The sequence below is a fragment of the Anas acuta genome, chromosome 2 (assembly GCF_963932015.1).
Source record: "Anas acuta chromosome 2, bAnaAcu1.1, whole genome shotgun sequence".
NCBI lineage: Eukaryota > Metazoa > Chordata > Aves > Anseriformes > Anatidae > Anas > Anas acuta.
Window position 1 is genome coordinate 114289479 of NC_088980.1, and position 71747 is coordinate 114361225.

At 37.7% G+C, this 71747-nt stretch overlaps 3 protein-coding genes across 3 annotated transcripts; 1 reads left to right on the plus strand and 2 right to left on the minus strand.

Moving 5' to 3' along the window:
• Positions 1-10225: 10225 nt before the first annotated feature.
• B4GALT6 (beta-1,4-galactosyltransferase 6) lies at positions 10226-34635 on the plus strand. Its single transcript, XM_068671806.1, has 9 exons — positions 10226-10829; positions 21453-21569; positions 21934-22047; positions 25938-26062; positions 26532-26648; positions 27906-28093; positions 28714-28836; positions 29756-29857; positions 31014-34635. Exons 1-9 carry the CDS (start codon positions 10715-10717, stop codon positions 31159-31161), a joined length of 1149 nt encoding a protein of 382 aa, XP_068527907.1. The 5' UTR covers positions 10226-10714; the 3' UTR covers positions 31162-34635.
• Positions 34636-35606: 971 nt separating this feature from the next.
• On the minus strand, positions 35607-42241 carry LOC137851051 (transthyretin-like). The gene is made up of 4 exons (XM_068671809.1): positions 42089-42241; positions 40152-40282; positions 37498-37633; positions 35607-35947 (listed from the first exon to the last, which is right to left on the minus strand). Exons 1-4 carry the CDS (start codon positions 42155-42157, stop codon positions 35840-35842), a joined length of 444 nt encoding a protein of 147 aa, XP_068527910.1. The 5' UTR covers positions 42158-42241; the 3' UTR covers positions 35607-35839.
• A 2000-nt stretch (positions 42242-44241) lies between these two features.
• Positions 44242-51654, minus strand: LOC137851050 (transthyretin). The gene is made up of 4 exons (XM_068671808.1): positions 51497-51654; positions 50822-50961; positions 46428-46563; positions 44242-44533 (listed from the first exon to the last, which is right to left on the minus strand). Exons 1-4 carry the CDS (start codon positions 51563-51565, stop codon positions 44426-44428), a joined length of 453 nt encoding a protein of 150 aa, XP_068527909.1. The 5' UTR covers positions 51566-51654; the 3' UTR covers positions 44242-44425.
• Between the last annotated feature and the right edge of the window lie 20093 nt (positions 51655-71747).

Below are 71747 nucleotides of genomic sequence, written 5' to 3' on the forward strand. Positions count from 1 at the left end.
TTAACTTAATTCTTTTATTAAAGAATTATCTTAAATTATTTTTGGAGGCACAATGAACTGCAACCATGAATTTACCCATTAAAAATTAGAAGTTTTTTATACTACACATAAAAATATTTATTTCCTACTTAATTCCTGATCTGTCAATGAAACCTGTGCAAATGCACCAAAAAGTTCACTGTAGGACTGCAAGAGCATATTTTCTGGATGTTTTCATCTCCACCTTTCTGCAAATCCCCTGTGCATCTAGGATAATGAAAACAGCCCTGGAAATTTGAAAGGGTGTCCCCTCTTAGAGCATTTGGGTCATCTAAACTCTTTCTAAACTTAGCTGAACATAAGGAGCTCTAAAATCATCAGCTAAGGATTTTGAACTAAGCCATTCTGAATACAGAAATAACTAAGATGAAAGCATGATTTTCAGGAAATTAAAGCTAGAAGCTATTTTCTGCTTAACCACAAATATTACAAATTAATAATTTTCTATTTTGTTACGGGATTATTTTCAAGTGCCTCTTTTGTTCCCATAAATATTTATTTGCTAACTTTTACATTTATTGAAGACAACACAGGAAAAAGAAACAGAAAATGAAGAAAGCAGAGAACTTGGAAAGAAGTAAGGCAATGAAAAGACAATTACTGAAAGCACAAATATCATATCAAGCCCACTGAAAAATATCTAAATAACTAAAAGGAAAAGAAATAACTAGAAATTTTAATTAACAGACCACATAGATGTTATGTAATCATTTCAGTATTGGTTGGTTGCTTTGTGGATGGTTTCTCCAAAGCAAAGTTGTTCCTATGACTCTTTGTGTGCTTTCACCAGAAGTTGCATTTTTTTGTTTCATTTTGGAATACTTAATTGGATACTTCTTTGGGGCAATCAACTGGAAACAATGGGGAGGGCATTCAGTAGTATAAAAAGGGTAGCTGCAGAAAACCTCAAGACAAATGGAGAAAGTGCTAACTTCAAAGTAAATCAAATGCCTAAGTTATCCTAAGTTATCCATGGGGGAGGTATCTCCCCCATGCCAGAAAGAAAGAAAAAAAAAATACCTACCAGCACTAAACCTCAAAATTATCTTCAAAAAAGTGTGTTAGCCATGTAAACTAGATGATAAATAAACTAGAAAACACATCCACATTCCCATTGTGAATGAAAATATCTTCTCTCAGTATAACAAAACATTCCAGATTATATTTGGATGTGTGCTCAGACTTGCCAATCTTGGTGCTACGTCACTAGTTTTCAAATTCAAACAACTTCATCCTCATGCTTTAGTCTGTCTGATTATCTCTAATTCTGTTCTGAAATGCAGAACCTTTTTTCCCTTGTATCCTTTTATTTTCTCTTCTTTTCAGTTTATATTTAAATTCTTGCAATGTCATTCTGCCATAAGATCTTAGGGAAAAGAGTGGCTCAAAAGATGCTCAGATTCAAAAATGTCTCTAAGATGCTGTTTAGTTCTTGCTTTATTTTTATTTTTCTTAATTTTTATTCTTTAATAAAAATAATTTTAAATATTTAAAACCTTATTGTTGGTGGTTATATCTGAGAACATAAAAAATAACTTAAGTTCATAAAAATTCAGTATTTCTTACTGCTCTTACTACAGGAAGTTGGGAAAGTTCAGCTCACTAAGTTTCACTTGTGAAAAAACTCTCTGAACATCTTTAGACAACTACAAATTCTAATTGGCTTTTGGCAGACATAGTGGTCTTAAGCATATGGAGCTCCCTGAGCTTCCATTTTATCATTGCATTTCAGATCAAGTTAAATTACTGTCTCTGAGAAGTATTTGAAAGACCTATTTTTACAAGTTGTAAATGTGAGTGTGTATAATGGAAGAACCAGATGCTGAACATAGGACAGGTGTAAATTCCTGATGTTGGGCTTATTTTAATTTTTTGTTTATACAGACCACAGAACAATCCTAGGGTTCTCTTCTGTGACTGGGACTTTCAGGCACCATTGCAAGACCAATAAATAATGGGAATAGACAGCTATCCTAAGACTGCCTTAGAGTTGTGAAGGATGCGTGCTCTTCTTCGTCTTTGGAATAGGAAACATACCACTTGTCAAAGAATATTGTGGTAAATTAGTAAGTGGACAACATTGCTGCAGGCAATGCCAAAGGCTATTTTAGACTTCTTTAGCCTTATTTATTTTACTGATGCAATGGCCTACAGCCTGGAAAGTTCTCATAGCAGCAGATCTCCACTAATCTATAAGCAGTAAGACACGCTTAAAAACCAATTGCAAGGAAAGTTATCTGCAGAGGTAAGGAGTTTTAGATAACTCTAGCAAAGGTATGACAGAATTGTGGTTCAAAATCTATTCTAAATGTAGACTTAAGTATGATAAAAAAAAAAAAAGGCTCTTCCCGTTTGGCTTTCTTCTGAAGGTGTCTGAAACATTCATTGGAATTTGCAGCTACTTATAAAAGTTCAATGACTGTGTTTTTGTTGTATCAGGTATAATATAATAACTATCCTTTCTTCCTAGAATGTCTCATTTCACCAAGAAGTAACTGTAATACTGTAAGAATTGTTGATATTTTTATGAAGAATATGTTTATGATCAGTTCTTGAAACTCTCAGAGGTTTGCACACTCTAAGGGTGCATAATCTTTCTAATTTAATTTTTCTAAGAAATTGACTGCACTTTTTTCAAATGCTTACTATTTGGCAACATTTGGGAAGATGTTCATGAACAAAACGAAGGAAAAAAGACATTATAAAATATCACTATTTCTCTTTCAGAATATAGATCATATAAATTATGATCAAATGGTGTCTTTGTTTTTCTCTTGGGGGGTTAGAGAGTTGAAGAGCTGGGGGAGGGGATTGTCTTTTGCTTCCTTTTTTTTTTTTTTTTTTTCTTTTTTACATAAATAATTTTTACCTAGGTTTGGGAAAAGTTTAGCCTGGGAAAGACAGGCTAAGCTTTTATTAGTTTTATTTTTAATATTATTTTTATATTATATATTTTACATATTATATTATACTATTAATTATTATTATTATCATTATTATCATTATCATTATCATTATTATTATTAAATTTATTTTTTAATTTTAACAGATTAATGGTTACTTAAATTATAAGCAAATAGATGGAGATTTTGTAGTGGGAAGAATGGTCAACATCATCATCTCTACACAACTGTTAATAAGTAACCTTCTATGTAAATGAGACTGCACTAGTAAGAATGTATTTATTCATTTTTAGCACTTCCTTTTAACATAGTAGAAGTAGAAAAATAGCAAGATGACCTTTAAGGAAAACTTTAGACTCTATTATTTAGGTTTGGAGAATACCAAAAAGTTTTTCTGTGGACAAAAGCGTTATTTTAGGTCTTAGGAGGGTGCTAACTGTTTAAACTGTATCTCACAGACTAGATAAAGCTGGTATTAAGAGCTGAAAAAAAGCAGTAAAATTGCACCAGTGGTAAACTTTGCTAAACTTATCTGTGACTTGTGCAATTTCTAAATGAGACTGCAATAGAAAGCTTAATCACAAAACATCTGTCTTCTAAGATGTAAGACTCTGCTGTCCCTGAAGTCTGTTTAACAAATTCTGATTGCTTTTTTCCTAATTGCAATGGAAAGAGTGGGACCAGATTGTTTCTATTTATATGTGCAAAGGAATTGCATCTCTGAGGATAAGATTTTAGTCATGAAAAACAAAGCAGAGTCCTCAAGCCTTCCACAAAATCTTCTATTATTTCACCACTGCAGTGATTAACAGCCAAACTGCATGATGCAGTTTTGCACTCTGACTTTTAAGACGTAAATGACATCTTTAAAAGTGAGGTTAGGGAAGCAGTCCGAGAGCGTAAACTTAGCCTGCAATCTTCTCTAGGGATTCCTTAGTCACACTCCTTTTTCAAAATGTTTCAAGGAACATTACTCCAAATGTACACAATTAAGTTTCAGACTAATTCAGATTTCAGTAATTCAGGCCATTTATAAATTCTGATCTCTGTAAAAGTAGTATTTGATGTTGTTGAGTGGTGATTATGACTCTTTTCTTTTTTTTTTTTTTTTTTTTTTTGTCCTCAGTAAATTACAGTGAAATAATTCACATGACACCTGAATAGCAAGCCTACTCGTTTATCCATCTCTCTTCATACTGTACTTTTACAGCAATGAAAATATTTTTAATTACACATTATCTATGACAATTATTATTTGTGATTCTGGATATTTTATATACTGTCATAACACAGCCTAGATAACTGATGTTCCTTAAACCTATAGCAGGTAGATTATGCACTTCTTTCTCTCTGTGGTTAGGTGAGAAAGTCTAAGATTATTTGGTGGAAGTATACCCTTTATATAATTGCACAAGTCTCTAATATCAATAAAGGACTGCACGAGATTAAATGTTCTGTGGTTCCTCTGTTTTTTGCTATGGGTACAAATGCTAAGCATGTACAGTCACAGAGTTAGCTGATGTGTAAAGATACGATTACTTATTTGATCATATGCTACCCTGAAATGTCTACCTGTTCCTAATGATTTGGTTAAAAGACTTATCTGTAAATCCAAAGGCAACAATTAATTCTTTTCTTTACCTTGTCTTCTTTTATTTGCCCCTTTCAATACCACAAAAGTTTGTTAGTGATAAAAACTACCAGCTCTGAAATGACTCTGAGAAACTGAACACAACTGCTCTATCATTGGAAAGATAAGACAGGGAAGACTTCCTTATCATTATCAAAGTATAAACATTACAAAAGTTAGGGGACACCAAACTTCAGCCCTGCAAAAACAAGAGTCTGCAAAACACTCATTCTGTAGTGGAATGGATGCACATCCATGCAAACAGATGTCTTTTTCTGAAATTCTACTACTGTCAAATTGTTGCCAGATGTTTACTGTTGGATACTCGCCTGCAAAATTAGTGAAATAAGAATTGAAATCCTCTGAAATGACAGCCTCAACTTCAGACACTTTTTCCAGTAAAAGTTTTACCAAAGCTCGTATATTCCAATGCTTTTCTGTTGATCAACTGATCTTCTGTTGATAGAAAATTCTTTATGAATTCTTAAATAGGAATATTTTAATTTCATTCTTAGCTATTCTTAACTATCACTGAAATTATTTTAGTTTGGGTTACCAGCAATGTTAAAACAGCATGTGATCCCAGTGAATCTCTTAATGAAAATTAACAATTGTCATGCCACATCTGTATGTGCTTGTATAAAGAGTCAAATGGGTTAGCTCTTGAATGGACAATGTTTGTGACCTATAGACTCAAGATTAATAACACGAGAAAAAGTTGTCTTTCGTACTCTCTCCTGAATTGAGGCTTTTCATAGGAAATGGCATGTGGATCTACTTCAAACCAAAAAAGCAATATCAACTAAAAAGCTAAATATGAGTGAAATATGAACTTAGTTGTTATCTATTACTATAATTGAAGGTAAAAGAGGAAGGAATGTTGACATAAAGAATACAAGGTTATACCTGATATTTCATTTTTTTCATTGCATCTGTGAGAGAAAATAGGTTTGTTCGTAAGACCCTCTTGCTGGGTAATACTTTCTTATGGTATCAGTTACAACATACTTACAAATTGATTTTTGAATAGAGAACTCAGAAATGGTGATTATTAAGAAATAAGTTTCGTGTACAAAGTTATACTAACAGAAAAAATCCAACACATTCTTATAATATTTCCAATCTGACATTTGATTTAATAATGGGATTATAACTGATGTAAGAAATTTAGGTCACATGATCCCAAACATGAGTACATTACTCTAGTTCTCAGTATGTATTGGTGTGAGATTAATGTGTTTGTGTGCCACAAAGGGGCCAACTAACTTTCCTTGCTAGGTCACCCTGAAACAATTTGATTTAATCTTTAAAAATCTTAATTACCATAACCTCACACAGCCTGTGAATTTTCTTGGAACTGTCAGAAAGTTTCTTGTGCTTCTTATTTTGAGCTTTTAACCCAAAACATTTTAACTGTCTGTGGACCTTGCAATAAGGATTACACCTCAATTATTGCACAAGATCTTGAAATACTGCTGGCCTACACAACAAAAAAAAATATTTTTAAAAATCAGGCTGCTAAGTGTAAGTAAATACAACACACACACACACACACACAAGTACTTATGAACAATACTAACAAAGTAACTATTAGTATTAATAATGAAATCATGTTATGCTCCATTTATCATTTTTTATTGCTACCATTTAGGAAAGCAGAAAAGGCAAGGAAGAAAACTAAAGCCTCAATGGCAAAAGGTTTAAGAAACCAAGCCATGCGGAAGACTCCATGGAATCCCCTGTGGTGAGGTGATAGCTAACTGTGTGTTTTTCATGCAGATCGGAGGGTTGTTCGAAGCTTGTGGCTTGGCTGCAGTACACCTGGCTTGTTTGGGGGGTCACTGCTGAGTGGAAAAAGAATCTTAGAAATGTGTGAGAAAGCACCATTCTTCTTGATGGGCTATTAACTACAACCTAAATAAGTCAGTTGGAATGGCTCAGCTGAAAATGAAGAGAAAGTGTCAGTCACCAGAGAGCAAATAAACGTGATTATTAAAATGTAAAGGTAGGGTGTAAGGAAGAGACAATGGTGTTGGTGTTAATGACTAAATTTGCAGAAACAGAGATGACAATGCAAAAGCTGCAAGATTTATGTGGTACATTAATATTCTATTGTTAATAATAATAATAATAATAAAAGTTCTTTAAATGGATAAATGATAAGAAAAAAATATGGCAGTCACATGATCTTTCTGTCTCAACAATATACAACATGGAAGTGGCCAGGTAAAAGAAATTGGCAATGCATATAGGAGTGGGAAGACAGACTAAAGACAGGATCACTACACTGCAAAATAAAAATAGCTAGTTAATAGTTCATAACATGACTACAGCTGATTCAAAGACTGGATATGACACAAACATACAGCAGTAAATGACCTGGAGGAAAAAAAAAAAAAAAAAAAAAAGACTTTAAATTAGTACTGCAGAATGCAAAACTGGATGTTATATGGACAGCATATTCATACATCTATTGTTTGAACCCCCAGCTCTAACAAATTATTTAAGCAGAATACTACCTTCTTCCTCCTCATCCAGTGGAACCTCTGCCACAACTCCCTTGATGCTTGTGTCAGGCTCAATGCTTCAGAATGTGTCAGGTTACAATGCTTCAGAACCCTTTGAGTGAAGAAATGTTTCCTAATATCCAACTTAAACCTCCCCTTGAAGCTATTTCCTCTTGTCCCATCGCTTTTTGCTTAGGAGAAGAGACCGTCCCCCACCCCACTGCAACCTCTCCTGAGGTAGTTGTAGGGAGCAATAAGGTCTCCCTTAAGCTTCCTCTTCTCCAGACTAAACAACCCCAGCTCCCTCAGTTGCTCCTCATAAGGCCTGTTCTCTAGATCCTTTACCAGCTTTGTTGCCCTCCTTTGGACATGCTCCAGCACCTCAATGTCTTTCTTGTAGTGAGGGGTCCAAAACTGAACATGTATGACAAGTACAGAGGAGCAATGTCAAACCTACACAATACAATTTCTTGAGTTTGACCTGATTTTACTAACCAAAGAGAAAAAGAATAATAAAAGGGTTAATAGCTAAAAACAAAACAAACAAACAAATAAACAAACAAACAAAGAAAAAGGTGTGAGCCTTAACATGTAAGGTAAGTTTTGAGTTGTTATTGTTTGCCATGATTTTGCACTTGGAATTTGAAGGTACTTTGTATCCTTCTCCACAGGAAAGGGGATGAAATATTTGACATAAAGGATGTTCTTTCCAAAAGAACTGGGCATTTATATATTTTTTGATAGTGCGAGTCCATTCTGCTGTACATTGTTTCACTCATACTTCCTGTGGGATCACTTGTTGGATTGGATAAATATGACCTTTTATATATAATATGACCTTTTGGATTGATTGAGGGATGTGTTGAGGAGAACCTTGATTATTGTGTCTTTGGTGTTGTTGATGCTATTGCAGTTGTTGCCATAGTGAGATCTTGTTTGATTTCATGTTTGCCGATCCATAGAAAATTCACTTTTAGATTGTTAGATTGAAAACAGGAATAAGCAAGTTTTTTTTTTTTTAATCTTCTTCCAGAGTAAGCTAAAATTCTTTAAGAACTTTTCTGTGAACATTCAATTGCAGGATGAGATACAGCAAAGACCAATATATATTCAATGGAATTTCTCCTTCTTAATGTTGTTTCTCCTTCTTAAATTCCAGTGTTGTGGCTTATTCAAAGAAGTGGTCAAATTATTGGGGAGTGCTTTCTTCAGTGAAGAAATTAATATTCAAAGAAGATGGAGAGTGTTGTAAGTATTCTTTTCAGAGCTGGTACCTGGGCCTAGCCACCTCCTATTACTGGGTATGAGTCATGCTGCTGCTCCTGCAGTGTTCTGCTGCTGGAGATTCAATTAAACATGATACATTCATCTCCTGAACTTCCATTTTGACATTCTTCCACATATATCTCTACACATTTAAGTTATTATTCCGCAGGTTTTCTCAAGCTCATTACAGTTGCATTTAAAGTCTTGTAAATTGTTCCTAGTGGTCTAAAGAGTTAAAACACCAGTAATACGGTTGAGCTGAAGACATGCCACTTGTTTTTAGTGATGCAAAGCCAATGATTCGCACAGCACCACTTGATGTTCCCCCACACAAAAGTTAGGGTTAATCTTAATATTTTAAGTAGAATAAAACTCACTCTTGTCTCTGACAAGATTTGGGATTCTGCAAGTTGTCATTGTACTGATATTCTACTGCCCTTCTCTATGTTTACAGAATGGAAAAAGATCTTCTAAATCAATATATATATATAAAAAATAAAACACAGAAGTACAATAACAGAGAAGCATGACAAGTAATAATGCGTCTAAAATAGATTCTACTTTAATGTGAGACAGTAACAACACATAAAGATACAATATGTTTTTTCTTCATAAAACTGAGTTCATGCCCACAGGGACCCTCTATATTACAGCCAGCTGAAGCTTCAAATTTAAACCATGCATATATAGTACAGTGTTGTTTTATACCCTGCTCAGTAAAACAATGGCATAAATCAATTGCACAGCTGCTACTGGCATTTCAGAAACAATTTAGTGACAAAATGAATCACCCAATCCATCCATCTATCCAATACCCATCACAATAACATTCATCAGAATATTACTGACAAGTCTGTTTCAGGGCTGATGGAGCAGATTCCTCTCTCTCTTATGGAAACACTTACTGGGAAATTCTTGTGTCTCTGCTCTGCACCAGAGGGACAATCAGGAAATTCCTCTGTGGCTACAAATTGTTACTGTGCATACTGTATCCTACTGCACAGAGAAATGTCCCCTTTCGACATCTAGCAATGCTGGAGGATAGAGTAGCGTCTTTTGGCTGTATAACAAAGGTGTTTTAAGTCAATATTTGGTTTCTTATTACTGTCACCTATCTGCATCATTATTTCACTGATTAACCAATAACTTTGTATTTCTAGTGCTGATGTTCATGTCTAGACTTTGGGTTTTTATACATATGATACAAAAATACTCATATGGAAGCCTGCAAAGTGTTTGGAAGCAGTTTGCTTGTGACTGAAATGGAGGAAGCGATAAGGCTGTCCCTACAGTCCGAAGGATAAAATCCAGGTGCCCATGAGAGGCGGAGGGTGAACCAAATGACTGTCTTGATACGTCTGAAACAAAATGAAGTTATCAGCAAGGGCTGTTGCATAAAAACCATAGCGCGAGTACAGTGACTGAGGCAAAATTGTACTTGGAAGGGGGTTAATTCCCTATTTCTGTGCTTTTTGCCCGAAGAAACGGGTCATATTTTAACGACACAGAGACGGATTCCCGTGGAACCCGACGCTGCTGCTGCCGCCTCAGGGGCGCTCGGGCACGCCGGGCCGAGCCGGAGGGGCAGGGCGAAGGTGCCGCCCGCCTCGCCGGGCACCCCCTCCACCACCACCACCACCACCACCGCCGCCATCCCCTCACAGCCCCCTCAAGCCCCAACGGCTTTTCCCGCCGCGCCGCCACGTGACGCCCGGTGCGTGTATGTGTGGGGGTACCCAGGCGGCCCCCATCCAGCAGCCCCGCGCCCCCCCAGCTCCCGCGCCAGCCAATGGGGAGGGCGGGTTTAGCGTCTCCCTGCCTCCCCATTGGGCCGCAGCAGCAGCAGCAGCAGCAGCAGCAGCAGCAGCAGTGCCGGCGCCCTCCCGGCCCCCCTCCGCTCTGCAGTCTGCTGCTGCCGCTGCCGTTGCCGCGCCGGGGCTCGCGCACGCTCCAACCGCCGCAGTAGCCGCGGCTCCGCGGGGCGGGGCGGGGCGGGGCGGGGCGGGGCGGGGCGCGGTGCCCGTCCCGCAGCGGGGATGCTGCTGCCGCCGCTGCCCGTCAGGGGACAGCGGGCGGCCGCGGCGCCCGGCGGCGTGAGCGGCCCCCGAGCCCCTTGGCAGCGCTAGGGCCGGGGTAAAAGAGGGGAGGGGGGGAGGGAGGAGACGGCGGCGGCTCCGGCCGCCACCTGCTCGGCAGCGGAGGCGCAGCGCCAAGGCGGGGGCGGCCGGGCCGGCCGTGAAGGGCCGCTGCCCTTCCTCCTCTTCCTCCTCCTCCTCCTCCTCCTCCTCCTCCTCCTGGGCACCGTCCCCCGCTGGCGGGGAGAGGCGGAGGGGGGAGCCGGCTGTGCCCCAGGGAGGCAGGGAGGAAGGATGCCCGTGCTCCGCAAGGCGCTGCGGGTCTCCAATCGCTCCATGCTCGCCTTCATCTTCTTCTTCTCCTTCTCCTCCTCCTGCCTCTACTTCATCTATGTGGCCCCCGGCATCGGTGAGTCCTGGGGAGGGGGGCGGGGTGGTCCCCTCTGAGGGGATGAGGGGGGGGGGGGGATCCGCGACCCCTCAGCATCCCCTCAGCACCCCCTGGGCACCCCCAGGCACCCCCAGGCACCCCCAGCCCCTCCCCGGCTCCTGAGGGCTGCGAGCGGCCAGCGGGGCGCTGCCGGCCGGTGTTCGCCTGGCATCTTTGTTCCGCCGGCTGCCAGCGCTCTAGAAGGTTCAGCCAGCGGCCAGAGGTAGGTCGGTGCTGCGGTGATAAAGCAGGCGTGAATGGCAGCTGGGAGTGGGTTACGATACCCGTCATGTTCGTCTGTCACCGGGAAGGGTCTCTCCCCGCAGGCTGGGCGGTCGCTTGGCTGCCGCTGCTGAAAGCGCTGCTGCAGCGGGGAGGCGAGCTGCGTGAGAAATGCTGCAGAGGGCAACTGCCAGCCTGGGCCGGGCTTTAACAAACACACATCACAAAGCGCTAGTCAACGTGCTGTTTGCTTAGGTCGCTCTGATGTTGTTTCTGGGAGGGCATCGGGCTTCTTCTCGCTGAATGAGCCTTTCAGGACAAGTCAGCGTTAGCCCTGAGATAATCTGTGTGGTGCTCCGTATTTGTGTGTCTGTTGGCCAGGCTGTGCTTGCCCTTTTTCCCAAGGAATGTTGACACTTTCGCCTGACTCCCAAAGTATCTGTGTAGCCATCTCACTGTATTGCCTCAGTGCTTAAAACTCCTATCTGCAGTCATTGCAACGAAATGTCCACGCTGCTTAGGTGGCTGAATCCCTGCAGTAATTGTTTCCTGCTGGCTGCTGTTTAGCTTCCTCATGTTCATAATCTGTGTAGCTTTTAAACCACTTCAGGGTGCAGCTACTTCACCCATACTTACCTAATTCATTCCTGTGATGGAATGATGCTGCTAGGGTCCATTTAGACATCTTAGTTCTCCAAGACACTTGTGTAATATTATAACAGACTGTAAATACAACCACTTGGCTTATGGTTTAGAAAGCAAAGTGCCATTTCCAAGTTTTTATAATAGAACTATTAACACACATAATAGGTGTAGCTGGAGTTTTACTGCAGAATCATTTAAATGTTTCTTCTTCACTGGATATTGTCTTAGCAGCATTTGCACAGTACCTTGTTCAGAGTCAGAGCCTCTAATAACTAGACTCTCTTAACTGACTTCATCTTGCTATTGAGCTAGATGTTTGTTCAGTTTTCTTTGTACCAGCAGAGAAATGAAAACAACAGAATGCACCAACAGAATTCTTGGGGTCGGTTACTTGGGCCTGACAAACATTTAAAAACAAAACACACCATGCTCACCTAAACTGGTCTCTCTTGCTATCTGAGATGTATATACTGCAGTCAGCCCTTTCAAGCCGTAGTTTTACAATCCAAAAACCTTCAGTAGTTAGATAAGTTTGTGAGATTACAGCTCGTTCCAGCTCCTGTTCAATGGCGTGCTGCCCTGTGTATGCAGTTGTTGTGAACTAATCCAGCTTAAACAAATAAAAACCCTACAACATTTTGTCTCTGATACTTCTCAAATACAGTTCAGAATGCTGCTGTCCTGTGCCAGTCTTACTGGGGTAGTGAACATATAAAATGGTAAAGGAAAGGGCAATAGGAAATCTTATGCCGCTAATCTAAGTGTGTCAACTTGCAGACGTGATGGTTTCCCAGGAATTTGTTCCTGGAAATGTTACTGTGTACAATAGAGAGAAAGAAGATCAAATACTGTCCTAAAATAAAACCCAACAGCCACCCTGGCAATTTTCTTGGAGGGGAATTGTGTAGGTCAGCAGTGTGCTGGAAAGTGGGAGAAGGATTATAAGTGGGTTATGGAGCAGAATGGCTTCCTGAAATGCCAAAATGGAGTAAAAATTTGAATTCTTACTGGGCTGGTGGGGTGGAATTCCCTCCTAGCATGCAGTTCTTGGCTTATCAAAGAGAGATGTCTGCACAAGGAAGTCCTTAGCACTATGAGAGTTTTCAGAGAGGCTAGCACATTGTCTCTGTCTTTCATACCCGTTAGAAGACAGTATTGCTGCATTTTGTAACGAAACTGCAGGTTTTGTGAATTTGAAATACTGCTAATTTGTTTAGAGGGAAAAATCTCAACTGCTTATTTTAATGTTTTTAATTATTTCTAAATTGTAAATATTTGCACAGTAATTATATGTATGTCACTTCTCTTTTTTTTTGGTAGAAGGTTCACAGAACATTAGTTCTTTGGGAAATAGAAACGTCTGTTATCCTATGTATTTCAGAATATGGGGGAGGAAAAGCATTCAAAGTTCAGGGTATTGGTTTTGAGACTAAGGCATATAATATTCCACATAATATGTGGCTTACGTGGTTGAGAAGAATTCATGTGCTATGTTTTTCCTGCACCTCCTTTCTCCTCTTCCCCAAGAACAGAAGATAGGGTTGGGTAGAGATGGCTGCAACCTTACCTCAGCACTGCCCCTCTGGTTTTGGCAGTCAGAGGAGCTTGAACACTAATGCAGATTGATCTGTGAGTGCTGATTAGAGAAGAAAACTACTTTTTCTGAAAGGATGTTTAAAAACAAACAAACAACTAGAAGGATTAGGTAGCAAAATGAAATGGTAGAAAAAAATCTAAATGTTTAAAAATTTCATTTTAATGTGTAAATGAGGCTTCTGTGCGTTAGTCTCATGTATCTGATGGAAGGAAGCATCACTTCGACTGAAGGACCATTTTTCTGACAGTGTTCATCTGGTGCTCCTTCTCCAGTACTTGAAATAGAAGATACAAGCTGAAGACACTGATTTTGAATTAATTAATGAAGATGGCATGTGATTCTGAAACTTCCTTGGAAGTTCCAATTATCTCTACATATTGCAAGTAGAGTCTGAGGAACCTAGCTGAGAGCAGGAATCTTTGGCAGCAATCGATTCTTATTCAGTGTTGCAGATACCAATACAGATAAAAGCATCTTTAATAGTCACTGTGTGGTGGTGCTGACAGCTATTCAAAACACATTTAGCTTCACATTTACATCATGGAGTGTCCCCAAAGATGAGGAGAACTGGACAAAGTTCGAAGGCTGTGGTAAGAGCATTAAGAGAGAGCATTTACTGATCTTATTTCGCTGCCAAGGCCATCTGAGAATTCCCAGAGACTTTTTTTTCTTAGTAGGCTTTTCAATATTTCTATCAGCATCATAACTGAAATCATGCTGGACAATATAACTGGTTTCAGAAAACAATCTGGGTTATTTTTTCTATCTGGTTCCAGTAGAGGACTTTTACCAGCATCTTACAGCTCTCAATATGGTAGTGAACTGCCGTCTTGCTTGGCCAAACGCACATGGTAGTGCTTGTGAGGACTGGTTTGGGAGCAGTGCAGGGATCAGGGAAGATGCAGTCTGGTTTTGGCATCAGTAACCAGAAATCTTGCACAATGGAATGAGACTGAGGATAAAAAAACAGCTACTGTTTTCTCTTTCCTGGTCTTCTGCTTATCTTATTGAAACCTTATGCCTTCTCTGGCAATCCTAACCGAGGGGCAGCTGTGCTGGCTAGGTGAAACTTCAAAACATCTCCATCAGTTTCAGCTCACAAATTTGATATTGTGAAATTAATATCACATTTGATATCATTTTTTTTTCTCCTATTCTGTATTAGGAAATCATTTTTCTAGTAGGAAAGGATTATATCACTCCTTCTGAACTTAAGCAGAAATGGAGGAAAGAGCTGAAAATGCTTTCCGCAAGATAATTAGTAGCCGGTGCTTCCAGGTGCACAGCCCATAGATATGGGTACAGCCTCTGTGCTAATGTTCTTTTTCCTGACATCCTATTTTTTTTTTTTTTTATTTTTTTAAAATGTTTCCAAAGGCTTTCTGTTTCTTTCTGTTTGATCACAGAACAATTTAGATCAGCAGGGTCCTCTGGAAGTCATCTGATCCAACCTCCTGCTGAAAGCAGATCCTATTATATCAGGTTGCTCAGGACCATGTCCAGTTGAGTTTTGCATATCTCTAGGAATGGAGATTCTGCACTACCTCTGGGCAACTTGTTCCCATGTTTGAAAACTCAGAGAAAATTGTAACACATAACTGGAATTTCTCATCTTGTATCTTGTGTTCATTGTCTTGTCTCTCTTCTCTGCGTAGCTCCAAGAAGTGTTCAGTTTCATCTTCTGTATGCATTTCTGCTACAGAGCTTAAGACAGCAAAAAAATCACCCTTCCCATAGCCATTTCTACTTACAACTGAACAAACCTATTTCTTTCATTTTCTACTTGTAAATCACGTGCTTTCCCCTGGACTTGCTCGGGTATGTTAATATCTTTCTTTTACTGGAATCCCCAAAGTAGCTGGAATACCTAAATATGGTTTCACAAGTAGCTGGATAAAGGAGAATTGCTGCTCTTGAACTTGGGGCTATGCTGTTGTTTCTAATACAGGGCAGTGCTGTTGATTGTGTTTGCTACAATGATGCACAGATGAGTCTGACTTTTTTCATGTGTCTTCAAGGCAGTAAGTTTAATACAGCTCAAGGGCTGCACTGAAACAGGAATAATACAGCTAGTCTGTTTAAAACGGAATAAATCCTTTGTTTGTCTTCTCTATGCTGTGTGAATGTGTCATCTGATAAATGGATGGTGGGTGTTGCAGGATGTGGTAGATGTGCACATTTCCTTTTTTTTTTTTTTTTTTTTCTTTTACTTCTGGTTCCTTTTACTACTTTCTAGGAAATCCTTCTTGTGGGTCTCTTACAAGTTTCTTGAATGAAACTTTTCTATCCCTTTGTTTCGTTCTTTCTGCAGGAAAATGCCTGTGCTACAAACGTGGTTGGAAGCTATTTTTGGCTTTATTTAGGTCCATCTGTTATCAAAGGCTTCATCTGGAATAAATTATTTCAGAAGTAGCTATTGAATTATTTTTGACTTGCTGCATAATCGGTAATAGGATGAGATTGGAGAGTAGGTAGTACAACAGAACAGAGTATCCTGAGTTGGAAGGGAACCACGAGGATCATTGAGTTCAACTCTATAGAAAATATGTTAGAAGTTGTGTTGAAGATTATATCAGGTGTCACACTTAAAATATTGCTACAGAAAGCTTAATTATTGTTCTTCATCCATAAGTGGAGACTTGACCAATGAGATTTCCTTTTACTGGCTCTGATTAGTGGTTAAACTGACAGCTATTCAATCCCTCACAGCCAGGGGACTCACCAATTAGGCATATTCTTTGTGGCAGTCAGTATGCAGACATTGTCTGGAGTATTGAAAAAACACTGCCACTAAAAATAATTTGAAGCCTCTCTGTTATAGCCGATACAGATTTGTCCATCTGCACTGTCTGAATGATCCCTATTAACCTCCAGACACATCTGTAGTTATTCATATTTCCAACAGATTGAAGTGATCTGCACCTTTCTAATACGTGTTCCCTACAAGGAGGTATTCATACACAGACTCAAAAGCAGTCTCCCCATGCCCATGAAATAACTTTGGATTTATTGTTAAACTGCAAATTATGCAAAATTGGTTTTAAAGATTCAGCAATAAATCAAGTCAAAAAATGGTTTCAAAGCATACACATTTTTGCATTTTTCCGATTGTTTCATGTGCTTCAAAAACTTCTGATTAGCAACAAACATAACAATAAATAAAATCTTATGAATTATTTTTTGTCTAAGTTGAACACTTCTCTAGAATTTACCTATGCTCTCTGTAGATTTCAGTTTGCAGACAGGAACTAGTTTCCATCAGTCTTAGCTTGCTTTGGTTATCCTCCTTTACTGCAAAGTTATTTATTAAATCTGCTTAGTTATTTATTAAATCTGCTTTAAAGTCTCTATTTGTAAAAAATATTCCTAGCACCTCAATTCTTGACTGTGATGTTTTAGAAGCCATCTTAAATTGATTTCTCCTTACTATATATATAGATTACTGTTGAGAATTTAGTCTGAACCTTGAGATGAGAAGAGATCCACATGAGACTTGTTCTAGAAAGCTGTGAAATGATTTCCCATTTACCATTACTAGTTGAGATCTTTCTGTTAACCAGTTTGAATCCATCTCTCTTTTTTTTTTTTTTTTTTTTTTTCAGTGTATTGAATGTGCTTTTTGGAAGCCCTATGAAAACAGGTGTTGACTAGCAAATGTGTAACTTTGGAGGAAAAGGCCATTTGGCAAGACCTGTTTCCATAAACAGGTCTATAACATTTTGATTTTTGCAGTGTTCCTGGATTCCCTATAAAGTATCCCGATCTGAGCATTTCAATAATTTTTTTTTTTTCCTGAAGATGAGTGTATAATGTTGTTGGGGTTGCTCTGTTCATAACCTTCTTGTATTTTAAGTATTGAGTGTTAACTTTTTTTCTGATTACTGTGGAATTGTACTTGAAATAAGGCTTTTTTATTATTTTATGATAAAGTTTATGATTTCAAAATGAAATGTGTAATCTCCAAGTCTGTTCATCTTTTATTCTTTGGTATCTTAAAAGTCACAGTCTGTGGTCTCATTAATGTTTTTCTGACTGTCTTGCTGAAATACTCACAGCGCTATCTTCCTCCTTCTGTTCTTCAGAATGTCAGTCATTAGTCCAGGACTTCTGATGACTGACCTGTGGAGGTGCATCTCTGATGTAGATCTGGATCAATTGTCAGTGAAATCTTTATCTGAACTAGGTATGAGTTCTTGCTCACACTGCAGTTGGATTAGGTGAAGCATTTTGTACAGTATTTATTCCAAGGCATCCTATATGGGTACTGCACTTCTCATAACCATGCACATTATGTGACAGCCTGGGTTCTATACATTTCTTGAGTTAGGAGTGCAGTTTCTTGTTTACTATGGACCATGTGCAGTGAAATAAGGAGAATATGAAGAAAATTAGTTGTGAGTGGTTACATTGTGAAGTGTTTTGTTTGATTAAAACTGAAAATTTTACTTCCTGTTATGTGCATCGTATTTCACTGTAACAGGCTGAAGGAAATCTTCATGACAACAAAGGCAGCTTCTGGAAGCCTGTGCCAAGCTCAGGGAGATAACCCATATTCAAGTACTACTGGCAATTGAAACGAGGATTGCCGTGGAAGTTCCCAAACTGTAGTCCTCGGTATTCTGCTCTCGGTCTTGTTCTCTTAACATGCTTGCAGGAAAGACTTAATTTTCTCTGACATTTCTTGCTGTTGTAGTTTATCTGGAATGCTTTGCTGTCACAGCTGGGTGATCTGACACGTAATGCTCTTTTATGCTATGCTCTTTTACGCAGGCCTTTGCTGACAAACCTGTGCTAATAGAGCAGATTTATTTTTACGACTAAGTTAATATCTTTGATTTCACATGATGCTCTTAGCTTCTAAAGTAATTAATTGGCAACTCAAGCATCTGCCATCACTTGAGCAGCTGTTGAATAGTAATAGAATATAAAGTCAGGCAGAGAGTGGCAAGGTGCAGTGCTTTATCAGTTTTGAGGCTGGATACTGCGTAGGTTTTCTTTTGCTCTGTGCTCTAGTGCATCTATGAATAGATTAGCATAAAAGAGAGACAGCTGGGATATTATGCTAAGATAAGGTGTTGTTGTCTGTTGCAGACCAGCTATGCCAATCAGGAGGACTGAATTATGAAAGATACATTGACACACAACTTTATTTTTCAATAGAAGAACCTCCTGTCACATGAGGGTGTGAGGGAGAGGTTACAGTTCTGGAAGATTAAGTGTGATCATTAATTTGATAGTGGAAACTATGGGCCCTGCCCAGATTTGTTGCAAGGAGTTCTCTGGTATAAAGAACAACTGCTGGAGTATTATCTTTCAAGTAAAGTGTTATCTTTATTTGCGGTAGACTCTCAAGCAGCTGCTACAAAATGTGTAAAGTGCATAGAAAGGAAGATACTGCATTGTGTTTATGTATTTGGGCAGAAGTTTATGGTGATTTGGCAAACGGATTGGCCAGGAAGATGAGGTGTTGAATTGGCATAGACTCCAAGAATAGCTTGATTCAAACATGGCAAGGTTAGATCTTCCTATTAGCAAGTGCAGTTTAGGACAAGGTGGCAGCAGGCTTTGCCTGGTTGTTTTTTGGATCCTATCTTTTTGTGACGCCTATTTTTTAGAGAAATGTCTTTTCTAGCTTTGTCTGTCACAAAGGTCTGATGTGTTCTCATTTTTCTCCTTTTCCTCAGAAGCAGCAAGTTTTCCTTCATAAAGGGGCTTTCAAAAAGGGGAGATGTAGGTGATTTTGCAGAAAATCTGTTTTGTCAAGGTTTATGTCTGCCTTCTCATCTGGTCTAGCATAAAGTTTCTATAGGAACTGAGGGCAAGTATTGGCCTTCTTAACTTTTCTGTGGACTTGTTTCAAGGTCTTAGTCTTAGTTCTGTTCTTAGTACTGTGTCAGGTTCCTAAAACTACAGCAGTAGTCTGTTAGGAAAATATTCCTTCCATTGACTTCTGGAGCAAATATTTCCTTTCAAACAGGAGCAATGCTGGAGAATATGCTTGCTGACTACAAAGTGTCCATAATTTCTGTCACTGTGTGTCTAATAAGTTACATCTGTCTGTATAACAGCCGAAGGGCATGTGCTCGATGGGTTTGATAGCAGCCAGAAAAAAAAAAAATAAATCCCAAGGCTAATGAACATGTAAGTAGAAGACTTACTGTTAGGAAAGGTGATATTCTTAGGAAGTTTGAAGGTAGAGATTGTGGTGCTAATAAAACAACAACAAAAAAAAAAGGTCAAGAAGAAGCTAGTGAAATGACTTATGGGCTGTCTGAAAGAGGTGTAAGCATAGAACTCTGGGGACACAAAATACTGAGTCTAATAGTCTAATATATACCTATAAAAAGGCTCTTTATTTTGTCACAGCTTAGTAAATGGGTGTCACAGTTAATGCTACATTGCCATGCAGACAGTGGTCATAGGTGTATGAAAACATCTTTTCTCTTGTAAAATCATAATCTGTGTTTCATTGTATAAAGATGTATAAGGTTGCATAATAACTGCTGTGGAAAAAAACTGTAGTTTGACTTTGGGGAGTAATTCTGGGAATGGACACTTCTGAAGGCAGAGCTCAATAAAAGTTTGAATGTCTTGAACTCTTGAAGAGTATTGACTTGTCTATTCTTGTATCTATCAGAGGTGTAGATCTAGCTTATATTGATTTTGTTTTGTTTTATTTTGTTTTGTTTTATTTTAATTTCCTGTTGCCCAAAATATATTTAAGTGAATAGTTTCCTACTTGCAACAAAAAGCGGTTTGTCTAGAAGCGTTGGTGTCTTAATAGCAGAAATACACCCTGATGTGGGTCAGGTTGTACTCTAATTCAGGTTAAGACTGTGCAAAGAACAAAGTGGGATGTATCCTGATGTTCTGGGTCTGGCTTGGGTGGAGTTAGTTTGTTTCATAGCAGCTCATATGGTGCTGTCTTTTGGATTTGTGACCAAAATGATGTTGCTGAACACCAGTGTTTTAGCCAGGCAAGTGAGTTTGGGATGGGTAAAAAGTTGGGAGGGGATGTAGCTGGGACAGAGAACCCTTAGTGACCATAGAGAGGTTCCATACTATATGATGTCATGCTCAGCAACAAAATTGTGTCCCCCTCACCCTGAAGTAGTGGTTGCTGACAGAACATTGGTGAGTTACTGGTTTTGCGTCACTTTTTATTTTTATTTTTTTATTTTTAATCCCTTCACTTTATTAAACTGTCTTAATCTTAACCCATGAGGTTTTCCCCCTTCCTTGCTTTTCTCCTTCCATTTTTTTTCCCCATCCCACTGGGGGTTAATGAGCAAGCCCCTGGTAGGGGCTTACCTGCCAACCAAGGTCAACACACCACACCTGATAAATGGGAGTTAATGTTATGTCTCTGTAAACCTGCTATTCTGTAGTGTTAGAAAGTCTTCCAACTTTCTTTCTGTTTAGGACTGAGAGTTGTCTTGAGATCAGATTTGGAGCTTTGAATAAAGGGCTGAGAGAGAGGAATATTTCATAATGTTGCTATGAGTATTGTAATTACTCAGAATGTTGATTTACTCACGCTTGATGCCTATAATAAATATTTCACATCATTATAAAGCATTAATACTTTAAGACTGGCAGTGATTTGTAGCAGTTGTATACGGAAACAGCTATTGGGGGGTGAATAAAAAGCAGTGCATTTTGATTGAAAGTTGTGTTAACTAGTGAGTTAACAGTTCTTTGGGGACAGTTCTCTGGGACTAAGGAATTTCTGGATTTTTTTTTTTTTTTCTATCCAGTATTTCTCTGATGTATGTATTTATGCATGTACGAGAGATGGATGCATAAGCGTTTCCATATGAGAACATTTTTATTGGTAAATTCAGTTGATTCCCTGTACTGGTAAATGCTTTTGGTAAGCTAAAGAGAAATGAAGGTGTCATATAAAATTTATATTGACTTTTTATAGTTTTATATAGACCTGTGTCTGAGTTTATAGTATTCTCGTTTTGTTGCTGTTACATTTCACTCCTTGTGATTCTTCATCCTGGAGGATTAATGCTCACTAGCCATGAATTCAGACCAAGTAGTAAATACTGAACATGTTATAAATGGATGTTAGAATAATTTGGAAATACCTTATTTTAATTCAAATTTTAAATTGCTTTTTGTTTTATCAGCAAACACATATCTCTTTATGGTGCAAGCTCGTGGTATCATGTTGAAAGAAAATGTAAAAACAATAGGACACATGATCAGATTGTACACAAACAAAAACACTACGTTGAATGGAACAGGTAAGAATATATATATTTTTTTAATTTCATTTTAGAAGAGCTTTTTGGGGTGCAGGGGGAAAACCTACACAAAACAAACCTTAAAGACATAGCTTGATCATGAAAGCCTAGACGCAAGCACTACTTTTCAGTAACTGGAGAGAAGACCAAAGAGTTACTGTATATCAGTTCACTTTAGTAGGAAAAATGTCATAGCTGTAACAAAGATCACTTAATTGAATTACTGTTAATGTGGTAAAAAGTTATTTAATCATGCTGCATGGAATTGGCTACTTACAAATTCAGCGTTGTCACCTGTCTGATGATATGTTACAAAATCAGTGGATAACTTTGTTTTTTACAAAAGTCAATTCTTCTTTTTAAGATTATCCTGAAGGAAACAATTCTAGTGACTGTGTTGCTCAAACAACAATGTATCTTCCAGAAAACTTCACTTACTCTCCTTACCAGGCTTGTCCAGAGAAGCTGCCTTACATGAGTAAGTTTTAAATTGACCTTAATGTTTATCTGGTAAATTGGATTGTACTTAAAACAAAATGTAATTACTTTAAAAAAGTAATAAAAGTATGTAACAAAACTAAATCATTTCAATAGTAAGAATTTTAGTTACCCAGCTTTGGGAATCAAATAAAAAGTTCTGACAATATCAACTCAGTAACTGAAGAAAAGGGATGGTTATTGTACCAGTTGAAAAATGTGTATAAATTAGTATTTCTTGGGATACTTTCAAGGAATCTGGCAGATGAATTCTGCCAAATTAGTTAATTCAAAACTGTACTGGCTTCTGCTAAACTGTTCCTCTTGTGTGTTAGTTTACTGTCCAGAAGTGGCAAGTCAGTTGTTGATGAGTCTAATTTTATCACATAATCTTAAATCGCTAATGCAAATGTGTTTGCACTGAAGTGTATTTGGAGTTGCCAGAATAGGGACTTCCATTCTACTTTGCCATCCTTCCTATAAACCTCATTGGCTGTACGGAAATCTACCAGAATTTGCCTTCATATTACTGCTCTCTTTTTCATCTTTTTTGAGTGATCTCTTCATTTGTACTTACCGTGTTGTGATGAATTTAATTAAAAATCATAGTTTTAATAGAAAATAATTCACTAGATAAGTTACCATTCAGCAAGGAGATATATATCCCACCCTTTGGTTTTCATGCGTCACTTTTTAATATCTATCTGTGTATAGTTCTATAAATAGAACTTCTTTCAAGGTTATCTAATATAATGAAATGTTGCAGATGGTTCTGAGATGATCAAAGAAAACAGCTTCTTGAATCACATATATTTTGACCTACCCAGTCATCTATGGTTGTTACAGAAGTCAACTATATTTCTTCACATGACTAAATTCAATTTGCAAAATTTGTATCCTGGAATGAGAATGGTAAAATCATATTTTGTCCTAAGTACGTGTGCTCTTAAAATATGAGTAGCTAGTGGCTTCTGTATGACTCAGTCTTTCAGGTTACAATGCACTGGTTGAGCACTGTTATGCTACGTCATAACTGGAGCAAGATACCTCTACTTCAACATAAAAGCAGTATGAAAGAATTTTTCATATCTTCTTTAATTCAGAATCAGCATAATTTTAATACTGGTTTGACATGTAAATGGAATGCGGATGAGATGCTTCAGCTATATGAAATAAAACTCTTATATTAAGGTCATCTCAATTTTATACTAGTTTGCAAAGGTCACTGCAAGTAGAAGTAGTGGCTCTTAGTGAGCTATAAGAAATTTACAGATCTTTAGTATGATCACCTCAATACCCTGGGATTAAATGTACCTTAACCATTATAATAAATATTAGAAAAATCTATTAGTATTTAACAAATAATTTTCAGTGGAAGTTCTCCAGAACTTATAGATTCTAGTGTTCCATCAGGTGAATGGTTGAGATTTCCTTAATATTCAATCTGCATTTACTCCCCTCTGCCTCCTTCTACCTACCCCCCCACCTCCAAAAAAAATCGTTGGATTTTTCCTTGGGCTTCTCCGTGATGCTTGGACAAGAGTTGGTTGCTGTCTGTATAACAAAATACTGTGTTTAGGAAAAGACAAGGTTTTTGTCAATCTTCTTATTGGTAGATAAACCAATTCTTTCAGCCTTTCTAGACTGTGTAGTTCAAAAACTCTTGTAATTCTTGATTTTGTACCATAGACTTTCTCTAATTTGATTTCCTTTTGAAACATCATACCCAGCTAAAGCCCTGGTAGGACTAAGGAAACAAAACAAACCAGTAATTACCTTTTCTGTCTTTCATACAACAGCTGTTAATGTATTCCAGAATGAGATTTGCCATTTTTGTGCAATTGCATTACAGTTTATTGTCTCATATTAATATGCAATCCATTAGAAACCCTCAAAATCTCTTTATGCATACTGTAGCGTGGCCAAGTATATCCTATTTTGTATGTGCATGTTTCATTTCTCCTAAAGTAACAATCCATATATACATGTATATATTTAATTTCACTCGGTTTCAATATGTATCCCTAATTTGTTGATTTTTTTTTTCCCGATTCTGTTCTTCATAATGCTTTCTGCTTCCTTTGCTTTCTCTTTTTGTTTCTTTTCAGGTTTTATCAATAAATCTGTTTTTTATTGTAGCTTGGCAGTAATGGAAGTAGTGAATACTAAATGCAGATATTTCCTTCTTCTGCACTCCCCACCAATGACAATGACAATGAAATGAACAGATACCTGTTCACCCTTCTCCTGCGTACTTTGATAGTACCAGTGTTTCAGGATCTACTATAGTTTACTATACTTTTTAAGTAATCTGGAGAGAATTTAGTCATGTTCCATAAAATTAAAAGTGTCTGCCTTATCTAAATATTATTTAACTGGTCCTGGCTCCTATATTTTTAATTTTTTTTTAACATTTAAATATTTCTCATCATCCAGTAGTCACATCTAAGACTAAGATCTTAGTACTTCACATCTTCATACTTTACATTGTGTATTTTGTGTATTGTTTGATTCCTTTTGTGGTGTAACAATTGATATTTATTTTTGTTTTTTCTGTTAGATTCTTTAACTCAGTTGCATGGTTCTTGATGCTTCGCTGTCTCTTGATAATCAAAATTGATTTATTAATCTTTCTAATATTTAATTTGTACATGTTTATACTCTGTATCGGTCCTTTGTTACTTGCTCTTTTTCTTTCTTTTTCTTTTTATTGAAGAGTTTCAGTTACAACCATAATTAATGATAATTAATGATTATCTAGGCTTTTTTTTTTTTTTTTAGACTTAGGTTTAGCTTGTTCTGCGGTATTTTTATACCCAGAGGATCAGAGGTCAGTTGAAGAGCACCTGAAGAACAGTACAAAGAAATTTGAACCATATCATCCAATAAAACACTTTCATTAGGGTCTCAACTTAAGCGCCTCTACACAAATGCAGGCAGCATGGGAAATAAACAAGGGGAACTGGAAATTCTGGTTAAATATCAGGGCTATGATATCATTGGCCTTAGTGAGACATGGTGAGATGACCTGCATGCCTGGAGTGCAGGGATAGATGGTCACAGGCTCTACAGGAGACACAGGCAGGGAAGGAGAGGAGTAGTATAAGCTTGGGAAGGAGTGGCCGGAGAGTTGCCCAACAGCAAAGGACCAGGGGGGCTGCTGGTCAACCGCTGACTGAACATGAGCCGGCAGTGTGCCCAGTGGGCCAGGAAGGCCAATGGCATCCTGACCTGTATCAGAAATAAACTGGCCACCAGCAAGTGATTGTGCTCTTGTTCGTGGCAATGGTGAGAACACGCCTTGGACAGTGTGCTCAGTTTTGGGCCCCTCACTAGAAGAAGTGTGGTGAGTTGCTCCAGTGTGTGCAGAGAAGAGCAATGAAGCTGGTGAAAGGACTAGAAAACAAGAATTATGAAGAGTGACTGAGGAATTGGGGTTATTTAGTCTGGAGAAGAGGAGACTGAGGGGAGACCTCATTGCTCTCTACAACTACCTGAAAGGAAGTTGCAGCAAGGAGGGTGCAAAGAGAGGTCTCTTTTCTCAGGTGACAGGTTATATGATGCAAGGAAATGGTCTCCAGTTGTGCCAGGGGAGGTTTGGGTTCGATATTAGGAAGAATTTTTTCATAGAGGAGGTGGTCAAGCATTGAAATGAACTGTCCAGGGAAGTGGTGGAGTCTCCTTCCCAGGAGGTATTCAAGAGATACTTGGATGTGACCCTAAAGGATTCTATGAATTGTGTTTTTTTTTTTTTTTTCTCTTTTTTTTTTTTTTTTTTTTTAATCTATATTGTAATGTAAATCAAATTTCCTGATTCTATTTGCCTGTGATAAGTCTTTCAGAGTTAGATCTTAATTGGAATTAATCAATATAAAATTTTCCTCTATTTAGGAGGCCTTATTGATGTCAACATGAGTGAAATTAGTTTTGATGAAATTCAGCAGCTATTTTCAAAAGACTTAGACATTAAACCAGGAGGACACTGGAAACCAAAAGACTGTAAGCCACGATGGAAGGTGAGATATTTCTTTGCCTTTTTTTTTTTTTCCCTATTTGTATTCAACAGTAGTTAACAATTGTAAGCATTCAACCTTTTACTGCTATAGATTTATATAACATCTTGTATACTATATTGTATCTATTGTGCTGTGTTCAGGAAGACACTAGAGCTTGTAGAAAAGCATGAAATGGTTTCCTTGCAGACATAAACTTTTCCAATGTTTGTATTGCTTAATGCAATACAAACGATCATAAAAGGAAAATCATATTTAACTTTTACGTAAGAACTTTTTCTTCTTTTTTTTTAATTGCTTGAGCAAAATTCCAAGCTGCTTTCTTAGTGAAAATGACATGTTGTAGAACACTGAGCCAATTTTAAAGTAAAAATTAAAAAGATTGTATAAGCCACAGAAGACTTAATTTGTATTAAAACATTACAATTTAAAAATGTTAATATAATAGCTTGCTATAAATAATTTTTTGAAGGTGGCAATCCTCATTCCTTTTCGGAATCGCCATGAGCATCTTCCGATTTTTTTCCGGCATCTGATACCTATGTTGCAGAAGCAGCGGCTGGAATTTGCCTTCTATGTTGTTGAACAGGTAACAACACTTATTTGAAAAGTGATTCTTTGGGATTTATAATTTAAATTTAAAAATTGTTTCACTGCTCTTCTAATCCTTTGAGTGAAAAAGGAAAGTTCAACTCCATTTCCAGGATTACGCCATGGCCTTTTTCCAAATGCAGGCTGGTATTTTATGGGTGATAACATGGCCTCTTTGAATCTGTTGTCTTTATAAGTTTTCAAGGTAAAACAACAACAACAACAACAAATACACATTTTAAGGATAAGAATTGGGAATGGTTGTTTAGGCAAAAACATTTTACAGCACATGTTCACTGGAATCCAATCAAAGACAATAACTTTAAAGTGTGTGCTATCCAGTTAATATATATGAAATATAGTGGTGGTGTTGATCCTAAAAAAATACCAGTACCAGCTAGAGACTAAGAGACTCTACATAAACAGAGAGGAACGATTATGTAGGAAAAACAAAAACAAAAAACAAAACCAACCAACCAAACAACATAAAACACAAAAACAGCTAACCAGAAATGTCTGCAAGTCACAGTGAAGGAACAAAATAGTTCGGATTAACAGAGGAATTTGCACTATTGTTGGCTGTAGTAGATAACCTCCCAAAGAAATTGCTGGACTTAATTTTCATGGTTTATCTTAAATGATATTTTCACATAAGTGAAAAATACCAGAAAACAAATAAAAAGATCAACTAAATTGTCATGAAAAAGTCATTTAAAATGCATTTGCTATATCAAAAGGTCTTGTAAGTTGTACTGTCTTGTTAGTTCAAAATTGAAATGTGGAGATTTAAATTGTGCTAGAAATAAAAATAATTTGAATTTAACTTCATAAAAGTTTCTAAGAAATTGGAAATTCTTATATATGGTTGTCATTAATGTATATATGTAAATGTTATGAAAACATAACAATTACAGCTTGACTAAACAGTCAACTGTTTTAAGAAACAAAATATTTCTTTTTAGTTTGTATCAGTATTTCTTTAACTGGTAATATAATGCTGTATTGATCTAGTGCTGTAAGTTACTAGTGCTGTTAAGTTTTGTGCAAGGTAGAAGGTTGCCTAGACTTTTAAATCACAAAATAAGAATTGATGTGGTTGGTGTTAATCAGAACTATTGCTCTGCTTAACTAGAGGAATAACAGACGTCTTTGCCAATACTTTTTTAATGTGGAGGATGATGTATTTATCATAGTGTTGAAATTCTGTCTCTTTCTTCTTGACTCTTACAATTTCTTTTTTGTTTTGTGTTTGAAGACAGGTACACAACCTTTTAATCGTGCAATGCTCTTTAATGTTGGCTTCAAGGAGGCTATGAAGGATGTTGTCTGGGACTGCATTATATTTCATGATGTAGATCACTTACCTGAAAATGACCGTAATTATTATGGGTGTGGAGAAATGCCACGTCATTTTGCAGCAAAGCTGGACAAATACATGTACATGTAAGTAACTCACTTTATCCACATTGTTTCTTAAAGACTCAGAAACATTCTTGAACAGCTTATAACTTTCTAGCACTTTTGCTGGACAGATCAATAGCAATGCATTGAAAGCACAACTATGTGTTGTGCTTAATTGGCAACCAATTAGCTGTCAAAATTTTCAGGATTTTAGATGTATTTAAAAATATATACATTAATTGATGCATTACTAATTGTTGATTTTTTTTTTTTTTTTTTTTTTACAAATGGATAAAGAGCAAATTTTCCAGTTGAATAGTGTCAAAGTACAATAGTTTGAAGGCTTTGCTTCACAGTTGTTTCAGCTTTGAGTCTAAATCAGCCATCTTAAATATGTGGTAGACGTGTTTCATGCGATGATACTAACATGAGCTACAGTCTAAAGAGTACCTTTCATGCAAATGAGACACTACTGCAAATACTTTATTCAACTTCCATTTGTATTACTTAATGCCTGTTATCTGTGAACCAGTTTCCCTTAATGGATACATTCCACATCTGTCCTTCATTTAGAGTTCTTTATGTTTTAGTGAAAGGTGTTGCTCAATGAGAAGGCTACTTTCTTAAGTCCAGATAATACAAAATCTGTCTTTTGTTTTCAGTCTTCCATACAATGAGTTCTTTGGTGGGGTAAGTGGACTGACAGTGGAACAATTCAAGAAGATCAATGGATTTCCTAATGCCTTTTGGGGATGGGGTGGAGAAGATGATGATCTTTGGAACAGGTGAGTGTTCAATGCTTATTATGTCTTTCTTATTGTTCTCTTATATCCACCATTTGAGAGCAATTGGGTGTTTTTTGTTTTAAATGAACAAATTCTGTCATTTCTAAAGAATTCAATTTAGTAGTATCAGAAAATGCTGTGTAAAAGAGTAAGTACGACATTCATTCTTCCTTCACCTCTTTTGGCCTGGGGAGAGTTAACAGTCTTTTAAGAGAGAGGTCTCTTAACAAAATAACAGATATAACAACAGATAACAGTATTAAGCATATTTAGTCTAATTCCTCTAGTCCTCTGTATGCTGCTTTTTAATTTTAATTTATATTTCTGTTGCTGCTAGCATTACAGAACAGCATTTTACAGATTGTAGAGCAAGCATGTATTTAATCTTTAATATCACAGGAGCAGTGTCTGAGTGATAGTTTGATTTGTAACTGTAGTGATAGTCACAAATTGGATAACGGATGGCAATGTTTGTTGTATTACTAACTGCACACAGTAAACAGTTGTAAAACATTCCAGTAGAGTTCTTAAAACAGATCTCTGCATGACTTCAAAAATAGAGATGTTTTAAAGTAGTTATTTGTTTTCCTTGTTATTTTCATTGTTTTTCTTTTTATCCCGTTGTGCAATAAAGCAGGAAATACTAAATAAATAACAATTCATATTTCCCATTTTATTGGTTTTGTCAGCTTTATTAGTTATTAGGCTAGAAGTTTTGTTTTTGTTTTTAATGGAGATAATGTCAGTAAATGCAAAGATTTAGCTTTAAGAGATCTACTGTGTAATTTTAATTTTTGTTGTAACGTATAAAAACATATTTTAACAATTGGGCTTGATGATCCTGAAGGTCTTTTCCAACACGAGTGATTCTATAATTCTATGATATTCTTTATAAAACTGTTTGTTTATTGTACTGTAGGGTTCATTATGCTGGATACAATGTAACAAGACCAGAGGGAGATTTAGGGAAGTACAAATCCATTCCTCATCATCACAGAGGTGAAGTCCAGTTTTTAGGACGGTAAGAAAAATTGAAAACTAATCGAACACTACAGCTAAAGATGTAAAGATTTTTCATATATATGTATATCTTCTGCACATAAAATGAGCTGTCAGTGCTTCTAAGTGTTACTCCCTCTTTAGGGCTAAACTCTGTATTTTCTTAAACATACTTTATTTTTTTTTTTAATTATGAAAGTGATAGGGTTTGTATGTCAAAAGATATTGTTGTCATTCTCTTTGGTGTAGAAAGTTACTATTCTTTAATAGTTTGGGCATTAGCACTGGGAGGGCTTCACTAGTCTTAAATATTTTGCAAAAGGAAGCAGTACAGCTGAGGAAAATGACTCCTTTGTGAAAACCAACTTTAGAACTACTCAAGGATTGATTCTTCCATCATATTTCATTATTTTCTGAGAAAACAGGTCTTCTTGTTTCCTGGTTATATTAAGCTAAATTTTAGTTTTGTGGTGCCTTTCTTTTGCTACAAAAATGCAAAACACGTTGATTGCCCTAGAGTAGAATAGCAACCAGAATGCAGCAGATGAGCTGCTGTTGTAATGTAATGCGAAGAACATCATTATTTAACAGTTAAGAATAAAGCAGAAAATTGATGTGCACTGTAGACAGTAGTAAATATGTGATACGAAACTAATATATATATTAGTAACCCATGAGGGAAAACTGCTTTTTAATCAAGTCCAATTTGGATGTTCACAAATGCAGTTATCTCAAGGATGAAATGAATTCCAGACATTTTGCATGTGTGGTGATACACTGCAAAAGCACCTAGATCTTTTATCTCTATAGTGAGTTTTATAGGGAAAAAGAAAAAAAAAAAAAAAAAAAAAGAAGAAATTGAATGTTCTTTAAAAATTGGGTCCACAAGAAGAATATATATAAATTGCCCAGCTTGTTGTCTAGTCTTAAGATGAACTTAGGTACATGTACATACAATGTAATTGTATTGTATGTAATTGTATTAAAAAACCTGGTGAAAGTGGGTGGCTTTTAAAGTTAAGGTAGGTAATTTAGTAATTTCAAGTGACTGAGAGGTACTTTCAGGGTTTAAAAAATGTAGCGTTTCAAGATGAACTGTTACAGTGTCATGCCTAACATCAATGGAATGGTTTCTTGCAAATCTTTCTCATGTTTTCTTCTTCCAACTCCCTCTACAGATATAAACTTCTGAGGTATTCCAGAGAACGTCAGTATATTGATGGGTTGAACAATTTAATATATACTCCTAAAATACTTGTCAGTAGATTGTATAAAAATATAACTGTTAATCTCATACCAGAACTTGCTCCTGTTAGAGACTATTGATGGAAATGGAATGACAAAGCAACCCTACTGGAGCAAACTTTTAACACTGGAAGATACTAATAGACAGTATAGACATTGTAAAACAAAACAAAACAAAAACAACAAGAACAACAACAAAAAAAACCCTCACAACAAACAGCAGCTTAGAATTAGGGATTTTGACCATTGGATGATATGATGCATATTTGGGATGAGAAATAAAATTATTGCATTTTGTTCTGAAAGAAAAGCCAGCAGCCACCACTCAGATGTTTACAGCATGAGACAACTGTTCAAGCCTTCCTCCTTCATATTCTCTATAATAGCCACACAACTAAATAAATTGCAGAAAATAGACTTATAGCTTCACTGGAAGTAAGACAGATCCTTCTTCCAAGTTTTTTTTTTTTTTTTTAAATACTAAATCGCTCCCTTCTTCTCTCCTCCCTCTCCATATTTAAATGAATGCTTTTGTTCCTTTTTAAAATGTGTTTTGTAAATATGTGATGTAAATTAATGTGTGTACATTGCTTTTAAATTGCTCAATATGCTTCACTATGTATTTGAGTGCGTTCTCGTTTGAATTCTATTGGAATGTTTTTATTAGCATGAAAGAACAAGTGTAAAATGTAAGTATGCTTAAAAAAAAGGTTATACCTTATGTGAAATGAAGGAAATATTAATTGTTGGCCAGCTATGACTGTAAACTGTTATACTAGTTTTGAGCTCTAGGCCTCCTGCATATCTATATAGAAGAATCAATTTCATATATAAACCTGCTTGAAAGAAAGCTTTTAATTCTATTTATTGCCAGCAAAACTATATGATACCCTGCCTGCCATCTAAATCATATTTATATACATATTGCATGTGTATTATGGAAGATGTTGCAGTTGTTGCATATTATGATCTACACGAACTCTTAACTGTTTCCGTGTGTGCCACTAGTGTCAATGTCAGGGATTTTAATGCCTAAAACAATGTGTCTGGGTGCATACAGTATTTTGGTATTTTTTTTTTTTTAATCCTAGTAAACAGCACTTTTATTCCTCCAAAATCAGAAGAGCCAAAAATGTATCTTCATTGGAAGAATATTAAAGTTAGATTTTTAAGAAAATAATAAAACATAGTTCTAATGCTTGCTGTGTGGGATTTTCAGAAGCACAGTGTGGGCCAAATTGTTCCACTTACAATGGCATAAGTGGAACTGAAAGTAGGCCAGTCCCAAGTGCTTTTTAAAATTCCACCCATAATATATCAATATAGCTATTTAAGGGCCTATTCTGGTACAGTGCTGAATGCTTTTATGATGCACTAAGTATCCTCAAGTCTATGACTTCGAATGAGATTGAGGTTGCACAGTCCCAGTAAGGATTGGTCCTGTCTGTTTCTCTATTTTTGTGGTGTTAAATGTATGAGTAACTAGCCTCTCCTTAGCTTGAAACAAGAAACATATCTTCTTATTTTCTGTTTGCTTGTAATGTTAAGCTACCTATAACTATCTCACTTCTAAGTATTATCTTTTCCTATTTCTTTTTTTTTTACATTCCTTGTTAATACTAAGGAAAAGGACTGAATCATTTATTTTTTATGTTAATACAAAGAATACTGACCAAGATCTCCTAAACCGTTTTGTTTGTGACAGTTATTCAACTCTTTAGGAACCAAAGACTGACTCCTGCTCCCATGAAAAATGGAAAGCAGTATATAATAAGGATTGTTTATCCATAGAGTGTTCTGTAATAGCGTTGACAAAGAATGCTAACTCATTTCTATGTGTTGCTGCCACAGATAGTGTGGTGCTGTGTATATTTGAATTTGTTTGCCATAAACATCTTTTATCTCTTTGATGTCCCAGCAGCAAATTTTGCCCTTAGTCATTTTTAAGTAAAGTTACAATCTTAGTTGTAGACATCCCAAATATTTTATAGAAATATAAGATATAATGGAAGTAGTTGAGAACAATTGAAAAGGGATATTTTAAACCTTATGGGAATTACCCTAAAATCTGCCAGTTAATATAGCATCATTTAGCAATGATGTAATGAAAATAACAAAAAGTATAAAGTGAACAGAACATCCTTCAGAAGCATGCTTAAGTGTTTTGATCACCTCCTGGTATATTTTTCTATAACTGGGTGTACAGAATATTCTGAAGAATATGGATAAGGTTAGAGATAATATAATGTATGAACAACTACATCTTCAAAATAAAATTGGTCTTATTTCATAACAGTAACACAATTCTTCAAGAACTGTTGAATAAATTTTTTAATCCTTCATATAATTTTGAAGTGATATCTGTTTTTCAGTACAAGTTCACTTACAGTTTAACAATTGTGATTATTAAACATCCTTTGGTACCGTAGGTCTTTACCATTTTCTGAAGCATGATTTGGTGCCCATTTGTTAGGCATTCTGTGAAATTAATGTGCAATTTTGAAAAAATTCTAATGCATATATATGTATAGATACATATATATATACATACTATATTACACATATGCTGTGGCTAAACTAATATAACTTTGCAGCTACAAGTGGTTAATCATGTCTGGTCTTAGGAAAAATTTGATTTTAAACCAGGATGTGAATGGATTATGACATATAGCTGAGTTCTTAAAATGTTTACATTTTGATGCCCCAAAGTGATGGATGTTATATTATGAAATATTAATACTAACACTCCTCTCTAAATAACTTTGATCACTTTGTTGGGAAACTTTAAAAGTCACTATCTTAAATTACATCAAAATAGTGTTTGTATGCTACCTGCTTGAACTCAGTAGTATTCTTCAGTGAATTTTAACATAGACAGTGCCTTCAAAAAAAAAAAAAAAATTGGTGCAGAACTAAGAGTTGTGCACATTCCTTTTAGTATTTTCATAATTCTTGTAAAACATAGAGAGAAGCCGGTCACATTGGCTTTCGCTAATGGTTTTGCTGACCAGGCAAATTAAGGACGTATTCTCTTCAAGGAGTTAGAGGGAGAAGAAAGAGAAAGTATTTTTACAAGATTCTGAAAGTTTTGCAAATTAAAAAGTAAAAATATTACAAAACTATTAACACTGGAATCTGGTCAATATACATGATACTCTTAAGCCCATTTCTGTATTTTAAATTTAAATAGGAGAATATAAAATATAAAATCCATTTCAAACTAGAGAATATATTGAAAAGAAAGTGCAAAATGTCCTTTTTCTTGGATCTTGCCAGTCTATTTTTCTATTATGTTTACTAATAACTATGTTGTAATGAGTTACTAATGAGACAGTTACTTAAAAATATTAAAAGCACCCATTGCTTATCAGCAAGAGGAAGTGTACTTAAGATTATTTTATTTGTAGAGGTATGTAAGCTAGGCTTAATGAAAAATGCACTGAAACAAATGCTGGGAATTTCCTGTGTACTATCATATTTTTTTGTTGTTGTTGTTCATGAAAATGTTTGTACTTTTTTATCATTGTCTTTTATGAAATATAATGTTCTAAAGATTGTGTTGGCTTGTTTATTCTGAGGTTCCGTGGAAAGGTATCTTTTGTGATTTCTTTGCAGACAAAGGGCTCGTTTTTCTAGTACATAATTACTCAAAAGGACAACAAAATGAAAGGGAGTTTGGCCATCAAATAAATCAGGCTGTGGTGGGATTGAGCCCTAGGCTAACCAATTGTTTTCCCTTTATTGGTATTCATAAGCTTTCAGATTTTGTTTTTGTTTTCCTGGGCTAAATGACTCAGCATTTTTACATACTTTTCCAAGAAAGCATTGCTATTTTGTTCAATTTTGTAATGACTTTTCTCTTGTATAGGAGTAATTTTCCTTATATATGGATTACAAGAATGTGAAATAGGATTCATCAATATTTCTCTTGGCATTAAATAGAGACCCGATTTTCTCTGGAACCAGCGATTTTCATTCATACCTTTTCTTTTTTATCTTACAGTTATAAGAAAAGTGTCTGAAAGTTAGAGGTATGCAAGTCTTTTGGGAGGAAAACTTAAACTGAGGACAAAGTTATTTGCAGAACTTTGAGTTTTATGAGAACACACAAATATCTTCAAGTATGTTTGAAAGATACACTTCTGCATGCTGGGTATGGACTGTTCTTGGAAGTTTTACTAGTTATACTATATTTAGAAGTAGGAAAGGAGACTTTTTAAGTACACATAGCATCCTTATGTGCTATTCTTCCCTGCTGTCACTCAAATGCTGCTTCTGCTTTCGTATTTTCAAAAGCAGAATTGGGAGATGAGATTATTTGATTAATATGTGGGACATTGAGTTCCATGTGACTTCATCCATTGCGGGCTTCAGAAATACATAGATAATGGCAGGTGGTGGTTTGCATTTCCTGTGCACTTAATTACCATGAGACATCTTTCAAGTGTGTTTTGTTCACTTTGTTGGCAAGGAATGTAGTTTATTAACTTCATGGAAGACTTCAATCAATATGTTTTTTTCTAAACTTTGTGTTTCTCTGAATAGTTTTATTCAGCAGAGTTATTGAAAACAAAGTCAATATATCTTCCTAAAGTTAACAAAGGGAATAAACAACTTGACAGTTATTGTTAGTGGTTTAGTATGAAAGGTGCTATGCAAATTCTAAAATTGTTACTAAGGTCAGAAACTATGTTTTTACTCTTACCGTTTATGGAAAATTTAATTTACATATCTAAATTTTCATGCTTAATATCTGTTTCTATTCCACTGGCTCACTAACTACTGCTGTAGTTGAGTAAGAAAAGGGACTGAGGAGAGTAGCAATGGAGTAATGTCGGTAACCAGCATCATTAGCTGTGAACACCACCTGGAAAAAGAAGAAACAAACACAAGACAAATAAGAATTGATCTCTAGTTATAAACCTACACCTAGATGAAAACATTGTGATTGTTTAATTTGACCTCCCACAAAACTTTGGAAATATCTTCTCATGTGGTGGTGTGGCCAATGATCTGTCCCACACATATAACCGTTTAAATGTCCTTTGTTAAAAGCATACATGCCACTTAAAGTATATTATTTATGTTTTTATCACACATTTATTATCCAAATAATAATTCTTATTATTAAATAGTAATTTCCTTGTTGGTATTGATAAATAACAATGATATTTTTTTTTCTTCGTGAACGCTGTGAGTCTTTTTTTTTTTATTAAGGTACAATTTCAAGTATTTTACTACTATCTTATTTTTGTTGTTCTTATGAAGTCCTAAATGTTGAGGAACAGAGTTAAACAGTGTTACAGAGCTATCTTTACTCCAAAATGTGTAAGCAATGCATTTCTTTAATCCTACTTGAGTATCTAGTAGATACAGAACTACTGCCTTTGGCCGTGACTCAATAATGACCTTCCATAGGAGTGTTATTTACAAGAGCCCTTTTAGCATCTGTTCCATCAGCTCATGTTCCTTCAATTCCTCCCTATAGATTAGTAGATTATTTTGTGTTGAGAGAAGAAAGGTGGTAGTCAGGAATAGAGATGTGAACATTTTCTTGATGTTTAATCAATTCTCTTGAACGTTATGAATCTTGCATCTTATCTCGTTTCAGTTACAAAAAGCAAGATTGTCCAGATGACCTTCATTGTCATCTAGAATAAGAATTGTCATCTCTTACCCATTTCAGGGAGGCCAAAGCAAAATTTAGCCCACGTGCTTGCCACTTTTTCTCAAGGAGATGAAGAATAGCAGCAGTTGCAAACTGTACAGCTGTATTGGTGCTCACTGATTTGTCACAGTCCAGCAAACAACTGATACAGGACTGCTGTTACTGAAAGTTCACCTGAAGGATCTGATACTGTGAAGGGGAAGAACGTAGTCCCCAGTGAGTTCTAAACCATGGAGCTGGCCTCAGTTGGTACCTAGTTTGGACCATCTAACCAGTCCCATGCAAATTAAAAAAAAAATGTTATATTTCATTCTATTGTGAATTGAGGATCCAGGCATCCAGAAAACAATTCACACTTTCATTTATTTAGAAATCTAATTTGTAAACTTTGTATGCATCTAGAGAAATATTAGATCTAAAAGGCAGATAAATTCTTTTCCCAGGAAACTTAATAGAGTAATACCTGTTCTCTCAAATCTAGTCTCAGAATGATAGGTAAGTATAGCCAGAAAGATGGAAAACTTTTTCATCAGTAATGCATCAAAGAGCTCATCAAGAGTTATAGGAAAGCTACTAGGTAGATTCCGTCATGAGTGTATTGTCACAATGCTCTGAAGTTGTAGATTTGAAGTGTTAATACTAAAATATTTTAAAGTGAAAAGTAAGTTCAATATGTACTATTATTAATCAAATCCTACATATCTAATATATCCTTTGCAACCTATGTACAGAGGAAAATGAATACTCACATCAGCATGTTGATGGAAGGGGTTCAAGCCCAGTTTCTTCCAGTAAGAGGCTGTATCAAGCTCAATCTTGTATATCCCTGTTACAAATTGTTCTTTAGTTGTGAGCTCTCGGAGCTCTCCATTTTCATTGGTTTGTCTGTACAATGGGAGAAGAATGCACTTTTATATTTTGGTTAAAAGCCCTATAAAAATGTAGTTCTCAACAATTGAACTCAAGTGATGTTGCGTAGCTTAAGTAATGTGATGAATACTTCTATTGATCTGGAATGGCTTATGTCCATCTGTATTATGGATGCCTCACAGAGCTTATCTTGGCATTTACTACTCCCATGATCACCACAGCGGATGGCTGCCTGCCATGTCACTACTAGGCATGGTTTGGGGGTGAGCCAAATGTTGACATTATTGTTTGTGGGATCTTGGCAGAGTCTTAGAGTTAATTAAATGAACTCACATGGAAAACTTCACCATTGCTGTAAGCAATGTGAAAGCTGTATGATGCGCTTAACTATGTTAAGTAAATAGGGTCAACTCAACTTTTCCATAGCCTGCTTTCTTTTTTAAATATGTTAAATTCTTTTATCAGTAGGAATATTTTTTACAGTCAGCTATTTGAAATCTACTATTTGAAGTGCCTGTACATCAGCCATCAGTGTAGCCTTATGGAATTCCTTGGTATCTGTATTAACTAGTTGGTTTTACATCCTCAAAAAATAGATGCTTTAGTTTGACTTAAAGATGTTATCAATGCTAGCCAAGGGTATAGTACTGGCTTGAAACAATAGACCTTTGAACACAGACCAAAATCTGGGGCTCTAGAGACAATATTGAATGCTGTCTCTTGAACACATCTCTTGGTTGAAACTTATTTTTGTGGAATAAGTTATATAAAATTAGGTATTTCATTGGGTAGGTTATTCACAAATAACTGCTGCTTGTATATGCTTTTAGTAGTCACAAACACTATTTTGTGTTCCAGCTGCCAAATCCTTTTCTGAACATACTTTATTCAACTTACATGCAGAGAAAAATAAAGATTAGAATGTTATTTATATCTTTGTCCAGTACACAACTTAAGATTTGTGCTTTAATATCACGTAGAACTATGAAGTCATTTGTATCTTCCAAGATACTGTCAGCAGTTTTTTTTTTTTTATTATTATTCCATTCAAATGTCTCTATTTTTCCTTTGTCATGGCTTGATTATTTTTAGATAACTGTTTCTCTAATAAGATTTCTCAGCTAAAACCAAACATATCTTTAATTAAGAAGAGCTATTTTAGAACCCCTTCCTAACCTTCCATTATTAATAAATAAATAAAACTGGAGAGGTTGATTTAGTATTATCACATTTTTCATATACCTCATCTTTGTTCTTTGATTCAAACCCAAAGTATGTTTTAAGGCTATGATCAACATCCAGCTGTTCAGCCCAGTATCCCAGTATCTCTATAGAAAGACTCTGAGCTCAAATTTCAAGGTATCTAACCTGAACATCCCCTTAATGGAAAATTACATACATTTCTAGTGACAGAATATTTATGAAGCTATCTTATTTGTGGAACGGGAGGCAAATTATTTAAGTAGGACAACATGAATACATCATTCTTGTTTGGTTTAGTTTGCTTGTGTAGCCTTCACTGTAGCTGTGTTTTTCAAAGACATGTATGAGATCCCTGTTGCTTCTGCCAGCGTACTGCTCTACTACACCAAAGAGCCAGTTATGTATGGTTTTTCATGGACTTTCTACAAATGCATCTGAGTCTGGAATCATGCTAGAGAAATTCCTGCACTATGTCAGCTTTAACTCTCATGAGCCCTATCTCCCCATCTTACTTTATTATTATTATTATTATTTATTATTATTATTTTTTTCAAGATAGAATATACTGTATATCCTGGAAATAACGTCTTGGGTGAGACTTTGCAAATATCTTGGTCAGAGAATTGTGGAAGAGGGATATTGCTTGTTGAATACAGAAGGAATGTTAATTTTGGGTACCCCCTAATAATTGTTTTCAATTTCATATTATATACTTCTATGAAAAAATGCTTTTGAGTTTATAAAGTGTTAGTATATACTAAAAATTGATCAATTACCCCCCCCCCGCCCCCCCCCAAAAATGGTAAGAAAGCTTTATATCAACACTTTCTCATTTTGGCTAATTCCTTTTACCCCCCCCCCCCCCCCCCCCCCCCCCCCCCAAAAAAAAAAAGAGGCTATCAATTATAAAGTAGTATATGTTCTGAACAATTCCACATTTTCTCTTTAGAGCTAAAGCATTGTAGGAAATGGAAAACCTTTTTGAAAGAAGAAAAACAGTCAATAAAGGTGGAATTCTCAACCAGGGTCAGTTTCAAACAAACTAGAGTCTGCCTGACTCCTCTGGTAATAATGCAACAGGTCATTGGTGGGTATTAAAAAGAAAAAAAAATGGCCTTTTGTAATGAAATAACATTAAAAAACTATTTTGCTAGTTGAAACTGTAGTACAGTTAAATGGCAACCTGCAGCAAGTAAAATGCTGTTCATTCAGTAGCGTATCTTTTCTCTGACTAAAAAAGACGTTGTTCATTAGAGAACATGAAGTTTTTTCAACTCTGGCTTTCCCATTATCTTTCTCTTCTCTCACACATTACTTTGGTATGACTTACTTTGAATTTAACAGTTCCCAAGATCCATCTGCAGCTGCTTTATATAATTTAACTGGAACATTTGGAGCTGGACTTCCTCGGACTGAATCCAGAATTTTTACAACAAGAGGATGCTTGGAATCAGAAGAGTCCTTCAGGTAGGAAGAGAGAATTTTTACGTTGTAAGAAAGGTAAGTCATTGGTCATAATAATAAAGCATTAAGGGACCTTGTTCTTTACCTTTACTGAATATACCATCTGCTCAACAAGATTACTGTGTACTGCAGAAATATATATATAGAAGGTTTCAGAGGGCTAGAGACAATGGAACCAGGGAGGAAGATGTCAGGGGTTGTAGGGAAGACGGTAGTCATGTACACTTTAGAGACACTGCAGCTAAGTGTGAGAATGCCTTTTTGGTTTCCCTTTGGAGTCTACACATCATCTACACATCATTTCCAGCATAAATTTTTAACTAAGTTTTGTCCTGAGCAGCAAATAATTAAATTAACAGAAGTAGTAGAAATGTTTAAAAATCTTATAACTCTTCCTTCATATTTTGGGGTGGCAGTTTGAGCAAAGCCTTCTGAATTTGAGGGCTTTTGATGTACTTCTTGCCCTAAAGTTATATGAATTCTGCTGTAAACTGAGTCTTTCCTAGCACCATTTTAGATAAGATTTATTATCCCCTGACAACTATACATGGGAAGAAGAGAAAAACCTTTCTTCAAACTGTAGTTTCCTTCTGCACACATTCATTACAAATGGTGGTCATGCCTTGATGTTTTACATACTCAAATGTAGAGTTGAATTAGGGCTTTGACTTTCCATTGCCTCATTGCCTAATTCTTCAGATGAAAGTGAGAAAATAGAGCTAAGCGGAAGGTGCTAAGCAGGGATGAGCTCAAAATAACAGTTGTTGATCTCCATTTAATCATTGCAAAATGGATTGTGACGTAGATGGTAAAATTTGCAAGTTCTCATCTATCCCCACTTACAGTCTATGATGTCCCATGGGCCAAAAACCTGCCCTGTGTCAGAGAATTATATCAGCATATATACCATCCATATGCTCTGAATCTTCAGGCTCACTTTCTGGAATGCCATGCTCCTTGCTACCGTTTCTTCTGAGGTAATGGCAATGGGGTATGTAATGCCACCAGCTATTTTCTTGTCTTTTTCACCCTGTGAACTCAATAGAAAACCTTTTTTTTTTTTTTTTTTTTTTTTTTTTTTTTTTTCATAAGGATGATCAGATACTCACTTTCCCAAAGATCAGAGATTGAGAGGAAGAATGAGAAGAATGAGTCCATTCTAGGAGATTTACAGACTGAAGAAGTCTGGATCTCTGGCTTGCTTTGTTGGAGTAAATGAGTCCTCTATAAGTGGAGAGAGGAGAAATGGGATCCTGGCTTTGGCTCTGTTCATTGCTTGCATTAATGAATTCATGCATGGGAGCAGTAAGGGAGAGGACTAGAAAAAACATCACTCCAGCATGGATCTACTCAGCCAATGCAGCTAAAACCAACGTGGGAGGAAGTGCTGGGGACCATAAGGAATACTAGGACTGCAGGACCTTGCCAGAACTGCCTTGAAACTCTTCATGACCTTGTTCATTGTGTTATAAGGACTATAGCTGCTTTTTGTCCAAGGCTTTTGTGTAGTGACTATGGCATTTTTTCTCTAGCACCCTTTTTCACGCAGCTGGTGAGTCTGGTAGCAAGTGCTGCTTCTCTAACCAGAAAGCTCTCTGTTATCACTACAGAAGGAGAAAGGACCAGAAAAAGAGCAGGAGAGAACTACAGTCAATACATACCACAAAATCAAAATAATTGCAATAAAATGGAATATTCTAATATTCTATTTTTCACTTACATAAATTGTATTAAAGGAAAAAAAAAAAAAAAAAAGAGCTGGGACTACATCAATATGAAGGGCTTCAATCCTAAGACACTTACCTGTGGTGCAGCTTCAGAGAAAAATGCCAGGCCAGCTAAGAAAATAAGAAATACAGAGTGAAAAGCCATTTTGCTTATCACTAGGAAGTCTCAGTGTCAGCAAGTATGAACTGACAAGGTCCATGATTTTTATATCAAGGCCTCTAAACTGAAGCTACTTATCAAAAAAACAACATACGACTTTCAACATGCTGCTGATTCTTACTATTTACTTAGTAAATAATGAGAAAATAAGTAACCCATACAAACATGAACCTTGTCTGTGAAAATAAGTATTCTATCATTGCTTGTGGGAATGATACCCACAAGGGGATGGTTACCTACCTTCAGTGATCTTTTTTATTGGAAAAAAAATGTTTATTCTGTTTTTCTTTTTTTTCTTGTTGAGTAATAGTGCCATATACTTCTCATATACTTAAGAGAAATAGAAATTCCTTGTCAACTCAGCAATTTCAGTTTCTATGAGAATCTCTCTGTGGTTATAGTGGTGCATAATTGACTCATCCATGTTTATCTGTTAAGGGATTTCTCTCTGTGGTAAGTGTATAATGTGTGAACTATCTAGTTTTCTAATGTATTCCCCGGAGGGAAAATACTATCTTTGGCTTCCAGCATGTTAATTAGGTACCTACATACCCATTTCTGAAAGTACAGCTAAATAGCATTTTAAATCCTGTCACTTTAGTTGTTCCTTAGATTCAGTACAATTTCAGGACTTCATCTGTACAGCTGCAAGTCAGCCCCCACCAGAAGTCTCTGTTTCATTTTAGGAAAATGTTATTTCCTGAAATGAAACTCTTTCTGATCTTTGGCTAGACACATGCAAATACACTCTTACTATATTTACCCTGTCCTCAGATGGATGACTACATGTAGAGTAGGGATGTTAACCTCTTCTTTCTTTTCCTTTTGTTTTTCTTTGTTTTTTTTTTTTCATTTATATTTTTTAAATTATTATTATTTTTATTTTTGATGACAGCACCACAACTTTAGGAACATATTTACATTCTAATTAAATGGCTAGGCATAGCCTGCTGCAAATCAAACCTACTGATTTTCAAGCTTTAGGAATAGCAGGTTCCCATGAAATAGCATGCATGCTTCAACATGGGTGCTATTTTGAAACTATCTGCACTGTTTACTAGAATTGTGTAACTTTGTTGGAGTCCAGAAATCAGGGGGAAAATTAACTAAATAGCTTGTAAATTCTCTTGGTATGCAGTCATCCCAGTAGGCTCAGTAGTGGAGAGATCAACTCCAAGGTCAGTGCAGATGAGCACTGATAGTTTCTGAATGGCATGAGTTCAGTAATGGCCTCTGTCATTTCCATAATCCCATTAAACAATAATTCCTCTGCTTCAGGATATTTTTAAATACAATAGGCCATAAGTCGACAGAAATCACTGTTAAAGCCCTCACACTCATGTGTCCATTTATCAACAATGTTATTTGAATCACAATTACTCTACAATTTGCCTTGTTCTGCTTCTAAAATTTTGAAGAGCATAATAAGGTGATGCTTCTATTTTAGGACTTTTTTTTTTTTTTTTTTTTTTTTTTTTTAAATGGGTATTGGCTACAGATTAGACTTATTAGAGATTTAATTGGAACACACCTGGTAGCCAACTGGGTTAAAGATCAGAGTTGTTAAAAATGGTGGTAATTGAAATTACTTCAGAACTTCCTAGATTCAGTGAGTAGCAACTCTTCCTCTTGAAATCAACAAAGTATGCCGTAAAGTTTCAAGTGAAGCTACATAGATTTTATCCAGCTCTCTACATCTACATCTTTTAATAATCTTTCTACATTGTTTGTTGCTAGATATTCAGAATTTCTCCTATTTACCCTGTGACCTAGTTGATTGTGGGACTGTCTCTTCTGTGTGTAAGCTATGAATAGCATAGATGACTTTATTATTTTGAGTATGTTTGGTTGGATTTTTTTTTTTTCCTGAGGTAGCAGAACTCTAACTTTCTTATTTCAAGCCAGTTCATTTGGTGAGATTTTGTTTAAAGTACCGGAGGAAGATAACAGAACCAAAACAAGTGTTAATTTACTTCCATATGCCACACACAGCTTCCAGATACCCTTTGCACTTGAACACAAATTATGGCACTTTATAACACAATAAAACTTCACCAATAGAGCAGAAATTGTTTTAAAGAAGTAACATTTTATTGACTTGTTTGAATTTTTGCCAGGTTACAAAATGAAAAATAAACAAACACAAAAACTAATATAGCAAAAAGATATGCATTAGCAATAGAAAAACCCTTCCTCCTAAAAGCCTACAATAGTCCTAGCAGAGGAAGGTGTTTGTGTAATGACAGTACTTGTTTATTCCTGGGGATCACTGACAACAGCAGTGGTTGAATAAGAGAAAGGACTGAGGAGAGCGGCAATGGTATAGTGGCGGTGACCAGAATCATTAGCAGTGAACACCACCTGGAAAAGAGAGAACTTGTAACCATGATGAACAGCACACATTTGAAACTGCCTTAGCTTTTAAAATTAGGAAGCATGCTCTAGTTCCTGTGTAGACTATTTTGCCAGTTCTGTTCAGTCAATGGTCAAACACCTTTGCAAAGGGTAATGCTTCCCATTAATCTGTTACACATGCTGAAGATGGAGAAATTAGTGTGATTTGGACCAGTGTCCACAAAAGCCTCACCTGTAGTGAAGTGCGGTGAAGACACTGAACACCTGAGTCAGGCATGCCTATTTCTAGTCTGTGATGTGGGGTGGGAGGATGAGAGGGAGGTATCTCAAACAACCAGTAAGAAAGATCTGTGTGAGGTGTCCAAGCTCCAAGCAAGGCAGGCAGTTGGAGCCCAAAGCCACTTTCTGTACTTCAGTGCCTCAGTACTGTTTTTAACACAGCTGATGATGAGTCAGATCTTAATGGAAGAGCTGAGTTACTAGACTTGCAAGAAAAGGAAAAGACCTTTGTTCTAAAAGAATTCACATTTGCTGCTCTCCAAATCAGTTCTTGGAAGGTGAGACATGCAGCTCCCAGGAAAAGTGCCTTCAATTGAGCCCCTTTCTTTGGCTCTCTTTAGTCTAATGCTTGAACTATTTTCTGAACTGTCAGGACTAGAGAGATCCCCCCTCCACCCTAGTCCTGCCAAAGTCTAAGCTGCCAAGACATGAGAAATGTAGGCTAGAATTACCTTGTACACAGACAGTGACTAACTTTGCCCACTTCCTAGGGTAATGGGGTGACTTGTAGACCATTATATCAAAGGAAGGCATCCTAACAGCCTAGCTGGAACAGGATCAACTATGTGCTTTTACGCACCTTTTGAGGTGAAATTCTTAGGTCCCAGCAATTTTCAGACATCCAAATGGTTAGGGAACATTTATGAGGATTGTCTATTTGACCTAAATCATTCAAGTTGCACCTCAGGCTTTTATGGATCAGGGCCTTAGTCATTTGTTTTAGTCTTCCACAGGTCTCCGTAAATTAACAATTTAAAATGTTCTACAAAATAATTCCATAGCCATTCCAGACCACTGAACAGAATGTTTAGAGAAACTTAAATTAAATGGCAGAGTAAGCCTCAAGAATGTAAACAAAATTTTTGGAATTACTAAGTAAATGTCATAGAAAAGAACACACTATAAATCATTGTTGGGCTGAAAGCAAAGGGAAGCATATGACGCGATTAAACCCCAAGTATGGAATTTGGGTATCAATGAAATAGCCAACTTTTATTTTCTCACTATGATTGTTTCTTTATCTTTTTATGCCTCTTTTTTTTTTTTTCCTCTTTTTTTTTTTCCTATTGCATGTATCATTATGCATGTATTTACTGAGCATCATGAAAAAATGCACACCAAAAAGAACAATTTTTTTGCTGTAATTAGCAATCATACAAGAATTCAGGTGACTGGTATGAGGGAAATCTCCCTGATTAATGAAAAGCTAATTTTCTATAAAATGAAGGCTTCCAAATCTGTATATTTATGATGAAACGAGATATATGCAACAATTAAAGAAGACTGTTCTTTTTGTGTGTTGTTGTTTTGGTTTATTTTGGTTTGTTTGTTTGGTTTTAAAACACTGAGTCCATTCAAATAACATAGCTCTTTTTGGACAAAGGTCTCTACTAAACTAAATGGGCACAGCTCCTCTTTGAAGAGCTGTGTCAATTTGTACTTGCAGGGAATTTGGCTACTTCCTCTGGCTTAGATGACTGTTTACTGTCTTTATTTGCACAATGTTAGGTGGCAGTGAACCATTTTATTGCCTTTTCAGTATCAAAACACTGTATTTATTCTGTCCAGCTGATGCTGCGGCATGATATATAGGTTATTAGGTATATTTGCAAATACTTACATCAGCATATTCATGGAATGGGGAAAGGCCAAGTCCTTTCCAGTAAGAGCTGGTGTCAAACTCAACCCTGTACGTTCCTTCTACAAACTGTTCTTCTGTTGTGAGCTCATGGATCTCACCATACTCTGTGGTTTTCCTGTAATGACAAAATATCTACATAAATATTTTATACTGTCATTTAAATGAGATGGTGGCATGAATCCAAAAAACAGAAATAGTCAATGTGGAGTGTTAAATAGCACAGGTGCTGGATAGCCAAATTCAACACTGAATGATTTCTAGTAATCTGAAATAATTCCCTCCTGTGTAGTGTATGCTTCCATATTGCAGAACCTGTCCCTGCTACCAGCTTATCCACGTACATCACAAATTAAAGCTTTCTTTGGTCATTTTTGTTGCTATGGCAGGGATTATAGTTAAGACCCCTGTTTTAATATCATGTTAAACTTGTACTAAGTGCCCTCTAGAACCAAATGTTAGTGGCTTTGGAAAAGGATTGTCATGATGAAAGGCAAGATGCCAATTCTCAAATTATAATTAGAGAAAAGAGATTTTAGTGGCGAATTGTTTTATTCAGTAGTTATTAGCACTGAGACTATAGGTTTTACATCTAAACACTGATGTGTTTTTATGTGACCCTGAATGGTAGTGTCTTGGAACAGCAATTTAGTGCCATGAGATTTTATTAATTCAAATTGCCACGTCTTGGTCAAAGAGCAGGGTCCTCTTCCATTGGGTGCCATGTAAATGAGCAATAGGAATTTGCAGCTCAGAGAGATTATATATTCAGCTTGTAACAAAATGTTGGGTGAATGGAATCCAAAAGCAAGGAGGAAATCTAGCTGGCATTGCACCATATTAGTCTGAAAAAGACCAAGCTTTGTTTGACAGCTGTTTAAATATTTACATATTTGTCTTCTAACTCCTTTGTATGCCCTTTCCCTCACTGTTTTATTTTATTTTTATTTCAATCTCTTTATCTGATTTTATTTTTTTCTACTGAAAATATTTATATAACATTTCATAACCACTTGATGTATTTGAAGGAAAAATAAAGAAAACTTTGATTTGAAGAGCTAGTAGGACTTGCCCAGCATATGACAAGGAATAGCTTGAAAATAGAAACACACAAGGAGGAATAGAGGGAAGAGAGAATGAAATGAGCTACTGCTTGTTATCAGAGAAAGAATCGGTTGTGCTATTACAGCTTTTCTTTCCCAGCCTCCTCCTCCATCTTGCTTATCTTCCTTGGTTACTTGACAAGTAAATGACAGAAGTCTGAATGATGATCTTTCCCTTGAATTAAGAATTTACAAAATCAAAAATGCTGTGGTACTGTTCAGGTTTTCTTAAATTTCAGCTATAGCAATTTGAAGACTGAAAAAGTCTCACAGGTATAGTACAGATGAAATCAGCTATACCCAGGTATTCTTTCCATACCTGTAGAGAGTCCAAGACATGACTGAAACATGTCTCATAGGCAGTCTTTGTAGAAGCGTTAGTATTTCCTTGCTTAAGCTATCTTGCCTTTAGAAAAGGCAAGAGGCAAAAGGCTGAAGATCTCATTGGCAAGTGCTCATGTGTCCTTGAAACTGTGAAGCAATTGTTGAGATCCTGCAGAATTGTTCAGGCTGCAAGTTGGCAATTCACATATATCTGCTTAGAAGCTAGATGGTTTTGACACAAACTATGTAAAGGGAAAAAAATGATTTGTGACCCAAAATCTTTGTTCATATGAAGAAATTTTAGTTTAAGAAAGACGTGGATGCAGCTTGAATGGTCCTTTCTGTAATTAGCTGATCCAGAGTTGCAGATGTTAACCATCCAGAACAACTGGGAAACTGGAAACAAGGGTTCACTTGAAACCTTCTGTTCACCACCAAGAGTTAATGGCACTTTCTCTTATTTTAGCTATCAAGTGATAGCCGTTCAGTGTCAGTGGTTTGCTCATAAGCAAACCGTTAAGTACCACTGTTGTGGTGACATCCTACAGGACAGTGTGTGATTCATATTCTGGGTGGGAGTAGCACAAGGCAGAGGATTTCCTGTATTTAGCCTTGGTAGCAAAATGGTACAAGTGATTCTTTTTGATCAACACTTGTATTTCTGTATGAGCACTTGTATTTCTATCAGATGTACTGTGACATCTTTTTTTTTTTTCTTTTCTTTGATGATGATTCACATACAAGGTCACAATGTTTAGTGAATGCAACTCTCGAACTACAAGGCCTAGATTTTCAAAAACATGTGAGCAGTGAGAAGGTCAAAGCTAGTCATGGGAAGAGCTCATAGAGAACCCATATCACATGCTTCATAGCCCTAGGGCCTTCCTCAGGGTGCATCTCAGCTGTAGTAAAGCTTTTCCTGCATATTTTTGGCCAAATTTATTTTTGAAATAAGCCTCTTAATAAAATCAGATGTTGTTATGCTATCTTCTTCTCTGCCTTTTAAAAGAGAATCATTATTATTTGAAATATTTATTAATATTTTAAATTCTATAGTTACAAAGTTTGCTAAGTTCCCTAAAATGTGTTAGCAAGGCTAAACAACAACTACCAACTAACTAAACTAAAACAGCCAAATAAAACAAAACAAAACAAAAAAAAAAGCCTTTATAGACATCTATGCAAAATGACACTTTTACAGTACCTAGCAAATGCATACAGACCTTCAAAATATTAACATTCTGGGTGTAGTTACAGATTGTGTTCCTTGATTGCATTCAAATTTTCAACAGATTTATCACAGATAAACTCTTGTTTTCCCAAAGGAAGAAAATTGCAATCATGTGTGAAAAACTATTTCAAACTAGTGCCCTCAGCCTAAGTCACTGTTGTCACTGAAAGCAACTTTGGTTAAGATGCAAGCCAAGGGAAAGGTCATAATCTTTACCTGCAGTAAAAATGGTGGTTTAATGTTATTTTATTGCCTTCCTGCAGCAAAATACTTCTCCTGTGCCTAAGGCTATTTTCCTCTTTTATTTATTTAAATAATTTAATTAGATTATTTTCTCAGACTTTCTCTGTAATATAAAGTGCCAAAAGAACTTGGTCGAGAAGAGCCACAGGATTTGTTTCCTTGGGCTTGTTAAGGGCAGTGTTGTAAACTGAACAAGAGAACACTAGTATTCTCAAAAGGTGACAACATTAAACACTGATGTTATATTTATCTTATTCCAGTGTAAATTATACTTTATATTACACATACAAGACCAATTGATGAAACATTCAAAATAAGCTGGATCTCCTGATCATGGCACAAATACTTGTTAAGAGCAAGACATTACCATTGTCCCCACCTCTCTTGAAAGCAATTTGTCAATTTTTAAAGAGGTACTCTGTTGCTTGAAGTATATAAATCCACTCCAAGAGTCATTTGTTCCTAGATTAACACTCATCCTTTGGGGGTGGAGGTGTCTGTTTTTATCTCCTCCTTATTAGGGGGTTGGTTACCTTTCAGTGGGGAAAGGTTTTGTCTTCTTGATTGTTTTGAGTTTCATAGAAAGAAACTGTTCAGATAGAGAAAGGTATGTCTCTGCTTGTAGTGTTCTCTGTTTCTCTTTACAGCTTTTATATAAATCATGTTATAAAAGTTCTAGTAAAAGACCACTGGATGCTCTAGTTGTTCCTGTCCACACCTATGCTTGTTGTCCTGTACTTGAATATCATCCTGCTGCTAGAGATTTCTCTTAGTTAAAAATCTGAATCAGTCAATTGTTACAATGAAACTTAAATGCATGAATACCTCACCTATTTAAATTTTAGAAAACTGTATCCCTCTGTTCCACATATTTTTTCCTGCAGGCTGAAGATAGTAGTATTTGCATGCCTCTCAGTGATGTTCTGAGGATGCTTTGTAAATATAAACCTGTCATAATAGCAAAAGCCATGCAAATCTATAGATATGACAACAAACACGTTGTGGCTATGCTGTGTTTTGTTAAAATGGGACTCTTGAAAACCTTCAGGTTAAGGAGTTTCATCCAATGAGCAAGTTTATTGCACAGAAGAGAACTAATACACTTGTTATTTGTATGTGTAGAGATGGAGCTTACAGAAAGGATTTTGTATGTGACTGTTGAAAATAAAGATCTAAATATATATATATATTTGGAGAACGGAAAGGTTATATTGGAGATAGGAGAAAATAATATGTATTGAATAAACTTTTTTTTTTGTTTTTCCAATTAGTAGGTATTTCAATTTCAGTAACAAGTATGCTCCACTTGAATCTGATGTGCTGTTATAGTGTGGTTTTAGTGTGTATAATTCTGGTTATAGTGTGACATGTGAAAGACAACTTAAAGTTGTTTTGATCAGAGCTCCATTCCCTTTATTTCTCGTTTGTTTTCCCAAGGCACCTTAAAAATCTCTCAGTAAGACCACATAACTTACCCAGTGGCAAAGTCCTGCCAGCTTCCATCTGCACCCTTTTTAAAGACTTTAACAGCTACGTTAGCTGCAGGACTTCCTCTGACTGCATCCAGCACTTTCACCATGAGGGGGCATTTGGAATCAACAGAGCCATGGGAGACCTTGGGGAAAGCAGGAGAAGTTATATAGGAGCTGTTCACTAGACCTGCAAAAGCTTTCTTTCAAAGAGAAGATAGATTGTTCTTGCAGAATTAATGTTGGCTTAAAAGCAAGTTCTTGGCAAAATGGCATTCAAAGCTAGTTCACTAACATTTATGGCTTATAGCAGAATCTTTGATCTTATATATATCACTTTATTTTACGTACATACACATACACAGTTTGACAAATATTTACAATTGCATGTGTCCCTGGGAAGATATGATATGGGATGTGAGTCAGAAACTGACATAAACAGAGAAAAATAAAGGGTCACATCTCCTATATCCCATACCCTTTCATAGTGTCCTAAAATAGATGGATAAATGATGAAAGAAAAGTTTAAAGAATTCTGAAGAAGATACCTAAAAAATGGTATTAAAATAACACTTCAGTGAAGTCTAATGGTTGCAGAATTTCATGGCTGAGGAAGATGCTAGTCATCTAGAAAATATAGATGATTCTTGTAATGATTGAGTTTGAATAAAAAAGACTCACCAGTGGTGCAGCTTCAGCGAGAAATACCAGTCCAGCTAAGAAAACAAAAAGAGCAGAGTGAAAGGCCATTCTGCTTGCTGTTAGTGAGTCCTGGTGCCAACAGCTAGGAGCTGATGAGATTTGGGATTTTATACCCAATCCTACAACAAAACAGGCTGCTTATTGGGTGCCCATATGACTCCAAATCTGCTGATTCTGATTATTTGCTTAGTACACAGTCCAATCCTAGAGTCAGTCCATGAATAGCGCAGCCATTGCAGTCAATGGAAAGACTGCGGGATCACTAGAGTAAAGAGAATAAGTAACGGACACAAACATGACCCTTGCCTGGGGAGATTAGACTCGTAGAAAGACCTCCACAGAATAATGTAAACGACCTTTCTTTGCACAGAATTCCAACTAGTTCTAGGAGATCTACATTCCCTTGGCTTCAGGTTGTGCATGATAATGCCCCAGTGTTTTCTCTACATGTGCTCCATGTTTCTTCTCAATGGATTTAATGCTCTCTGAAGACTAGTTCCCAAATATAGAGGTGGACTCCATATAAGTGATGGAGTTTGTTCGTTTTCTGTCTGAGACAGCACTAATGGTCCATGCTTGGAGACAGATTCCCATGTCTGCATCTGCTTTTTTAATAAGAGCAATGGTTATTTTTGAAACCTAATTTAGATAGGATCTGACAACATGCTGACTCTCACCAGAAGTTCCCAAGACTAGGATTCATCATGCCTAACTTTCAGCTAGACACTGAGTCTTCCTCTTAGTCACTGGAAAGAGACCTAGTACGATCTGTCCCCTTGGGAAGGCAGAGGTCTAAGAGAAGAGAAATGAGTCCTCTCTTGTTCCACGGACACCAGCAGAAGCCAAATCAACAGACTGGTAGCTTAAGTTAAGATCTGGCTAACAAACAATCTAGTTGTCAAACTCTTATCATCCTGGTAGAGTTATTGTTATGCTCTGAAAAGTGCATTTACGTATAAGTAGTTTCAGGGGTGAATCCAGCCCTAACCTAAGTTAGAAGGGAGAAGATGTAACTTGGAGGAGTGGCATGGTATAGCTGGGTTTCTCCAGCTGCATCACATGAAAATTGTACTGCACCCTGTGCTAGTCGAGTGAGAAAGAAACAATCCTTTGGCATTTCTTACTTTCCATGTCCTGAACAACCCTGGCTTTATATTTCAGTTCTTTGGAGGTGTTGTACTTAGTTGTTACTGATTTCACAGTATTCTAAAAAATGCAATTTTGTCTCTTAAATTGGGTGGGATTATGGTGAACGTCTTAGAGGTTATAGACAGTATTCTCCAAAAGCTTTTATACCTTCAGATTGCTTGATGTAGTCTGTTCTCTTTTGGCAAAGCTGTGGGTTGGAAAAAATCTATATTACAGTAATCTCCTGAACTGGGATCACAGTGCCCTTTGAACTTACAGCAAAGCAGGCTAATACGTAAGTAGCATTCTATGCTCATTTTGTATGCACGTAAAAGTGAATGTGAGGTGCCCAGCAGTAACAATTCGTGCTGCAGTCTGGTGCTTGTGGGTTCTATTCAGATCTTGGAGAGGTAAACGCTGCTCTTAGATCAGTGCATCAATGCTTTACTTCCTTATTCTGCTCACATTGTTTATAAATATTTCTCTGAAGCAGTAAGGCTTCGTATGCCAGGAAGAGAATTTATCTGCATTTTAGTGCAAGTAGACTGTCCTCTCATTTTCTGTCAGCTGGTCTGCAAGGAAATTATGCTAAGGAGCTAATGAGTCTGTCTGTACCTGGAATTGCCCTCATATGGGAGAAAGACTTCCAAAAAAAAAAAAAAAGGAAACCTGGGGAAAAAACCTTTTCCTCAGGTTTTCTGTGAGATGAGGGTTTCTGAAAAAATCACATCTAGAGTGACAGTGTATTTTATCTGTCTGTATTACCTGTTTTACTTTCCTCTTTTATAACATTGATCTTTTGTTAGCTGGCTTCTGAAGTGAATAACAAGCATGGAAAATTCTACCCCCAAACCTGTTTTTTTTTTTTTGTTTGTTTGTTTTTTGTTTTGTTTTGTTTTGTTTTTTCTCCTCCTTCCCTTACAGTTTTTTTGTACTCTCCCTCTCCCAAACAAAATCTAAATAGGGATTCTTTGACTATTAGCAGGGTAACTATTTTGGAAAGAAAATAGACTCCGTGTTTTTGTGAATCTTCGTTGCCACATTTTGTAGTAACTAGATTATTGCTGTAAACGATAAAATATGAGTGGACTCGGTGAGAAGGTAAAAGTCTTCAGTATTTCTCCAACCTGGGAGGCCATAGAACATCTAGAATTTGTACTGAATTCTATTAAAATCCCATGCAAACTTAATGTAGAATTACTATAGCCTAGTGAAACCAATGACAGTTAGACCATTCTCCTTCCATTGTCAGTCTCAACTCACTAATACAAATATTGCCAGTGAAATGCTTTTGCTAAAATACATAGGAGGGTCCAGGAATTTGGAATAGCTAGCTGAGGAGCACAAGGAGTGGAGTATTAGCTGAAAGGAAAAGGCATCTACTTGGAGCCAAAAGAAATGGTGACACTAAAGAGAAGGTAGAGGCTCCTATTTAGATGGTTTTAAATAGAGAAGGATACAGTGGTTCTAGAAGGGCATGGCTATCATCTGGATTGTGTGTGTTTGTACTGTGAGAGTTTTTGACATTTACATCCAACTAAACTCTAAAATTTTACAGAATGTACCAGCCTCAGTGAATGAAATCTTACTATTTTGAGCAAGAATCAAAACACGTGACTGTAGAAGGAGGAAGGAGACAGGAGATGAGTAACTGCTGAGCATGTAGCAAATGATGATTGATTGACTGTTGTCTGTCATTTTTAAACACTTTCTGGGTAACGGGAGTCTGAAGGTTGAAGTATTTATGAATAAATAAATAGGAAACCTAAATGAAAAGGGGCTGAGCATAGAAGAGCAAATGGAGTTGGGGAATTCAGTCGTCTAAAGCAGTAAGGGAGCTTCCATGAAGAGCAGAAAACTGGGCAGCTCCCAGAGACTCTGCTATGAGGGTACATGCCACAAGGAGAGCATTGCTACACAGAGCATCAGACATGGGGTAGTACCATAAAAGCCCTAATGTAAAGAAATAGTTAACAGGATCACTGAAAACATCTCAAAAAAAAAAAAAAAGAGAGGGGAGAGGAGAGGAGAGGAGAGGAGAGGAGAGGAGAGGAGAGGAGAGGAGAGGAGAGGAGAGGAGAGGAGAGGAGAGGAGAGGAGAGGAGAGGAGAGGAGAGGAGAGGAGAGGAGAGGAGAGGAGAGGAGAGGAGAGGAGAGGAGAGGAGAGGAGAGGAGAGGAGAGGAGAGGAGAGGAGAGGAGAGGAGAGGAGAGGAGAGGAGAGGAGAGGAGAGGAGAGGAGAGGAGAGGAGAGGATATTTAGGAATCTTGGTGTGGAAGAAAAAGTAAGTTATAAAGTGAACACAGAAATAGAAAGAGGCTATTTTGAGCTGGAGAACATGCAAAACCCAGAAGAAAGGAGTAGCATCCAGGGTGGTTAGATGGCTGGAGAAGAGAAAGACAAAGAGTCTCTGGTGTGCACAGTAACCACAGCCTTATGGAAACTAAGAAATATGAGACCCCCCAGCTATGGAAAAAAAATAGATAATCCTCAAATATGTAAATAGTTTAAGGCTTATCTGAATTCCAAATCAGTTGAAGTTCATTCCTGAAGAATTAGAATTAAAGCCTATTTTTATTGAAAGTATGTTCCCTGCTTGGAAGCATTATAGTGTTCAGGTCAAGAATAAACATGTCCCGCTAATACTCTTGTTTATGTCAAGGCTTTTTCCAACTCCTTTACAGTATAACTTTCTCTTCCATATAGTCACACACTTAATTTTATTTTACATAAATAAACTCTTTACTCTCTCCTCCATTCTTTTCTGTTTGATTTTATTTAGAAAACCAACCATTTCACATGGAAAAATGCTCAGATATGCTGAAATATATGACTTTGACCATAAAACCCTGTAAGCTACTCATTTGACATCAGCAGGAAATATGCTGATTGATGATAAGCCATTCAGTCATTTGAATAAATTTCCTTGCACTTCTTCTAAAGAATTGATGAATTTCTGAGAAAGCAAACAAACAAAACCAAAACTTTCTATAGTATAGAGATCTCAACGTGATTTTATTTTATTTTATTTTATTTTATTTTATTTTATTTTATTTATTTTATTTTATTTTATTTTATTTTATTTTATTTTATTTTATTTTATTTTATTTTATTTTATTTTATTTTATTTTATTTTATTTTATTTTATTTTATTTTATTTTATTTTATTTTATTTTATTAACTTTTCTAGAGTTACATTCTATTAGGACTTACAGGAAAAGACCTGAGATTTACCTCTTGACAAAGTTTGCCTGAACTTTCTGAACTATAGTCAAGAACTCTGAATTTTAGTCCAGGCATCTGCCACTGAATTGCTGTGGCAGAGCTCTGGCACATCAGGGCACTGTTGAAGTCAGTGAGAGGTTTTCTGCTGATTTAGCAATTTGCAGATTATGTACTATTTTCCTCTCGGCAAAGCTAGAGACAATACTTTTCTAATAAAAATGTGCTTAAGTAAGTTCATGTTTGAGCTTGAATTTCAGTTTGCAAAGAATTGCCTTAAAAATAGTGGCATTTCAGAGGTGTGTGCTAAGTGCATGTTTGTCAGTCGGCTGTGCACTTTGATTTTGTACAGGGAGTATGTCTGCATTTAGAGTTTTAATGACCATTCTCAAATTGCCTTGTTCATAGGACTAACACTCGGTATTTTTATGGGAAATAAGGAAACACTACTGCTCAGAAATAGAAAAATAAGAAAATCGTCCTTATCTTGTACACTATATCAAGAATGGTTAATCTGATAAAGAGGAAGTGTAAATTGTTAACAAGCAATTTAGAAAACAGGTGGGTTGGACTGGGCTTCAGGTACAAAATTGCATTTTATTTTTATTTCAAGGCTATGTTCAAAGCATCCTAGGACATAACCTAAACTCCAAAAGAATGAAACATCTAAATAGATGATTGTTACTTTGGAGTGTTTGTAATCTATGAATTCACCTGGCACCTTCTCACCTGTGCAGACTTTCACGTTGAAGTGTTTCAACGCTACTTCATTATCTCTCATTAGCTATCTCTGTAGTCCCTGTCATTCCTCTAAAACAAACTTCTGATCTTCAATATGTCTTCTTGTCTACATACTAATCCATCAGTCTAGACAATTAAATGCACAAATAAATAAATGCATACGCAAAGCTAACTGAATAACCCTTGTGGCAGCCCTGGTGCCTTAACTTTTCATATTGCTGAAAAATACTTTGAACTTGCCAAGGGATTGATGTTTTTTAAAGGTCAATTTCCTTGATAGCAACATTATGAGATAATGAAGGTTATCTATTTAATTTTGTACCCTTCTTATAGTAAGAGGTACACAGTAAATCCACAATGTGATGCAAATGTTTCTATTAGCATAAAAAATAACAGAGAACACAATTTTCAGGGGGCTTTGTCTAGGCAAAGTATTTAAGGTGGTCTCCGCATATACTTGATGTAACGTCAGCGGACTACAGATGTCAAATGAATAATTAGATCAGACACTGTTGACATTGAAAATCTTCCCCTAGCTGTTATGATCATTAAAAAGGTTCTGTAGAGTTAAATTATAATCTTTTCTTAAGTTACATATATATTTGCTGAAGCTCCTGTGTCAGCTACTACAGCTATGTACTTTGCTCAGCATCTTGCTGTTTAAGATTGTAAAATGCTGAGTCTCAAGCTTTATTCCCAGACACTTCATTCTGGTACCTGAATACAAATAGGTGTGTGGAAACGCATGTTTTTCCAGCATGTAGGTCCACTTGGGTAGTCCTTTCAAAAGCTTCTTCAAATTTACACAGTGTCAAATTAGCCATTGGTTAATGACTAATCATCTTATAATGCTATTTAAATGACTCAGTTCTTTCTTCAGTGGAGGTCAATATAGGGAGATCACCACATGGACTCATCTGGATGCAGCTTTGAAGTGAACCATAGCTGGAAAGCCTGTGTTTGCATTTATGCTCTATCATGTGTCCAGGGCTACCTAGCCCCTTTAGTTCATCCACAGATCTGCCCCATCTTGGCATAAGATCACCATCTGCCCTGCATTAAAATCCACTTCATGTACTGTTGAACAGGAAGAACCAAGTTACAGAGATTGTCATGTGCATGGCCATCACACATCCATATCTTTCATTTTAGTAATTGAACTGGAGCCTGCTTCCTGCCAAAAGCCTTGGGGAAATGCTGTACTAATCATTTTATCTCACAAGCTGTGTGTCTGTATCTTTCATGGGCTTCACTGAATATTTACATCAGCTTCCAAGTACATTTACCAGATATACTGGTCTAGCAAAAGCAGATGTGCACCACATTGAAATGGAGTCTGAGAGGAAGCAACCCTGTATCTCTTTTTTTTAGAGGGGGAAGAAAAAGAATTCTCAAAAAGCAGCAATGGGTCAGATTAGGAACCTTGCATATGAGACAGTAAAAATGGCTGGATTTTCTTTTTTTTTTTTTTTTTTTTCCTTCTATTTTGCTCTACCTCAACTTTTAAGAACAAGAATAAAGTATACTATAACATTTCAAGTAGAAAAACTCCTGGAGAAGGACTAGATACTTTTCTGTGCTGTAGATCCAGCAACAACATGATGCATTAGCAGAAGAAAAGCAAAGGAAAAGAGCTAATAGCTGTTGTAGACCAGCCACTGCTCCCAGACAAGCTTACCTGAGCCAAAACCTGTCACTAGTTATGTCTATGGAAAATGTGACTAACTCTGTGAGGAAGGTAGGAAGTATGGGGTGAAGGAAAATGTTGACTAGGTCTGGGATTCCTAGTGCTTTTCACCATATCGCCAGTAAATAGAGCTAGTTTTGTATTATGTGGGACAAAATTCATTTGTACACTTTGAAATACTGTGGGTTACATGAGTTAGCTGAAGGTTGACAAGCATGGCGTGGTATATTATAACGGAAAATATACCTTGTGTATGCTTTCATATATGTAAACACAACCTTTTTCCCATATGCATTCTGTATGAAGTGCTGCCTACCTTACATCATTGCAAACACAGATTTCTGCTTTAAATGGACAAACAGAAGCTGCAAGTAAATATTTTTTTTCTGATTAAGTCCCTGTGCTTATAACCCCTTTACCTACTACCAGCCAAGCTAGAAGACTGAATTCTAATCAGGTAACAGATACATGCTCAGTTTTATAGAGTGCAAACTTGACAAAAGTTCAGTGCAACACTTGCTAAGGGCAAAAATAAGTTTAATTGTTTGCCATCTCTAAACTAGGTTCAGAACACCTCCTGTAGCACATAAATAAAGTATACCACTGCTGAGGCTGCAGCTTAGCTGTAGGTATGGCCGTTGCATCACTGCTCTAGACCCACAATTACAGTGATTTTATATATATATATATATATATAAATATATATATTTTTTATATAATATTTATATAAATATTTTTTTTTATATATAATATATATAAATATATATTTTTTTTTTCCACTTGGAATATGCATTTTATCCCTGGGGTAAAATGGGGATTATTTTGGGGGGTATACACCTTCTCATTCTTGGTCTGCCACATACCATTGCTGAGAAACTGCTCAATCATTAGACTTGTTGTACATCCAGGGGTGCTTTATCAATAACTGTAATGAAGCAGAGACATGATCTGTGTTCAAGACAACCACAAAAAAACTGCAGCCACCTTATCTACCAGACCCTCTATTCGTCATGCAGTATGTAGTGCCCAGGGGATAAAATAGTAGTTGGTGTAAAGCAGCTTGTCCCGTCTCCACTTGAGGTATGAAAAGAGATGATGGCCTGTAGTCAAGTCAGACAGGCAGCCAGTTTTACTTCCTGGCTCCAACAGCTTATTTTAGAAACCCAGCACAGTGCAAGCAGAATGATCCACAGCACTGGGTGAACATGGGGAATATCTTAGGGAGTTATTCCCACTGACCATTCTCGTGGGACATTGAGATCTCAAGTAATTTTCTGTGAAGTTTCCTTTTCCTTGCTTGCAACAATTCAATCTAGTTGTAGACCTGTCCGAAAGATCATTTGATGTTGGATGTTTTTCCACTGAATGCTATATGCCGATGACTTAACTACGTTATAAGACCACATGTATCTCACATTCAGGCAGTTAGTCTGAGTTCTCACTGCTTGGCTCTAAAATGATAAAATTCTATAATGCAGGGTATGCTGTGGAACCTACCAGTGAAACATGCCTAGGTTGTGTTTTCCAGTTTGGGACATTTTTTTTTTCCTTCAGAAGTTGACTTTATTCTTTTAAAATCTGTTGTTTAAAAAGTGTTGCTTAAGTAAAGTCATCCAGGAAAACCTAGCTCTGGGAGATACATACTGGTAACATAAGTTTCTTTAATCTCCTTCATCTCTGTGATTTCCCCATCTGAGCATGTTTGAAAGGAATTTTAATCTTCTTTCATGCAGGCTGGAGAGAACATGGGGGCTGGAAGCTTGTGTGCAGCTAGCAGAGTAGTTACAACACTTGGGGTTCACATACTGTCTTAAGTAGCTGTCAAGTGTAGCCAAATAGACAAGTCCTCTGGATCATCTGGGTCCCTCAAAAAGTGTTGAAATATCAGATTGAAATCCTTAGCCACCCTTGCAAGTTAGCATTCTCCTTCAACAGAGGGCAAAAGTCTTGTTCAACTCTGGATGATTTCTTTACTTTACTTTTCCTCATGCAATCTAAAAGATTCCTTCTGACCTCAGCATTAGATTTGTCTGGACTACTGCCTTTTGTTTTACATCTGAGCTTTATATTGTTAGATATTAAAAAAAAAAAAAAAAAAAAAGATGAAAGTAGCATAGCCTAAGATGGAAAAGAAAAATAGCAAATAGCACCAGCCCATGAGTATTATCTGGGGAATATTTGACTACAGACAGAATTGTAGATCTTTTCTTTATTAGCATCATCTTGATGAGTCTATTGAAGTTCCTCTGCAAAGTACAAAGAGTCACATAAAAAGAGCACATGCTATTTTTACTCCTTCTTTGTACCATTATGTGAGGAAGGCTGTAAATAGCAGAAGTGTGTAATTGCTAGTCACACTCCTTTTTGTTGCGCAATTTTTCTTTTTTTTTTTTTTTTTTTTTTACCATTAACCCAGTGTTGGCACGCAGAAATTGGGAAAAACTCAACTTGTGAAAACCCAGAGCTATCCATGCATTAGTAGACATGCACACGTGTGCATGCATATGCCTGAAATGGCATGCACAACTGCCTGCTGCATACATGTAACAGGCTTGTAGACAGAGTGCTTACCACCTGAAGAAGTCTGGTGTCCTCTAGTAACATCTACCAGCGCTAAGGCAATCACTTTGTGAAACCACCCCTGGGGGTCTTTTAAAAGCCAAATTTCCTTTGGTTGTCCCTTTTGGCCAACCTCGCATCCCCACCAAAAACCAGCAGAGGCAAGGGAGCAGAATTCCTGTTTCTGCCCTTCACATTCACCTGCCCCTCATTTCCTTCCCAAGGGGACCCTGCCCCTGGCCCCTGGCACCCAGCAGTTGTGGAGCTCTGCAGCCCCAATGGCCAGACACATACCACCACGGTTAGTCTGGCCTAGGAATAAACAGCTCCAGAAAGCTGGAGCAGAGTTGTGTTTTGTGTTAAAAAAGGTTCATGCAGCTGGCATGGACAGGTCTTGGAACAAAACTTCACTGTAAAAATTTGAAAAAAAAACATGTCCTTGACTAAAGATAAACAAACCTGCGAAAACAAAGTTAATCCTTTTAAAATGTAAATACTAAATGAAACTTTCATTTTAACTACACCATTGGTTCTGTTGCCCTTTGGCTGGGATACCTCCCTTCTCTCCTCTGCTGCTGGGCAGCACTGCTGGGGTGGGAGCCCATCCCTTCCACAGTATGGGGACCACAATGCTTCATGTGGGAAGATGCTGACATTGCTGGAGTCTTCTCTGAATATCAGGACACATGCTAAGAGAAAGTTATCCAAAGCAGACTCTGAGGGAGAATCTGCTTCTGTTTGAATGTCAAACAGGGGCTGCAGTCTTACCTGATGTCCCAAAATGCAGCTGACCCTGGCTGCCAGACACTTCTTACTGTGTCTTTTAACCATGTCTATTTGGCCCCAGGTTCATAGCAACATTGCAAAAGATGTCAGCCTGTCTGGCTGCTTCAGACTCGTTAGTTAAAAAGGAGTAAGAAGGAGGAAAAAAAGGTAAGAGAAAGAAAAACCAACAACACCACCAAAAAACACACACAGATGTGAAGAGGTAGGAACTTCTTTACACTTATCTATCTATTTTTGTGGCATTGAAGAAACTAGCTGAAGCTAGGAGAGGGCTGGGTGAGTGAGTGTAGGGTGCCTCTCAGATATAGGACAATGAAGGCTAGTGGCTCTGGGTAGGGACTGCTGCTGTAGAGTAATGCTTTCCTGCACCTTTCTCCTGGAATCTCTGTGACACCATGCATCCCCCAGAAGGTGAGAGAAGTGTTGTTTCTATCCTCCAGTTAAGTGTAATTTCTGGTACAGCAATTTTAGCCCACGGGTCTCTTCGTCCACGTTCCTCCTGCTTACAGTATATGACCTTAACACTAGCCCATGGATGTATTTGTTTGGATTAATCCTGTGTTTCTGTGAATAAAGTTTCCTGATTTTTATAAACAATTTTATTTGCCCAGCAGAGCTGGACTTTGGGCAAATTGAAAGTCAGGTGTCTGCATAACAACTCTGAAAGCACAACATAACCTGCACCTGTGAAACCTGCTTTGCCTGCTGAGGGACCTTTTCTCCTCTCTGCCAAAGAGAGGAATTTTAAGTCACCCTGGGTTTCTGTTCTCAATGTGCAATTCTGTTGCTAAGTGGCAACCAAAGCAGATTATCGGATCACAGATTAACAGAAACCTCTATTCAGTGCTCTTGTATAATTATACATTTCATTCACTCACTTGAGAAATGATTTTTAGGTTTTGCACTCCTACCCCGCTCTCACCCCTGCACAAATCTATTGTTCTTGGGGACTGGCCCAAATCCTAAGCAGCCTCAGAGCCCGAGCATGGCTCAGCCTGCCGGGCTGTACGGAGGATCTCTGATCCTATTGTGTCTTGGAAACTAAGGTCCTCCCCTAGTCCTTCTGAATGGTTTATTTCAGGAGAAAATGGAATGAGTGAGTAAAATGGTTTAGAGAGCTCAGATCTTTCAGAGGTCTCCCATTTGCTTTCATCATCTAGAAATTCCCCATTTCTATTCCACTTTTCCCAGCCAACACAGTTCCACTCTCTCAAGCAAATGTAATCAAGCAACTTCAGAGTGTGGAGGAAGAAATAAAGCCAAGTGACTGAGGTACTTCCTTAATGTTATGGGTGAACCTCTGGCAGAAATTCCTTAGAGGGGTCTTTGAGAGAGAGACAGTGACAGGTACATGGAAAATTCAGGAAACAGTGCAGCTGGCCAGTATTAGCGATGCAGACAGAAAGGGAGGCTGGGGAGGAGATTTAATTTGTCAGGTGGGAGGGTGGGGGTCATGCACAGCACTTGCATTCACAGAAGCTTGAGGAGCGAAGGCCTCTTCATCTAGGAGAGAGTCAAAAATTGGTTTAGATTATTTTAAGTAGAAAAGGTGTGAAGAGGAGAACTGTGTGAGGAAGAGGAAAGAAAGATGGGCAGAGAAGTGCATGGATCCATCCCTGTGACTAAAGAGGAGGAAGAAACAAGCCAAACATTTAATGAAAGCAGGGGAGAAGGAAAATGGCTTGGCTAAACTGGAAGTAAAATGTAGGATTGACATGGACGAATGGTGAGAAACAGGAGCTGCAAAAACAATGAAAGTGAAGGATGAAAAATGAGTGTTAAAAATGCAGGAGAGAGGTAAAGAAGATACCCTTTCAGGAGGTGGTGTAGGCAGTGTCATGCAAACAAACAGAGAAACAGGATGTAGTAATGTATAAAAAAGCAGTTCTGTGGGCAACACAGTATACCTGTTTTCCAGGGAAACAGGCATTTTCTGTGTCTTTATGCTCAAGCCTCCTGGGGAAATGGGAACTCAAGAAATACCAAGTCTGATGAAATCTTTTCCAAGGCAGTCTCTGTGTTTTAAGCTGTAGCTGATATGCAACGTGTGTGCTGCTCATGTGTCTACTCAAGGCCTTGTCCTTTATGGACACCCTGCTCTATGGAGCACCTTGAAAAGGAGGCATTGTGTGTGTGAAATTTTAGAGTGAGTGAAAACACCTTTCCCTTCCTTCCTTCCGTCCTTCCTTCCGTCCTTCCTTCCGTCCTTCCTTCCGTCCTTCCTTCCGTCCTAGCTTCTGTAATTCTCTTGCCACCCCACTCTACCTTAGCTTTGCATGTAATTTCTCTTTAGAGGTAATTGCTCGGCTTTTGCTGAATCAGTTTTCACTTAATACTAGAGGAGTTCTCCTCTAGTATGGGGAACTAGAGGAGTTCTCCTCTAATATGGAAAAGGGGAACTCCTCTTGCTGAGATATGTTAATTCAGCTGATCAAGCACAACACAAACATTCACTTTACAGTTCCTACCCCAGAACAGATTTTTCTCATGTATGTTATAATCCTCCCTCAGACTTGAAGAATCAAGTCTCATTTCTCTTATCAGCAAGCTACAGAAGATGTTGCAGACTCCTAGTTGTTCTCTGCACAGCACCCGGAATGAGGACAGGAGGTACCTCCCTGTCTTCCCTTCTGGTTAGTGTGCCTTACTGATGTCCACACCTGAGGCAGTTTTCTGGGGGGCATTCAGTCTTAATGGATGTGATTGACCTCAGCACAGCAGTGGTAAGGGAGTGTTCCAGAAGCAGTGATCTGGGAGAGCTTGCAACATGGAGATGCTGGAAAGCAAGGAGAAGAGCAGGTGGAGGACCAGTGAGTATTTCTGAGTGGTGTACAGCCTCTGCTTTCAGCTGCTGCCCATGTGAACAGTCTGGTTTGGGGAGGAAAAAAAAAAAGCTTTTAAAGCTTTTGTCTATTATCGGGTATTATCAGGTAGGGCCCTTTATCTCAAGTCATTCTGGAATGAGGAAAAGTACCCTCCAAAAATAGTGCCTTCTCCTTTCACTACAGACTTCCTGCAGTCCTTGTGATTAGTCATCTGAACTCCATCTTTGACCACAGCAGTCAAAACCTAAACTTTTTTTGGACCCAAGAAATCTAAACGACTAGGACCATTGCGGCCTCGTTGTTTGTCAGCATATCCAGTTCTGACAGGGTGAGCAATCTGTAGTGACATTTTTTTATACTAGATGCTGAGGGAAATACCAAGTGAACTAAGTGAACCCTGATGAAGCAAACCCCTTGTGGTGGATAGTCTGGTCTCCTCATAAAACACTTCCAGTACCAGCGGGGTGGAAGTGATTGGTCACAAAAAAAATAAGTGCTGAGAGGAGAAAAGCAGCTTTGTGTGGAAAGCGTACAGAGCACGGAAAGAGAAAAGGGGTGATAAAAGTACTGTGTTGCATAGCATATAACAGACCGTGCAGGTTCTGAGGAGACTTCCTGTACTGCTCTGTGTAACTTTTTGCTCTTCTTAGATTTTACCGTAAAAACAAAAGCCTGACCACAATAGATCTCTTGTAAAGGTGTCACTGATAGATTGTTGCTTTTGAGTCAGGGTGACAGTTGCACAGAAACTGAAATGCAGTGACCCAAAATATTGGGATGTCTTTTTTTTTTTCCTTTTTTTTTTTTTTCCCCCGCTGTATCTTTGCTCATCACCTGTATAAAACCATCATGCTTGTAGTGTCACCCCAGTATAAAACCATGCAAAGTCAGGAGGAAAAAGAGTGAAGAAAAGGGGGATAGAGAGCTGTTGTGAGAGACTTTGCTCCAGCATTACTTGATGACAAGACTGATAAGAAAACTTACTGCTCCCCCAGGGCAGCATTTGTTAGCTGAACTTCTATTAACCAGGTTAAGGGTGTTTTTTTGTTTTGTTTTGTTTTGTTTTGTTTTGTTTTTTTCCTCACTACAGAACATCTCAGAATTTGTGAAAGAAGAGTGCCGTGAATCTACCCTAAGAGATTTGTCCTTTGAGAATAAAAAAGGATTGGTGTGTTGGGGGAGAATGCTGTGTTTAAGAGATCAATGACAAAGTTTGGGAAGTCATTCATCTCTGTTACCAACACGAAACGCTAAAACAGAGAGGCTGTATCACAGTCCAGGACCTTGCTTTTTATTGCCCTTGGCATTATTGACCCCAACAGGTTGCATTTTAATGCCAGTAGAAGATTTCTTTCCGACTGAAGCAAAAATCTTTCTGATGCAACACCAATGGAAAAGCTTCACTGGTTGTCACGCTGCTGAGTTTGGGTGAATTTGTGATAGCCTCTGTGCTGTCTGGCCCTTGCAGAGATGTTTGCAATACCACCATCACCGTGTGACCTGAGCCATACCTTTGGTTTGGCTGCTCCCCTCAACCCCTGTAATGCCTCCAAGTGTTGCCTGCCTGCAGGGAGACAAGAGCAGCAGCAGGCTGCCACCTGGTGGTCTGAGCTACCCTGGTGCCTCCTGCCTCTACTTTTGCTCAGGGAAATGCTTTTTCTCCAAAATTTCTGCCGGGGCAGGCCAGAGCTGGGAAGCATGTTGGGCTCTGAGCCTGCCTGCAGGCTCCCGAGGGAGATCAGGGATGCCGGGGAGCTCCCGGCTGCAAGGGGCTGATGCTGGGGGTAGCAAGCAGGAGCCCTGAAGAAATGCTCTGCACCCTGGTTTCGCAGGGGCAGAATAAGGAACCCAGACACCACAAGCAGTGGTGTCTGGGGAGCTGCTGAGAGCAGCTGCTCGTGTCTTGTGGTTACAGTGGATATGTGTGTTGAGTCGTACGTCAGAAAATGAATTTTAGGGAATATTGGCTTAGGGCTTCATGCTTTGGGATTCGTACTTCTATTGGCTTCAGGCTTCTTGCTTTTCTATACAGAAGGAAAGATGTCAATGGTTCTGTTTCAAGAAATGTATTAAACTGTTGATGTCTCTAAGGAAGCAGCTGGTCCTCCGTTGGTAATAAATATAATAAACCAATTATCTTTCCCATTACACCAGGGAACAGGCCTGGCATTTCTTTATTACCGTGATTCAGAAGCTTATCTATTGTGTCACCGAGCCAGCCATAAAAATTAGCAATCGCTCTGTCGCCAAGGTGAAAAAAAGAAAAATAAAGGCTGAAGGCATTTTCCTCTTCCCTCTGAAGGACTGGATTTCTTTCCTAACGCTCCACAAACAAGGTTAATGCACTCAGATAGGTCAGGCTGTCAAACTCCTCTAAACAAAACTGCACAGAGCCTGCTGGACAAGTGGGTGGCACAGGGGAGTATTTCAATTCCTGCTGATCCCTTAATCTGGCTGGAGCACAGCGGGAAAAGGTACATGTGGGAGAGAAACAAAGAGGCTATCTGAGCCGCGAGGCTTTCCAGAGGAGGCTCTCTCTGAAATGAGCCCCAGTGGCGCTAAGTGCTATTATTTGTGGTAGACATTCCTCCCAGGGCAGCACACATTCCTCACAGGTTCTATCTAACACATAGCAGATGACAATTTCATAAACTCAGGTTTAGAGGTGCATTCAGCGCTTTCTCTTCCAGAAATGATTTTTAAAAGAACAGCTTCTGTCCTTCCGTGCCATCACAAGTTATGTCATATTGTCCTTTTCCACAAATCCCAAACTTAGCTGATACAGTAAATCAACTTTCAAAAGCAAAAAATCATGTTTACAGCAGAACATCACTACTCTGGAGCTTTTTATTCCAAATTATTATCTTGGCTAAGGTTGCAATTTACTCCTAGCACCAGATTCACCTCAATAATATTTCTATTCCAGTCACATCCTTCAAAGGTATTCTGTTTTGTCATATAGAAAAATACTACTTCTCAGTGAAAAACAGTATACCTGGAAAATGTTTAAAGACACGGTAGGAGAGCACCATGTTCTGCCTTTCCTTTAGTATTTGGCACTCTGGCGTTGCCAGCCTGCACTAGGAAGTCTCCGGTGAGATTTGTAGGGAGGGGATCACAATAAAATGGTGAGATCTTTGGTGGGTTATACACAGAAACATCCCTTATAGGTCTGTTAGTGGGGGTATTTAATGCTTTATCTATTTAGTTGAGTTTTTATTTGTTTTAGCAGAATGTTTACTTAAAAAATTCCTTTAAAAGACTTCCTTACTCACTGGAGAGCTAACTGTACTTCTTCGGTGTCCTGGAAAAAAATTGAGGCCAGTTTTTTTGTGACTGCCTTCTAAGCATCTAATATCATGGATTTTAAGCTCAACGGGCGCAAGGTATTTGCATCTTGTTTTAATTGTAAACCATTTTGCAAGAATTTTATTGGATTTAAAAGGAGGAGGACACAACTGTAGAGTGAGGATTTAAAGGCATCTGAGCGGTTTTTCTTTGTTGCTCTTTTTCTTTTTTTCTTTTCTTTTTCGTTTTTAACTGTATGTCTTCCACCCACAAAAATAAATAAATAAATAAATAAATAGAATGATTCTGAATGTCTCGCCATCAGTAGTTTGAACTAATTATTTTATGGAGTAACAGGAACAGAGTGACCCAGAAAATTTAGCAGCATATATAATGGTGGTTGCCTCTATTTCAATCATAAGAGAAATTTTCATGTGTGGGAAGACCTGTGTTCAGTTCAATTCCATCTTCCCTTTCTTTGACAAGAACCTCCTAAGAGCTTTAAGGTTGCTGTAAGGTCACTCTGCTTGGATGCTTGTGTGTGAAACACACTTGTTTCATGTAGCATCAAATATTTAAGTGCTCATTAATTCAAAGAACGGGAGTGTGAGAACAATCCTCTGCCCCTTGGTTAGGACACGTCCTTGAGATCTGCCCCAGCTGTTTACCTGCTTTAGTCTCTGTTTTATGTGCCCCCCCCCACTGACAGTTGTTTGGGCACAGTGAGCTCAGTGAGAGATTCCACTAGCACTAGCTATCAGCATGGTCTCTCAGCTGGAAAAACGTGGGTAAGGGGACAACCCCAATTTTAGCAGATTAATCTGACCCCAATCTGACACAGACTAATTTGCATGTTTGCTTTAAGAGATGCCTGGAAAAGCACAAACACAACTGTGAACAGATATAGTTTTGTTTGTGTCAGAGAAAAATGTTTTATTCCTCCGAGACAGAATATGAGGAGGAGAAATAGTCCCTTTCCAGTTTACCAAGAATACAGAAAATCAAATATTTGTATGGATCCGTAATTCAGCTCGCCCACACTTGTTCACAGAACAAGACAAAGGCAGGATGGATAACAAGCTCTTCTTTAATGGCACTATTGTTTTGGCAGTACTTGTCTGGGGTCCAGATTCGAGACTGTAAGAAGCTTTCTGTACTTCCTGTAATTGCAAAAGTCAAGCTTGTCGTCTACAGGACAAAATGTCAGGTGTATCACAAGATGATAAATGGCAAAGGGTGAGCGCCCTTGCACACAGAGCAGACCTCCCCCTGCCAGCGTGAGCTGTGCTGTCTATGTGAGTTACATCAGGTGCAATGCATCATCTGGGAGACGTGGTCAGGCACAACCTAAAAACAGAAGCCCTAAGTACCACGTTCCTTCTACTTGGAAACTCTCCCTTTAGTTATTATTTCAAGAAAAGAAGAAAGGAGTAGTTGGCAATGCTCGCAGATTACAAAAAATAACCTGGCTTGCATTAGAGAGGCAACGCTAGGAGTTTTTTTTCAGGGAGGGCAGAAGTCAAGGGAAGTGAGGAGGGCCCCGACCTGACCTGTGTGGGCGACAGGAGAAGGCAGTAAAGTCTGGAGGTCACCCAGGGAGGCCAACACCACCCTGCCCAGGCAGGCAGCTCCGCCACAGCACAGCTCGGTGCCCAGCACCACCTCGCTGGCACCCATGCTGGCCCGCGGCCCAGCCGGCCTGCCCTGGCTACAAAAGCCAGGTGCCTGGGGAGGCTGAACTCAAGGCCTGCAGTAGACCGAAGATAATCATTAGCCAGAAAATCAGTCGAGTTTGTTGCTTAATCACCGGGAGGAGATAGCTCGTCTCCGAGTTTTATTTGCTAGAGATAACAGATCTAAGAGAAATAATCTGATGAAACATTCGAAACGTAGGTCAGGAACCAGCGTGGCGCTGAGGTAGGAGGGGTTATAAACCAGCCCCCAGCGCCCCGCACAAGCTGTTTGCCAGGCACTTTTTTTTTCCCTCAGAGCTGTCCCAGCACCTTCTGGAGACATTCCCACTGTTCAGCTGGATGCTTTCTGTTATATATTCCAAGGAAATGAGTTCCAAGGGAATTTTAGTACCAGTACTATGGCTTTGTACACATAGTGCAGTAACTGTAAGTTTCCTTCAGTCTATGGCAAGTCAAAATTTGCTTAGTATTAAATACTCATTATACTATTAAATGCTATTAAATAAAAATACACTTTTCTGCCTTGGCTCCAATCCTCATGACCCTTTCATCGCAGTCTCAGTGACTGAGTGAATGGGGAGTTGTAAAAAGGAGGATAACCTCCCCACAGACTACGCCCATGCAACAGGTGAGCAGACGCCCAGCCCTGCTCTGCTTCCAAACCACATTTGCAGCTTTGCCTACTTAGGTCTTTTTTTCAGGCTGCAGAAATAAAAACAAAGCGCAGTGTGGGGGATGGCATGGGCCACTCCTACCGAACACTGGCACAACTTATTTTTGTTCATATCCTCTTGGAGTGCAAAACCCACTTCACCATTTATAGTAGCTTTTTTAACATTGCATGTGCTTTTGCTGGAGGTGAGGACCTCGGCAAAAGCAGTGTCAGTTCTCACATGGAGCACCCCAATCTGGGGAGGCAGGGAATTCAAATCCCTCAAGGAAAGGCCAAAGATCCCCCTCCAGCTATCACACCGTGCCATCCCAGTCCCACCACCACACTCTGGCTGAGGTTAGGGAAGGCAGTGCTACGCAAAGCCACTCACAACTGGGCCCAAGTAGAAAGGGTTTTCACCCAAGTTGGTTCAGCTGGAGGAGCAGGCACAGGACCTCTTTTTATTATCCACCAGGCAAGAAGAGCAGATGTTTGTGACTGTGTTTTGAGCTCAGGGTGACCACAAAGGCCACCAGGAGGCCAAAGGGGCCAACGAAGGAGATAGCCAGTATCTGCAGCTCAACTACCAGGGCACAAGCAGAGGGAGTGACGGATTGTTGGGATTTTTCAAGGCCATAAGCACTTCCCTGCATGGCCAGCCTCTTGGAGGGAGCAGCTGTTTTGTTTTTTAAACTGATTTACTGCTGATAACCCCACTAAGCTTTAAGCTTTTGATGGTGGATGATGGTCAAATACCCAAGAAAGAACGGAAGCTGGAAGAAAACGCCCCATCTTGCAAAACTCCAGGATGGTTCCCCACACATGTTGAGGCACGGCCCAGGAAATGCTTTCTTCTGGGGACCTGCACTCCACATGCTTCCTTGGCAATCCTGCTGGGGACAGCCACGTTCTGGTTGCAGCCTGCTAGGTCATGCTTGTCAAGTCTTGTGTACATAGTGAGGATTTGAAGGAACCATAACTCACCACAGAGCAGTGTGAATACAGTCCCTGTCACTCTGGTATTTCAGCCCTAGCATAACCATGCTGTGTTATTTTTAGATAAGAAAATTACAGACTTCGTTTTTCCTTTTGAAGCCAGAAGATAAGTGTCTAGGGCCAGTCCCAGGGTTACCTAGTGGCTGGATGCTAACCAGGCATTTCCATTAGTTTGGGTTTGTGCATTCCTCCCATGAGCATTTACAAAACACAGCTTCACTAGAAGCAATGCATTTAATCTGATGGATGTTCTGCCAGCACTAGCACCTGATGATAACATCTAAGTGTTGATAAAAGGTGGGGATTTTGTGTGTTTTCCCTCAAACGGCATCATATGTGGCAGACATGATGCCACTGCTCTCTGCACTCACAGCAGTGACAGAAAACTCAGATTTAATCCTTGGTTGAAATGTTGAATAAGTGCTAAAGATTAATGTCTTCACAATGCAATACTAATTTACCTACAATTAGCACTCTTCTGTACCATTTGTCCCACATACTGATTTTTTTTTTTTTTTTTATGAAAGGTAGAAGTTTGAACAAAATAAAAAGTGGTAGGAGAATGCTGTAACCTAGCCCCAAGATTAACCTAGCCCTGAAAATTAACTATTAGTAACAGTAGTCTATTTTTTTTAATCAATCTCTTGTCAGTG

Excerpts from the sequence above, each read along its gene's own strand:
- B4GALT6 (XM_068671806.1), top strand. The coding sequence starts at position 10,715 with ATGCCCGTGCTCCGCAAGGCGCTGCGGGTCTCCAATCGCTCCATGCTC. Across the intron at positions 10,830-21,452 it reads CTATGTGGCCCCCGGCATCG|CAAACACATATCTCTTTATG; the intron begins GTGAGTCCTGGG and ends TTGTTTTATCAG. Across the intron at positions 26,649-27,905 it reads CCTTCTATGTTGTTGAACAG|ACAGGTACACAACCTTTTAA; the intron begins GTAACAACACTT and ends TTGTGTTTGAAG.
- LOC137851051 (XM_068671809.1), bottom strand. The coding sequence starts at position 42,157 with ATGGCTTTTCACTCTGTATTTCTTATTTTCTTAGCTGGCCTGGCATTT. Across the intron at positions 40,283-42,088 it reads TCTCTGAAGCTGCACCACAG|GACTCTTCTGATTCCAAGCA; the intron begins GTAAGTGTCTTA and ends TCCTACCTGAAG. Across the intron at positions 35,948-37,497 it reads CCTTCCATCAACATGCTGAT|GTGGTGTTCACAGCTAATGA; the intron begins GTGAGTATTCAT and ends TTCTTTTTCCAG.
- LOC137851050 (XM_068671808.1), bottom strand. The coding sequence starts at position 51,565 with ATGGCCTTTCACTCTGCTCTTTTTGTTTTCTTAGCTGGACTGGTATTT. Across the intron at positions 46,564-50,821 it reads TGGCAGGACTTTGCCACTGG|GAAAACCACAGAGTATGGTG; the intron begins GTAAGTTATGTG and ends TTGTCATTACAG. Across the intron at positions 44,534-46,427 it reads CATTCCATGAATATGCTGAT|GTGGTGTTCACTGCTAATGA; the intron begins GTAAGTATTTGC and ends TCTCTTTTCCAG.